The sequence below is a fragment of the Mustela nivalis genome (assembly GCF_964662115.1).
Source record: "Mustela nivalis genome assembly, chromosome: 3".
Lineage (NCBI taxonomy): Eukaryota > Metazoa > Chordata > Mammalia > Carnivora > Mustelidae > Mustela > Mustela nivalis.
This window is the reverse complement of record NC_139022.1, coordinates 35,359,390-35,430,964: the sequence shown is the minus strand read 5'-3', so window position 1 is coordinate 35,430,964 and position 71,575 is coordinate 35,359,390. Positions and strand designations below refer to the sequence as shown.

At 44.1% G+C, this 71,575-nt stretch overlaps 1 protein-coding gene and 1 long non-coding RNA gene across 3 annotated transcripts; both read left to right on the top strand.

Annotated features, from left to right (window-relative positions):
- The first annotated feature begins 13,157 nt into the window (after positions 1 to 13,157).
- Positions 13,158 to 18,637, top strand: LOC309861811. Its single transcript, XR_014310215.1, has 3 exons — positions 13,158 to 13,328; positions 13,970 to 14,092; positions 18,346 to 18,637. It is a non-coding gene; the product is annotated as an uncharacterized lncRNA (long non-coding RNA).
- A 23-nt stretch (positions 18,638 to 18,660) lies between these two features.
- On the top strand, positions 18,661 to 45,114 carry FEM1C (fem-1 homolog C). 2 transcript variants are annotated; one of them, XR_014310206.1, is made up of 4 exons: positions 18,691 to 19,061; positions 19,900 to 20,630; positions 40,325 to 41,688; positions 43,765 to 45,114. XR_014310206.1 is itself a non-coding variant. In XM_082725051.1 (3 exons), the coding sequence occupies exons 2-3, from the start codon at positions 20,087 to 20,089 to the stop codon at positions 41,632 to 41,634; spliced, it is 1,854 nt and encodes a 617-aa protein (XP_082581177.1). In that variant the 5' UTR covers positions 18,661 to 19,061; positions 19,900 to 20,086; the 3' UTR covers positions 41,635 to 45,114. The 2 variants fall into 2 exon arrangements, 1 of the variants encoding a protein (XP_082581177.1); XM_082725051.1 differs by having other exon boundaries at positions 18,661 to 19,061; positions 40,325 to 45,114.
- Positions 45,115 to 71,575: the final 26,461 nt, after the last annotated feature.

Here is a 71,575-nt window from a genome sequence, read left to right as displayed (position 1 = left end):
CAAGCCCCACATGGGGCTCCCTGCTCAGTAGAGTCTGCTTCTCCCTCTGCGGCCCCCAACCCCCATCCCCACCCACTGCCTGCCGCTCGGGCTCTTTCTCGCTGGCTCTCTCTCTCTCAAATAAATAGATAAAAATCTTCAAAAAGCACAGAAAAGAAAAGAATCTGTTATAGGATTGGGATTTGGAGTGGGCAGTTTGCAGGGGGACTCTAAAAGAAGGCAGGGCTTTGCTCTGGGTCAGATGCTCTAAGAAAGCAGGGCCTGTTCCGTAATTGGGAATCAATAAATCTTATCTGTAGAGAGGGGAGGTTAAAACAAGGATAAAGTTGCTCTTGGCTAATAAGCGGCAGTCAGTCCATCTTAGCCAATGTTCGGTATTTTCTAGATGGCACAGTGGCTTTATTTTTATTTCTACTTAGATAAAATTATGGAGGGAAAACAAAATTACGGAGGGGCCTTATTTTGTTTCCACTCTATCACGGTCCTAGAGTGACACTGGCTGAGGTAGATGTTCTGTGAGGTGATTTATGTCTCGTAGGGGAGTAGCCCAGACCCATTATGAGTGTAAGGCAAGCTTCTGACTGTCAGGGGCTGTCATTTCTGTTCCCTCTCAGTGCCAAGTGTAACTATAGAAGACATGCCATTCTCTGTGTAATGCTGTGTTTCGAAATTCAGAATGAAAGGCAGTAAGGGGATGGTGCTTTAATATAAAGAGAGGGAGGGGCACCTGGGTGGCTCAGTGGGTTAAAGCCTCTGCCTTCGGCTTGGGTCATGGTCTCAGGGTCCTGGGATCGAGCCCCGCATTGGGCTTTCTGCTCAGCAGGGAGCCTGCTTCCTCCTCTCTCTCTGCCTGCCTCTCTGCCTACTTGTGATCTCTTTCTGTCAAATAAATAAATAAAATCTTTAAAAAAAAAATACAAGGAGAGGGAAATGCATTGGTTTCTATTAATGGTTCATGCTGGAGAAATTCTGGAATTGCCTTTGGCTGGTTTAAGGAGGTTAGCCTGGGGATACCCCACCAAGAGCATGAAACTCTTTCCTCAGAAGGGTATAGGCTGGCCATCTCCTTCTTCCTGGTACCAAAGATAAAAAAGGAATTCCCACATGTATGCTATTCATCTATGCTTAGCTTTTGGCAGTCAAATCTCCTTTGTCATTCCTGGTTTAAAAAAAAAAAAAAATCCAGGGTTACCTTTTGGAAAATGCTTTGACTGTCTTTGGTTTCTCTTGGTATTTATTCTTGTTTATATATTTGACAAGAGAAAACAAAAAACCATGGTACTAACTTGTTAATTAACATATGGGGACTGGTATTCTATATCAAAGATGAGCCTCAGTCACTGTGAATTCAGTTCTCAGTCCTAGAAATATTTTATTTTTTGAAGATTTTATTTATTTATTTGTCAGAGAGAGAGAGAGAGAGCGCACAAGCAGGGGGAGCAGCAGAGAGGGGGGGGTGCAAACTCAGCAGGGAGCCTGATGCGAACTGATCCCAGGATCCCAGGATCTCAGGATCATGACCTGAGCTGAAGGCAGATGATGCTTAACCGACTGAGCCACCCAGGTACCCGGTTCTAGAAATATTCTAGAGCCACATGTCTACTTGCAAATGAACGGTAAACTATGAAGACATAGCAGTAATCATTACAATAAAAGCAGCAGTTAGATCCTGGTTTGCAAGTTGGGAAATGCATCACATAGGAACTATTCAAGGAGACCCTTAATAAAAGCATGTTGGTAAATGTCATTTCTGAAAAAAACATTTTTTTAAAGATAGTAATAAAGGGTATAGAGGATTGCTGAATAAATGTGTGCGAAATGGGCATCAAACTGTCTCTCACATGCATACAGCAACACTAATCTATGTGATTTTAACTTAGGTGGGATTTTCTTTCTTTTTTTTTTTTAAGATTTTATTATTTATTTATTTATTTGACAGAGAGAGAGACAGTGAGAGAGGGAACACAAGCAGGAGGAGTGGGAGAGGGAGAAGCAGGCTTCCTGCCCAGCAGGGAGCCCGATGTTGGGGTCGATCCCAGGACCCCAGGATCATCCGAGCCAAAGGCAGACGCCTAATGACTGAGCCACCCAGGCGCCCCAGCAGGATTTTATTTCTTATTTCATTTTTGTTGCAAAGACCATTTTCTTCATTCAGAGAAACTAAACAGCGTATTATAAAATATTTTTGTTTTTCATGCGGGAGATCTCCAGGGTGAGGATTACCTTCGAGCTTTCTCATGGCTTTGCTTTTTTGTTTTGTGCCTGGCCATAGCAAGTTGCTAATTGTTCCTTCCCCCACCCCCCGCCCTTGCCTTTTGGATCATAATTCCACTTAGACCTGTTCCTGCAGTAATCGTTTATGTTCCCCTATAAACCTGTCTGGGATTCATATGCATGAATTCACCTCAGTGACCGTCTGCTTTAGGATATGCTCAAGATGAAAAGAAAAATGAACAGCATCTGACTGCTGCCTTGCCCTTTCGTGGGAAAACAGGAAGCAAGGCCCATGGCTTGGCTCTGTGGACCTCAAGTTGCTTGTCAGGGGACAGTAAGGGTGAACACACCATTGTGTGGCTCTCACACTTTACTGCACCCCGGAGTGCCCCAGTGGGTGTGTTAAAATGCCAGTTGCTGAGCCCGGCACCCAAGGGTTTCTGATTCCTTAGGTCGCAGCAAGCTCCCAAGGCCTGCTGGCACTACGGATCCAGGGGCCACGCTTCAAAAACCTTCACTTTCTTGATAACTTTCTATCTTTTGAAACCCCAACCTCCGTGGGCTGTATGTTCCTCCTTTCAGGTCTAGCCTTTCACCATGATGAGATGACTTCCGGGGGCACCAAGTGTGAGGTCTCCTCTTGTGGCTAGTCCCCGGGTCAGCTTCTTGGACCTCCCGGCTAGAACCCGAGTCTTGAGGCTCAGTCTTCCTAGGCTGGTTCCTGACCAGTTTCGCAGGCTCTTTGCTCATGTCCCTGGGCCTTTCTTTCTCCAGTATCTCACCTGGGGCTCTGGATCCTTGAAACGTCTTCTCTTGCCCTTCCCTCCAACCTGCCTCCTGCACCCACATGATTTGTGGTGCCTGCCCACCCCCGCTTCTGTTGGCATCAACCATTGGTGGCCCGCCATGTTCTGCTGTCACCCAAGTCCTTCAGAAAGCTTCTCACCTATAGAATGCTGACTTCGTTCAGTTCCATGGCTGGGATGATTATAACAAATTAGAATTTCCCTGAGGGATTTCAGGCACATGGGACTTTGTGCTTTGGTTGAGTTTGGAAGTGGGGATAAGTCACGATTAGCTGTTGAGTCATCATAACTTCAGGACAATGAGCAATGGATTTGTGTAATAAATGGCTTGAGTTCTACAAAGGCAAGCTTAGATAGAGCAGAATCAATGTGGATTTAAGAATTGTGTTAGTTTTGTGGCCTCTGGGTGACTCAAGCATCTGCCTCTGGCTCAAGTCATGATACCGGAGTCCTGGGATTGAATCCTGCATCGGGCTCCCTACTCAGTGGGAAGGCTCCTTCTCCCTCTCCCCCGCTGCTTATTTTCTTGCTCTCTCTCTCTCTCAAATAAATAAAATCTTTAAAAAAAAAATGGTGTTAGTTTTTTCTTGCTGCATACTGAATTGTCACAATGACTGTTGTAAAGTAACACCCACCTGTCAGCTTCCAGGTCTGTGGGTCTGAGGTCCAGAGCAGAGCAGGGTCCCCCCTGCTCAACCCCAGAGGGCTGAACTCGGAGTTTTCGCTGGCTATGGCTCCCTCCCCTAGAGGAGGAATCTGCTTCCAAGCTCACTCAGAGTGTCAGCAGAAGTCAGTTCCCTTTGGCCAGAGGACTGTGGTCCTCATTTTCTTGCTAGCAGCTGGGTGCCACTGTGCACTCCCAGAGACCGCGCGCCTTCCCTCTCACAGGCAATCTGGGAACACGGCAGCAAAGGGATCCTTCAAGGCCAGTGAGACGCTCCCTCGAGTCACACCCTCTCTTGGTCTGGCTCTCTCTGACTTCAACCCTCTCTGATTTCCACTAGCCAGAGGAAACTCTCTGCTTGGAAAGGGCTCATGTAATGAGATGAAGCCTGGTCACGTCATCTCCCAGTGGATATTTAATGTCCCTTAATCATGGGAGCAACATCTTGTAGTGCTTACATGTCTCATACACACTCAGAGGTGAGATGATTGTGCAAGGTTGAGGGACACTGGCCAGGGATTGGGGTGGAGGGATTCTGTCTACCCTCCAAGCCCCAATCATTCACGTCTGTCCTACGTGCAAAATACACGCACCTCCTCCAAAGATTTCCAGGGGTTTTATTCCTTTACAGTGTTAGTTCAGAGTCCCAAATCTCATCCAAAAATGGGCAGCTCAGAAGTCCACCATCGGAGTCCGATGCTGATGAACCTCCTGGATATAAGCAATTCTGAGTGTAATTCCTTTTATCTATGGATCTGTGAAATTAAAGAGACAAGTTTTCTGCCCCCCACATGCCCCAGAGATGACAGTTATGAGCATTTCTGTTCAACAAGGGGTAAATGAAGGCATGAAGGAACTATCTGTCTAAAGCAGTTTTGTGAGGTTTGTTTGTTTGTTTGTTTTAAGATTTCAGGGCACCTGGGTGACTCAGTGGGTTAAGCCGCTGCCATCAGCTCAGGTCGTGATCTCAGGGTCCTGGGATCGAGTCCCGCATCGGGCTCTCTGCTCGGCAGGGAGCCTGCTTCCTCCTCTTTCTCTATGTCTGCCTCTCTGCCTGCTTGTGATCTCTGTCTGTCAAATTAAAAAAAAAAAAAAAGATTTTATTTATGTATTTGACAGATACAGAGCACAAGTAGGCAGAGAGACTGGCAAAGTAGAGGGAGAAGCAGGCTCCCCACTGAGCAGGGATCCTGATAGCAGGACTTGATCCCAGGACCCTGACATCGTGACCTGAGCTGAAGGCAGACACTTAACTGACTGAGCCACCTAAGTGCCCCAGTCTAAGGCAGTTTTGATATCCAAATGGGCCAATTTCATCGGGTTTCAAGGGTTGGAAGTAAGCATCTCCGATTCTCTGTTTCACTCTCCAGGTTCTTGGTTTTTTCCTCTTAGCCCTTGGTTCTGCCCTCTGGGGGCGGGTCACTGAAGGTCATTCTTAGAATGCAGCCTCCCATAGCAATGATATGATTTTTTGTGTAGCCCACACTTCAGCTACCTTGAGGAATTTATGGCAGATACATAGCAACACATGATACCGTGATAAGCGTAATACAACCCAAATGTTTGTAAAGCTGATAAAATGGTCCCCCAGTTTTCAAGCACAGTGATTTTAACCACCACATGTCAGATTATGAGTCACTCCCCCAGCAGTGAGCTCATACTCATAAGAAGATGACTTCTTGAAGCAAGAAACTTCCACCAGGAAAGGTCATCTGATAGGTGATTATCTCAAGAACGAAACATGAGGAAATCAAAGCACTTAAAGAGAAGTTTACAGTCAATGCTTTAAACAAAGTCCACTCCCATCTCCTTCAGCCAGGGGTTCTCTAGAGTAGTCAAATCTCATCAATAAGAAAAAGCCAACTGAATCTCATTTGCGTTTGGGTCGTTAGCTTCCTAATAAAAAATAAGAAATCACCAAGATCTGCTCTAGGCACAGCATCCCCACGTGGAAGGCTCTTTAGAGGGGAATTTCGGCAGTGGCCATTAGCTTAAATCCTAGAATGTTGGAGAGCACTTCCATGCAGAGCATCTTGGGTGGGACCTTTGGACAAAGTCGTGAGAAGACTGATACAGGCCAAAAAGAGAGATCTTTAAGGATCTGAAGCAGACAGAGTAAAGGGAGCCACCTAGTAAGTGAAACGTAGAACATAATCACGATTCTGATTCAGAGGGAATCTTTGAGATTTCTGAATAGAGTAGAGGGGATAATGGTGTTGGAACAGCAGGCCAGAGATCACGTTCGCAACAGAGCAGAAAACGGACTAGTGGACAGAAGGAGGAGAGGACAGAGGGGAGATGTGACTGTGATAATGTGGACATTTCGTTCTTCATAAAACAATGGTCTGGGCCCCCTGTCAGCACAGAATGTTCTCTGGGGCACTTCTCCAGTAGCAGTCGTGGACTGGTGCTAATATAACCATATTTTCTGGTCCAGTCTCTCCTGTGAAGCGGGGGGTAAGCATGACAGTGGGTCATTGTTGCAGCTACGACCGTGTGTAAGGTTCTGTGAAGATTCAGCATGTGGTTGGAGACACACACGTATTTAGCCAGCACGGACAGGACAAGAACTCTGGGTTTGGCCTTCTTAGATAATCAAATGGATACTCTTTATTGAGTTCCTCCTGGGTACAAAACACTACATTGAGTGTTTTGCAAATATTAGCTCGTTCAGTTCTCAAAGCAATCCCTTGGCAGTAGGAACTTTCAGCCCATTGAACAGTTCAGGAAACTGAGGCTCCAAGAGCTATTGCTGTTTGGCCCAAGGACACAGGATTAGTTGGGTGTGGTTGGCTCTATAGCTCTCTGTATACTTTTCTTCATAGCTTGTCCATTAAATCCAAATGATCTGTTACATGTTTGTCACTCACACCAGACTGTCAGGCCCGAGGACTCTGTCTTATTTTGCACCTAGTACCCGCCATACATGGGTGTTGACCTGAACTCTCTGCCTTTGAGGCCTGTGGTCTTGTCATCCGGCAGGTGTGCTAACTCCCCAAACTCAGTAGCCTTAGGAATGTTGTAAAAGTGTGGCAGGGACACAATTTTCAGGCCTGGAGGCAAGGAGAGTGCAGAGTTTTAGAATGCCAGCTAGAAATGACCTATGTTCTCTTCAGAGGAAGTCATTCTCGAAATCCTTCATTCACGCAAATTCTTTTTATTTATTTTTATTTATTTATTTATTTTTTAATTTTGTAAAAAGATTTTATTTATTTATTTGACAGAGAGAGATCACAAGTAGGCAGAGAGGCAGGCAGAGAAAGAGAGGCCCCGCTGAGCAGAGAGCCCGACGTGGGGCTCAATCCCTGAACATTGGGATCATGACCCAAGCCGAAGGCAGAGGCTTTAACCCACTGAGCCACCCAGGCGTCTCTCTTTTTATTTTTTTAAAGATGTTATTTATCTGTCAGAGAGCACAAGCAGGGGGAGTGGCAAGCAGAGGGAGAAGCAGGCTCCCTGCTGAGCAAGGAGCTCGGTGCAGGACTTGATCCCAGGACCTTGGGATCGTGGATGACCTGAACCAAAGGCAGACTCTTAACTGACTGAGCCACCCAGGTGTCCCCGTTCATGCGAATTCTTGATAAGGAGGAGAAACTGGACTCCATGAACAACACCATTGTTATAGAGACACTGTTACAGAAATTCTTTGTTCTTTTAACATCCTCTCCCCTCCCCCTCCCAGAGCACACAGAATCACAGGAGAAATTGGGCAAATAGTTGTGTCATGTGTCCTGTGTTCTGGCATTCCTGCTCGTCACCAGGTAGCCGAAGGGGATGGGATGCAGGCCCAGGGAACGCGCAGATGAGCAAGACAGTAATGAAGGCCTCCCAGCCACCAGGAGGGCTCCAAATTAGTCTTTCAAGGTAGATAAAATACAGAGGACAATTCAGACCTCCAGGCAGCACGGTGTGAAGTAGGCATTCCCTCTCAAAGCGTGGTGTGTGAGGCCTGAAGCCAAGTTCAGAGCAAGAGTGTGTCCGGGAGGCAGGGTCAGGATACCAAGATGGCGGGTCTGAAGGCTTGGAGGAGGAATATGGTAAGAACCAAGGACCGGGGCAGATGGAGGCCAGATTCTGGAGTGCCTTGTCAACGACATTACTCCTTGTAGCTTTCTCCCTAAGAGCAGCGAGAAGCCCCCAAGGAACAGCCTGACCTACGTGCCTTCCTCTCTGGGCAGTGGAGGGAAGTATGAGCTGCAGAGAGCACATAGGGAGTTAGGGGAGGAAAGCCGCCCTCTGTGAAGATTAATAGGACCGCCCTGGGAAGCCCTAGGACTGCATTCATCACCGGGTTGATTCTCTGCCTGGCAAGACCTACTTTGCATCCATCATGAGTCTGTCTGGACACTTCCTGAGGTTGGAGTGAGGTGAGTGGCGGGCTGGCTTTGCCTACTCCTGTGGCTCGTGCCATCCAGACTCTCTCCTCCACTATGCTCCACTCACATTGGCCTTCTTTGACTTTCCTGAGAGCCTTGAGCTCTTTTTCTCTCTTTCTTTTTTTAAAATTTAAATTCAATTAGCCAACATACAGCACATACTTAGTCTCAGACGTAGTGTTCAATAATTCATCAGTCGCGTACAACACCCAGGGCTCTTCACAGCTTTTCTTTTTGTTTTTAATTTTGCAACAAGCCCTTGATCAATGATGTTTGCTTACCTCCACCCCCACTCTTTCTCTCTGTTCTGCTCCTTCCCACCAGTTAACCCTTGTTCCTCCAGCTTTCTCCCCAGATGTCTTTTCCTTGGGGCAACCCACCCTGACCCCTGAGAACACGTCAGGTCCTGTCGTGTGCGCTCACAGACATCCCATGTTTCTCCTTCCTAGGTGCATATCGCTGTTCGTATACATTATGTTTAATTGTTCCTGCTGTTCAAAAATCTTTGAATACCGAATGAATGAAATCTTACTCAAATGGGCTGAAGCCCAACATAAAAGAGGTAGCAGGAGGGAGGCACTGGTTCACAGCACAGGGAGGCTGGGACAGGGACGGCATGACTGGGAGCATCATGGTCCATGGCCCAGAGCTTGGGTTCTGCACTGAGACTGTCTGGATACCGACTCCACCTGCCACTGGCCGACTGCCTGTGTGGTCTCGTCCAAGTTACTTCACCTCTCCATTCCTCAGTTTCCCCCTCCGTGTCCCAGGCCGTCCAGTGTTAGGAAAATCAATCAAGCAACCAGCCTTGAGCTTTTCTGCACAGCCCCTTACACAGAGAAACAAGAGATAAATGCTCACTGTTGGGGCACTTGGGTGGCTCAGTGGGTTAAGCCTCTGCCTTCGGCTCAGGTCATGGTCCCAGGGTCCTGGGATCGAGCCCCGAGTCGGGCTCTCTGCTCTGTGGGGAACCTGCTTCCCTCTTTCTCTCTCTGCCTGCCTCTCTGCCTAATTGTGATCTCTGTATGTCAAATAAATAAATAGAATCTTAAAAAAAATTCTTTAAAAAACATGCTCACTGTTTTCATCACTGTGACAGCGTGTCCTAGTACTCATTAATGAGGAAGGAAACTGAGGGATGAATACCTGGTTCCACATTTCTGGAACGTCTTCTCCCATCTCTTCACGAGACTACAATCTCCCAACCTCCTTTCGGGTCTTGGCTCGCACACCCCTTCCTTGAGGTTGGGGCTCCCCTTCTGAGGAGTAGGTGAAGAGGTGGGGTTCTGCCCGCCCACACATTGGGTTTGGTCTGGAAACTAGGGCAGAGGCTGAGTCTTCCTGCCCACAGTTCCATGTGGGGCCTGATGTAGAAACAGACTCAGACTCAGCGGTGAGTTACATGATCCTAACTAGGGGACCCAGTCTGGTGGTTTTACCCCCCAAAAACCCACACCCTGGATATTGTTGTTTATTCTAAGGGCAGAAGAGACAGAATTTTGATGGGGAAGGGCTCTTGTGGGAAGGAATAATATGGGATTCTAGTCGCAGGACCTACTGAAGAGATCGATGCCTTGGATTAGAGACAGGGTGTGGGTTTGCTTAGCGGCATGTTGTTAGGAAAGTGGAATATGGACAAATCAGGCTTTTGACTCGCTGATCTGCAAGGCAGACCTTGAGACCTGGGTGAAAGACTTGTATTCGGGACAGCCCCCTGGCTGTGGGGCCAGGGACTTAGCCGGGCATTCTTAGCATCCCCTGCTGCTGGCTCTCAGTAGAAACAGAAGTCCATGGTTACTGGGCGGCCCTCAGCCAGCAGAGGCTAACCGTGGCCCTGCCCAGCTTGCTCAGGAAAGCTGCATGGCCATACCATTCAAGTTCAGCTTCGCTTGCGTGGTTTCCTAAGCTGCTTCACACCCTCACTCCTTCCGAACTCCACCTTCACGCCTCACCACTCCTCTGTCTGGGTTGTTTCCCAGCCCCGCAGAACTTCTGTCTGTTCCCCAGCACCCAGCCCCCTCTTGCCTCTTGGTCATTTACTCTTCCTGGAACTTGACTCTTCCTCTGTGACAGCTTCAACCAACCCTGCCTCCGGAAAGCTCTCCCCCGAACCCACGTGAGCTGCTTCCGATGTTCCAGGAGGACACATGGGAGGTGAACTCGCTCATGCGCACTGTGTCCCAGGTCTCATTGCTGGGCATAGTGCATATCAGCAAAGAGATGCATGTGGAGAGACGAAGAGACCGAGGGAAGCCGTGAATGAATGGATGGGCGAAATATACCCATGCTCCATCAACGACTAATCTGCAGGTTGCTTTCAGTGGGGTGGGACCTAGAAGGTCGGGGTGTTTGGGTGTTGTTGGGCTGGGTGCTCTAGACTAAGGAACTGAAAATTGTCCAAAAGGCTCTGGGGAACCCTTAGGTCAAATAATAAAGTAAAATAAAATAGCAGACTGATTTAGCCAAAATACAGTAAATCCTAGAAAAGTGAGATTGTCATGAGTGGCCCTCAGCTTCAAAGACACATCTGGTAGCCTGCTCCCGAGAATTGGGCCTATACTTCTCAAGGGGAGAACCTTCCACCTAGAACACAGATCTACCACCAATGTCGTCTTCAGACAATTCTCCAAGGGCGCTCTGCTAGAACACTGAGCTCACAAAACTGAAACTTAGGGCCTTCTCCCCTTCTGACCAGCAGCATCATCCAAAATTGGACTATAAGTACAGTGGGCTATTCTGGCCATGCAGGGGCAGGAAGAGAGGCTGAGAATTCGCATGGTGCCTACCGACTAGCATGGGCCAGGCTTTGAAGAACTAACAACTTCACTGCAAATAATGACGGTGGTTCGAAGAGCCAGACGGGACCCACTCTTACAAGGCAACACAACAGCTTTGGTTAACGACTCAGGCAGCCTTTGGCCAGAGGGTTTCTAATCAGAAGTGTGGGGAGCTTGAAGGCGTGTCCATGAGTGGCTTCAGCAAGTGTCAAAGGAACAGAATCCGCAGCGTCAGGGTTGAGTTCAGGTTTGGGGTTGGCACAAGGTCATGGTGGATCTACCAGTTGGTGGCAGGAGAAAGAAGCAGAAAGTAAGTGGGAGGTGTCAGAGAAAGTGACTCTGTTGTAGCACTGGCCTCTTCAGAGAGAGGTCAGCGTTGAACCAATGCAGGCGCTCACAGGAAGGACCAAAAGATGGGGTGGCTGACCCAGAATCCGTGGACAGGGTCCCTAGATGCTCAGGAAGTCACAGGGATGAGAAATGAGGTGGGACAGAGCTTCAGGGAGAATTGTCTTACAGAATTCTACACTAGGACATAGCGGATTCCACCAGCAGGACAGAGGGTGGCCTGTGGTTTCTAGAGCCGTGAGCATCTGGAAGATGTTGCAGCCACTCTAGAAATCGGGTTGTCCCCTTGGCAGAGAGAGAATTATCTCTAATGCTTGGCGGGTAGGGGATCTTCCAGCTGAGTGTCCAAGGAGGCAACTGGGAGCTTCTGTATCGGGGTGCATCAGGAGGTGTGAGAGAAGGCAGCTTTGAAGTAGATTCTGGAACTGAGACAGGATGTGAAAACACCAAAGGGGTGAGGGTTGTGAGAGCCAAATTCATTTCCAGGGTTCTGCATGAACTGAGGCACCAGAAGATCATTTGGGGGCTGAGGGACAGGTGTGGTAGCTCTGTTCCCAGGGCTTGGGGAGCAGGGAGGAATGCCCTGGACCCAGGGCGGGGTGGGGCATGCTACCAGATTAGGAGTGTTCTGACTCCTCCCTCTCTGTAAAAGTGTGGCTCCTGAGACATTGGGTGGAGTCTCATGTGTTCGCAACTGACAAGAACCCAGCCTATGTGACATCAGTCCGGGCAGCGACAGAATTCAGTGCCAGGACTTCTCACTTAAATTGTGGCTCAACAGGGTGTAAACCAGGTTGGTAAATTGACCCATAAGCAATTCTTATTGGCATCATTGGGGTCATCTGTCAGTCATGTAGCCAACATCCTTGGGCCTGGGCTGAATTTCTTCTTGGCTAATGGCTATCTTGGGTTTTCTGTCCAGTGAGTCCTACTGAGTAGATGCTAAGGTAATTGGAAAGAAACAGGGCTGGGATGCACACCAGTGATGTCATATTCTGTTCACAAAGTTGGAGGAAAAGAAGCCATAAGACCATGTTCTCCACCTTAGAGGATGGAAGAATCATCTCCTGGATTTGTTAAAAACACAGCCTCTTGTGTTTCACATTGAAGCTAGTGAATCTGAATTTCCAAGAATGGATTCCAGGACACTGCCCCTTAAATAACTTTCCTAGGTGGTCCATATTCTTAAGATCTGTGTCCCATTCTCTAGGAAACAATGATGTGGAGGCCCATTTTGCTGCAGGAAGTAGAGATGGATTTTCATCTTATGAGGACTGTATGAAATTCCCCTTTCCCCCGTTTGGCTCAGTCATGATGGCCTGGATGCTGTTGTAAGGTGTCTGAGAGAGAGGTGGTCTTCAGACCTGAGCCAAAATCAAGAGTTGGGTGCTCAACCAACTGTTCCCCCGCAGACGTCCCTCAGAGTTCACCAATTTTTTTTTTTTTTAACATTGTCTGTCTGGGCAGGGTGTCTTGTGGCAAATGGAAGACTCCAGTGGGTCAAATTTCCTATTACTAGTCATTTATTTTGAGAACAATCTAAGCATCGTCCCTCTACCCTCATCCCTAACTCTGCATTCTAGTGGAAGACCTCAGCAAAATCAAAGGTCCGTGTGGGTGCATCTGTAATATTTTTCTACCTGCTCCCTTATTCACAGGAGCCAAGACTCATCCTCAGAGCGAGTTTCCAAAAAGTAAACACTTTCTCTGTTCACCAGTCCTTGGTCAGCGTGCATCTGGTCTACCCGTAAATTAGCCAGCCTATCATTTAGGTCATCCCGTACTTTGTAAATCAAGATGTTCTGTATATCCTGCCTTTAAGGACTGGACTTTGGGCTGCTTCCTAAGGAAAACAAATGTAGGTAGGTGGTTATTATTTAGAGTTTAGAAGCCCGTTGTTAGCACCTTGTATTATGATGTCATTTTGCTGAAGATCGCAAGACTCTGTCTGGATCCCTAGAGGACCAGAATGCCTTAGTTTAATTCTGCTTCCTAGCTTGCAAAAAGGGACATATTCAGATATTCAAAAGGAATTAAAAGGCCGACATCTGGAAAAGAAAAAAGAGATGAGATGGATAAATGTTTAGGGTGCATAATTGCTAGACTCGTCCGCGGGACTGGGGCTGAGGTCAGCGAATTCCTGGTGAGGCAGCAGCTATTCCTGGTTGATTAATGGCCACCCACACAGGCATGGTCAGCCAGGCAGGGGAAGGGACAGAGGTCAGGGCAGGAAGAAGGTCAGAGACTAAAGGTCATGAACACACAGGGATCATTGCCAGCTGCCCTTGATGGACAGGACTGTGTTTCTGACCGTGGCTTCATATCTGGGGGTGACTGTGGTCTCTTTCATCTGCCCACACCTGGGAGCCTCCTTGAAGCTCTTCGAGATTCCCAGAGCAGATTTCCTGCTCTGAGTGACCAATTACATCCTCATCTCCTTGAGAAATCTGGGTTGCTGGGTCAGAATTTCTGGACAGTGTTGGGTGGGCTGGGTTGGGATGTTATCAGGGGGAGACTATCAGAGGCTGGAAGCCAGTTCTGGAGAATCTGCAGGCTTTTTCTCATATATTGCTTGTAGAGAGCTAGAGTCAGGCCCTGACAACTTCAGGAAATGGGCTTAACAGAGGAAAGAAACAGATACTTTTACAATGACACAAGATTTCTAGCTTGTGATAATGGGATGAGTAAGATGATGGCACCATACCAGCGAGGGAGACTGTGCCAAGAGAAGATGATCAGAATTTGGTGATCAAGTTGCTGCCTTCTCCTCTTGCATTGTTTCAGGAAAGAAAGAGAGGCTAGACCCAAATACACAGGGGGAATCCAGAAATCTCTGGCTGAAAGAATTCTGCTCTTACTTCTAACACCGTAAGCTTCATCAGAGCTCATGGGTTTCCTTTGGAAAAGGTGAGTACCTCCTGGATGTATTCTTGCTTTAAGTAGATTGCATCCACCCAGCCTAGCTCCTCCAAAAACCTCCCAAGAGGGCCGCCGACCTAGAGAATGTGAATTCTGGTGGAGTTGCACAAACTGGAAATGGTGAACTATGATGCACTTTGTGGGAGGTGGGGAGTGAGGGCTTTCCACATTCAGAAGGTTGCCTAGGGTCCCACCCTGTGTCTGGGGGGTGAGTGGGGAAGAAGGGAGGGGCCATCAGCTCCCTGCTTTCTCCATTGGGCTCCCTCCCTTCTCCCACTGCCTTTTGGCTGGGCCTACTCCCACTCGTGCTTCAGGATCCGGTTTAACCACACCTCCTTCCCAGACTCGCCCAAGGAGTCTGGGAGCCTTGGCAGCTCCATCCCTTGGGCCCTCGTGGCTGTTTATATACATATCTCATTCACTCCGATCTGTTTATAGCTACATTTCTCCCACAGACCATGAATTCTTTGAAAGCAGGGATCATATATTCACTCAGCCTCCAACAGAATACACAATACGATTCAATAACTATGCATATGATGAGTGGATTTATAACAGTTAAAATCCTTCGCACCCTGGTCAGACACATGTTCGGTGTTGATTAAATAGGTTTCTCAATGGCATGGGGCACCTCTGTGCTATTTTCGTGTTACTTTTCTATTCATTGAAAGAGGTTCCTTTCATGCTTTTCTGAATTAAACTGCTGCCCAGTTTGCCACTAAAAACAAAAGGTATCTTCTTTTGTTCACTCAAATCAGACCAAATTAATGAAGATCATAAAAACCGTGCAAGCGGACTGTTTCATGGAGGTTTCTGGTTTAAGCAGAGGCCAGCAAGAGGTAAACATTCGAAAATCCCCAGGAGAAGGGCGCCTGCCTGCCTCACACTCAGTGAAGTGTGTGACTCTTGATCTCGGGGTCATGAGTTCGAGCCCCACGTTGGGTTGGTTGGTAGCGATTATTTAAAAATGAATAAACTTAAGAAAAAAAAATCTCCAGAAGGAAAACTGTAAAAGGAATACCCTACTAATTACAGGAGATTATATGGACATCCCCCCAAATCACAAGGGTGGCCAGGCAAATTTGGGGAAATTTGATGCATCATTTTCCACATTCTAGCAAGAACTGAAGAAACGTAATCTGTAGTGGGTGCCCGGTTTGGTGAATTCAGCATACTCCTTTGCTGCTGGCCCAACTGTTTGGGAATGCCAATATATATGAGAAGCCAGAAGGAAATTCCATAATGCAGCCCCTGGAAATTTATCCCAAAATACATGAAAAGAAGAAAACCTATATGCTTGAAATTGTGTGTTGTTCTCGTAATAAGGGCGCCCTCCCGCTGCTAGTCCAGTTGGTTGCAATCACCCTTTCAGGCATGGGGTCGTGCTGCCTCTGGGTTCCCAGTGTCCTGGGGGCCTCCTAGGGAGGTACCCTCCCAGGCATTTGTAAAGTGTTGGGTCTCCCACAAGGCCGGTGAATCAGAGCTGTGGGTGCAGGTGACACCAGAGTCCCCTCAGAGCAGACGGAGTATTCACCTTGGCTCCTGGCAGTGGCTCCTCATTTTATGCCCCAGCCTTCTGGGTCCCTCCCCATTTTTCCAGTCCGCTGATTCCCACATGCACCATCTGGAGGCTCCTTAGAACTTGAGTCCAGCGTTGTTCTTGGTATATACCCCCCAGAGCATTCTGAGACTTTTAGGAAGGCAATAATTGCTGATTAAACCAGAATCCAAAGCATTAGTAACCAAACCAATCCCTATCCAACCAACCCAGCCAAACCAAAAGCTTTTCCTCTCCATTCAGAAAGGGTTGAGAGGAGGCAGGTGTTTCAAAAAAGAATGTAAGATCATTTAACCACGACAAAATAAAGTATTTTAGTTGATGTTCTTTAAGAAAAGTAAAAACTAAAAAAAAAAAAAAAAATTGAAGAACAAATATTGCTGAAATCTTTAGAAATGAAGATGACCTCCAATAGGGGATTGATGAGTAAAATTAGCGGTCCTTAAACATTTCTGTTTACTATAGGACATACTATTTACTTTCTTGCATATTTTTAGGTTAACATTTAAAACGTTTCATCGGAAGTTTAAGTAGTTGCAAAGAATGCAATTTCCTGCATACTGTAAACATTGACATTTTAAAATGGAATAGTCACTCTCTTGAATGAATCCAATACAATCTAAACACCATAGACATTATGCCTACTACTCCCCGTTTTAAAAATATAAGAAAAACCTCTTCTTTACCTACAGGATATTTTACCTAGTTTATTTTTCTCTTTACACTATAACTCCATTTCACATTCTTGCCCTTCAGGATTATATCCTAATTTCATGCATTTCTGTGTTTGGATGTATTTTTTCTATCACCCTACTATATTTCTCTGCAGTGAGAAAATATATACATTTAAACTTCAGTTTTTGTAATTTTCCTGTGGCTAAAAGACTGTAAGTGCTGAAACACTTTCTTCTAGATTGAGATATCATATTTATTAGTAATAATCAAGTATTCAAAATAATATAAAATATATTACAAAGTTTTAAAATTAGACCTAAGTATTTTTTTTTTTTTTTACAATTACTGCATGTGTTTGTTGTTGAATACTATTTCTTACAAGAAAGAGATATAGTTTAGCATCAGGGTTTTCTGTTTTTCATTTTTGTAAATTCTAAGAATGTTTTTACCATTAATAAGTAGATGGGATTGTAAGGCGTTTTGAACTTTTCAATTCTTTGAACTCCTTCTAACTTATACAACTCATTTAGTGATCTCTAGGCCATCCTTTATTGAAAGCAACTATTTGGAAATCATATGACTTGTAGAAGAATTTGTTACACAGCCATTAGAAGTACATACTTTCTCCACACAGTCCAGTCTTTTAAAGTCCAGATAGAAAACTGATACAGGTTCCCTGAAGTTTTTACACCCTGGAATAAGGCACCCTTTTAAGATTCTCAGTGAATGAGGGTTAAGCCTTCCTCTCCCCCACTTCCTTTTTTTACAATTTGGAAAATCTATGCCTATGGTGATACAGTTGGGAAAAGAAACAGGCAGACAACTTGACCGCATTCTTTAAAGCAGCAAATCAGTTTCTGGAAGTAATATGGATGCAAGTTGAAGATTGAAAAACAAGCAATCTTAAAATGATCTTAAGTGTGCACTTACCCCTTGAAAATCCCCCAGGGGGAGCACATCCCATTTTGCGGGTCACTTACATCATCTTACTGAATTTGTAAGAGAGACAAATCAGCTCAGGCTAGGTCTTGCTTGGGGTTTGTGACTGGCGTTTATCTGCACCTTGGGAGTATAGAACTGTGACATGCACACTAAGGATAAAACAGCTAGTCCTCTGGGCTGGTTGATTGTTAAAGAAGGCTGCCCTGATCCTTTATATTCTGTTCTTCTATATTTTCTTTTCAATGCTAGTAACCTGAATTTTGGGGTACCAATGTGGAGCCTGTGTACTGACTACCTAAATAAAAAATGATTATTAAGACTGTAAAAACACAAGAAATCTTTAGAGTATGGTAAGGGGAAAAAGCAAAATATGTAGTTGTATGATTTCAGTTATGCACTGAACTACGTCAACTACAACTATAACTACAACTACAACCCAACTACATCAATTACAAAAGTACATACATTTATCAACAACACTGTGAGTCAGTAAGCAAAAATGAAGCTGTGATTTTCTCTGTGTGTGTGTGTGTGAGAGAGAGAGAGAGAGAGAGAGAGAGAAATGTCTGACTTCAAAAATAATGATTACTTTTGTGAGGCTGGGGTCAGATAATCTGTCTAACCTAATATTCTCTTTCCCCTGGTGGTACTCAAGGAACTGGGTTTGAGTTTAAGTTCCCCAAAATAAAGTGTTCAAGAGATTGATGATCAGTTTTTTTCCCTTTTTTAAAAAATTTTTTGATCAGTTTTTCAAACCCTATTTACTCATCACGATTCACTACGCTGTCATTCCCAACATGCTTACACTCTTCTTCAAGCTAGTTTCATACATCCCATATCTTAACGTCATAAATGTGATAAGTTTTCCTCCTGCTGTGTGATAAGACTCTGCACTCATGTGCTGGTTTTACTGTTGTCAGGAGCTCGACCTTGCTGACTTAACACTGCTCTGAAATTTTACCACTTTTCGTAAATTTTGTACCTTTTAGAATCCTTACTTAAAAAAAAAAAAATCATGTCTGGCAGCCTCCCCAACGGATCTTTTTCCTCCTATTTCTGTTTCTAGTGTTTTTCTGGTCTTCTGTTTTTCCGAGATCTGAGAGCTCGGTGTGTTTCTACCCAAAGGAGAGAAAGAGTAGTCTGAGAGCATTGATGGGTGTGAGAGAGGAATAGGAACTGCCACCCTTCTGGAAGTTCTGGCCGTGGGAGCCGAAGGTCCTGCCAACCAGCCTCCCGAGAAACAGGCGCCGGGAAACCCGAGCGGAGAAGCCCGCGACCCGTCCGCACCACCTCCACGGACCCGGGCACACGCGCGGCGATGGGGCCCCACGGCCCCGCCCCCTCGTGGGGCCACGCCCCCCGGCGTGCCTCACGCCGGAGCGTCTTCCGCCGGGCTGGCCGCCCCGCCCCGCCCCTACGCGGTTGCTCGCGGCGGCCGCCGCCCTCCCCCGGCCCAATGGCGCGGCTGCCGCGTCAGTGATGTGAAACCTCGCTCAGGCTTGCCCGGCCCCCGGCCCGCAGCCCATTACACCATCCGCCGCGGCATCCGCTGCAGCTGCTGTAGCCCGCGCGGACGGGGAGGGCGGGAGGCGGCTCGGCGTGGCGGGGCGGGGCGAACGGCGCGGCCGGATTCATTCCTGTGGGGCGCGGGGCATGGAGGAGCTGTGCGGCTGCAGGCGGAGCAGGCCGGCCCGGGCGGCGGCGGGGACAACGGTTTCCATTTAAGGGGGCGGCCCGAGCCCCAGCGGCCGGCGGCGGCGGAGAGGACCAGCCCCCGGGCAGGTAGTGGCTGCGGCCTGAGGCTTCCCGCGGGGAGGCCCGGGCGGGAAGGGGAAGGAGGGCGCCCTCGGGCCGCGGAAGGCGGGCGGCGGGCGGCGGGCTGGAGGCCCCGGGCTCGGCCGCCGGCCGGGCGGGGGTCGTGGTCGCTCGGGGAGGACGGGGAGGAGCTGCCTGGGTCTGGAGAAGGTGGCGGTGAAGGTTATGGGGGGAGAGGGCACGGGGGTCTGGGGAACCTGCGGTCCCTGGCGGGGGGTGCGGGGACGGATCGAAATGGGGCGGGCGAAGTTCTGTAGAAGGCGGCCGGATTTCCTGAGAGCCTCGAGTAGTTTGTAAGGAGAGAGAACCTTTAGGGCGAGGGCTCTGGCGCCGGCTGGCCGCGGTTTGTTGTGTCCGACCTTTTTGTTCCTTCGCGAAACCCAGTCTGGCCACCGCGAGGCCTCGAGCCTGGCGCCCTTGGCTCGCTCTCCTCTGCAGATGTGAGAGAGAGAAACACTGCTGGACCCGCGGCTCTTGCCTCTTTCGGTTGTACTCTCCCTGGGCGTGTGCAAAGCAAAAACTAGAACAAAGCTTGGCTGCTTAGGAGGCGAGAAAACCGGTTGCCTGGAGTGTTCAATTTACCGCATATAGAAGAGAAACTGCCTGCCCCCAGAACATTGGGGTCGGTGTGCACCTTTTTGTGTTCTTTCCCAGCGTGTTTGGGTGGCTTGAGTCGTCCCTAAAGTACGCCCCCCCCCCCAACCCCTGCCACCTGGGAGTAAGAATTAAGAAAACCCAGTGTTTTTGCCTTCACCTCTGGAAAATTCGAACCTGCTACTTTTCCTCTTCCTTTTCCTTTTTCTAGTTTGGTGCTCTGGTGGTCAGATGTCGGAAGGCAGTAAGGCGACAGACTCTCCGTGGTTTTATATCCGTTTGGGGTGCAGCGGTTGACGTATAACTTTGGTTCCTGTCACTCTTGCCTGTGTCGATAGAGTTAAGCCGGAGCTTTGCTTTGAGGGATAAAGAAAGCGCAGCCTTTCCACTGGACATAAATGGATCTAAAGACAGCAGTGTTTAACGCAGCTCGGGATGGCAAACTGCGGCTTCTCACCAAGTTGTTGGCCAGCAAATCCAAAGAGGAGGTTTCCTCCTTGATCTCGGAAAAAACAAACGGAGCCACGCCACTCCTGATGGCCGCCAGGTATGGGCACCTTGACATGGTGGAGTTCCTCCTCGAACAGTGCAGTGCCTCCATAGAAGTGGGGGGCTCTGTCAATTTTGATGGCGAAACCATCGAGGGGGCTCCCCCGCTGTGGGCCGCTTCTGCAGCGGGACATCTGAAGGTGGTGCAGTCCCTGTTAAACCATGGAGCGTCTGTCAACAACACAACTTTAACCAATTCCACTCCTCTTCGAGCTGCCTGTTTCGATGGCCATCTGGAAATCGTGAAGTACCTTGTGGAACACAAAGCTGACTTGGAGGTGTCCAACCGACACGGGCATACGTGCTTGATGATTTCGTGCTACAAAGGACACAAAGAGATTGCTCAGTATTTGCTTGAAAAGGGGGCAGATGTTAATAGAAAAAGTGTGAAAGGTGAGTCCAACTTCTTCGTTTTGGCTTTCTAAGTGTTTGCCATTATTTTCAGGAAGTCTGGTCCCTAACTATAAACAGCGGCTGCTGAGTCAGCCAGCATTGACAGACCTGTTTTGATGAGGTGTCCCTTCCAGCAAACCTTGTTGGTCGTTTCTCCCGTGTTTGAGAATTCTTTGCGCAAGTGCGGTACAAGGACCTTGGTCACGATGTTAAGGAGCATTTTTTGTCTCTGATTTGGAGGCCCTTCCAATTCCTGGGCTCCCCAGAGTTACAGGACATGTTAGTGGCAGTTGATCGGAGCCCTTAGGCTTGCACTGAATCCACCTGAGAACATACTTCAGTGTAATGTATTTTCTTAGCTTTGATTTTTTTTCCCCCTAAGAACACTGGTGGAGTAGAAACTACTATATTTAGTGAGTCATTGTCTTATGTGTCTTAGCTAGGCATTTCGTTTGTTACTCTGTCGGGGAAGGCCAGGCCACACTGACCTGAAAGGATTAATACCAGTGGAAAAGGAGAAAATCCGTTCCCTTATTCTCTATTTATTGTGTGGCCAATAGAAAATTCTTTCACATTAGAACATGTATTAAATATAGCAGGAGAGAAAAGAGATTTTAAAAACTGCTACAATCCTGAGAGCCAGACAAGCGCTAGGTTAGACAGAAGTGGATTTGTTGGCTAGCAACAGTGTAAACACCTCTGTCCAAAAGAAGAGCTCAGGTTTACAGTTGTGTGTAATTTTCAGGGATTGTAATAAGCCTAAAGCAGCAAAATGATAGTTGAGAGGCTTTTTTGGAAACTTTTAAAAACGGGTGTTTTGATCACCTGTTTTGATACTTGGAAATTTTTTTTTTCCTTCAGCATATTTATTTATACAACAGCAAAGTAATTCACTGCCCCATTAAAAAAAATCCATTAAAACTTAAAAAGTAGCCTACCTATATGGTAAAACAAAACAAAACAAAACAAAAACCTCAAACAATATAAATTGATTGACGGCGTTCCCAATGACAAATCTTACCATCTGACTTCTAGACCTCCAACCCACTGGCAGCCACTATTTATAAGCCCTGTTTATGGGGTTTTGTGTGTCCTGGAGATGGTCTGTGCAGAGACTTGTCTTTTTCTTCTCCCTTTCCCTTCTGTTAGTTGATACATACAGTTTCGGTTGTGGTTTTTTTTGTTTTTTTTAAAACCTTAGATTATCTTGGATGGCATTGAACTCCAGCACACAGAGCTGCCTCATTCAGTTTAGCGGCTGCACAGTATTTCATTGTATGAATCCACATAATTTATCTAGGCCCTGTTGATGGAAAGTTAGGGCATATCCAATGTAAGCCGTGATTCTGTAAATATTCTTGAACACAAGTGTGTCTTCGCACACTTGGGTGAGAAGAGCAGTAGGGTAGATACCGATAAATGGGATTGCTGACTCAAAGACTGCGGTTGTTGTTGTGATGGTGTCTGATTGCCTTTCAGAGAGGCTAAAGTACATCATTATGGGACAGGACATAGTTATTGGAAGAATTTACTCAAATTAGTAGAATCTTTTTTTTTTTTTTTTCTTTTAAAGTTTTGATATGAAATGATGTGGGCTCATTGTGATTTTCTGTAATTTTTTTTTTTTTTCTGGAGAAAACATAAAAAATCTTACCAAATGCCACTTAGAGAAAAACTGATACATGTATGTAGTTTTATTTTATATGCTCTTCTATAGTCTTTTTTTTTTTGTTAGCTTAATCAGTAATGTCTTTAATGGCATTAATTTTAGCTCCCAATTTCAATAGCCGCGTACTCTCCCAATGGAGTTCTCTGTTGCTTCTAGCTTTTCAGTAGGAGTTTCCGCAGACATTCTTTCATTTGTTCCTGATCATCTCTTTGAGTGACATTTTTGTTTGTTTTAAACATTCATTCCTTTAAAGAATGCTAGTCTTAAGAGAACGGTTACTATTTACATGACCATGTTAACTATGAAGAATGCTTTGAAATCGTTACTAGTAGAGAAAGCATTAAAAGGTATGGCCGCTTATTGAGGCTTGTTGGATTTTTTGTTTCTTTGTTTTGGGCTTTTCGTTCATTAGCCTAATAACATACAGATTGTCGAACTTACATATTTAGGTGAAGTTGTTTTAAAAACTCTTAGGTCATTGGAGAGATGAGTACTGTTTCCCTGAACAGTAGTACTACTTCCCTTTCCTTCTTCTCTTTCCCCCTAATGAACTGAATAGTATCTAACTTGACTGATTACCTTTGCTTTTTTGGACGAATGCTCCTTTCATCACCATCCTCATACAGCCTTGTATGTGAGGTTGTGGTCAAACGATCTAATTCTGGAGTCTTTCCACCTCCTCCCCTCCCCCAGCCCCATCAGTGTCTAGTACTTGTGCCTTTTGAAAAAATTACACATAACATGAGAAAACAGTTTTCAAAAATTATTTTCAGATAGTCTCAATTTTATGGACATACAGATATATGATACATATGTGTGTGTGTGTGTGTGTATACATACATATGTATATAATTTTGTGTGCAGTGCTTTTACCTGTTATGGTCTCTTTTAATTTCAACAGTGACTCTTAGTTAAATTGGAGGCAGATTAGGATGTATATGCACCCACCCCCACTCTGATCCCAAAGCTTCCATTCTTCGGTAATCACTCTCTCACTGACTCCAGATTTTTTTTTTTTTTTTTTTATGGGTTAATGTGTAATAAAAAAGCAGGGACCAGTTAAAACTGAGGCAGGAACACTGGTGAAGGATCAATCTGATAGGGCAGCAGGAAAGGAATCTCCCCCCGCGCCCCCCCCCCCCCATTTCGCTCTATCCAAGAAGTAGAAAAGAGTGATGAAATGGAACCGTTTCTTAGGAAATAGTATATGTCAGCTGTTGGAAATGGTTGTGAAGAAGGAAAACCCCAGTAGATTTTGCTTGGTCTGCTTAAATACCAATTGCACGTGACTTCTACATTCCATTACTTTTTAACAGGCAGTTGGCATTTGAATATACTATTTAACCTTTTTTTCCCCCATGACTTTTTAACAGGCTGTTGGCATTTCGAACAGGTTTTAACCAAAGGTGGAATTCATTCCCTAATTAAGGGAGCACTTCCTGAGTCCCTCAGCGTACCAGGCTCTTAGATTGAGGATAGACAGAGCTGAGTAAGACCACGTAACCAGTCCTTGTTTCCTCGCTCTCCAGCTCACAGCTTTGTCACAGAGACAGGCTCCTCCGCAGGTCCTTGCGCCACTGTATGCAGAGCGTGGCCTCAGTGCTTCCTTGTGTTTGATTTTTGGAATTACCTTATCCCCAACCATCTCGGTACTTGAGGGGACCCTGCTCTCACTCTTTTCCCCTGGCGTTCACAAAGAGGAGAAAACCTTGGAGATGTTTACCAGTACTTATCCAGTTGAGCACAGTGGTTGATTTGTGAAACAGGAGAGTGGGGTTGCTGTTTAAAACTGTAGACCCCAGGGTCGCCTGGGTGGCGCAGTGGGTTAAAGTTTTTGCCTTTGGCTCAGGTCATGATCCCAGGATCTGGGGATCAAGCCCCACATCGGACTCTCTGCTCAGCGGGGAGCCTGCTTCCGTCTCTCTCTCTGCCTGACTCTCTGCCTACTTGTGATCTGTCTGTCAAATAAATAAAATCTTAAAAAAAAAACAACAACAAAAAACGTAGACCCCAAATGAGAAGTGATTCAGCAAGCTCATCTCAGAGCTTCCACATTGATTTCACCACATCATGGTTACCGTCATCTTCCGCTCGGTTTGTTGTTTCATTTTAATGTTGTTGGTGGATTCAGAATAGGATCCGTGGTAAGAGACTTTGGCCCTTCAGTTCTGTTTTTGCACCCAGATTCTGTTGGGAATTGAGCAGCTGAAAGTGATTTGAGTACTAGAGACCAGCAGAAGAGCTGCTCTGGCTTGGGTTGGGAAGACTGACCCTCAGAAAACAGGCTACCCTCCGGCATGGGTTCATCTTTTTAAATATCCAGAGGTTATTAGGGTATTGGTAATAAGACAATCACTGTGCATTTTCTGTAGGCAGGACACTGTGGTGAGCATTGTGGAGGCTGTGAGAAGGTACAGGACGTCGCGTTTGTTAACTGCTGAAGGAAGAGTGTGAACCTGTGCGGGATGGATTTTAGGGTTGTGAGCTTTATGGGGATGTTGAACTGGGCCTTGAAAGGATTGTCAGGGTTCAGACCTGTAGAGTGCACTGGATACAGTTTTAAAGGCTTAGGAAATGGTCTAAGGAAAGGCACATTGAGAAATATGCATGGAGGGCCAGGAAGTGGAAAAGTCAGCATATTTGGACCCCAGGGCACTCAGGGCTAGATTATGAAGGACATTGACTTCTAGGTAAAGAAGTTTGATTCTTTATGCGGGGGTAAGCTAGTGAAGTTTTCAGCTGAGAAATAACTGGGATCTTTCTTTATTTTCTTTCCTCCTTCCTCTCTTTCTTCTTTCTTTCCTTTTTTGTAGGGAAACCCACCTAACTGCATTCTAATTCTTTTACATTGTGAGCTGTTTAAGACTAGAGACCTGGTGTTTGTGTCCATGTGTTAGAGTGTCCGGCCATAGTGGGATTTTGGTATATGAGTTTGTTGAATGAAGTAGGTTGGATTTAAGAGAGGAAGGATTATAAGCTCCTTGAGGGCAAGGACTGTTTTGTTCTTCTTTCACTCCAGAAATAAAATCCATACCTGCAGATGTGAAGTAAGAAGTTAAGGCCGTAATCGTGAAAAATGAGCATTACTGGTCTTCAGAAATGGAAAATTCATGTAGGCCCATAAGTGGAGCTGGCAGTTTATTTGCCTTTTGATTACAGAAATTTTCTAATTTCTGCATAACTGGAGAAAAGAATATGACTGGAACCACTATGAACTTATCACCTTGCTTCAGTAGTTACCCGCATTTGCCAAAGTTTTTTAAAACTTTGTTTCTAAAAATTTTAAACATATTTAAAAAATACATTTCTCTCTCGTCTCCTTTTGTTTTCTGCAGTCGTTTAAAGCAAACCACAGGCATGTTATATTAGTTGTCTCCCATATTACAGGCATTTTAGGGTATGGATGTATTTCAGTCAAGAAAATGTGAAAAGAAATCCTATTATTACTACTATTTTTTTAATGCACTCTAAGTGCAGAGGAATCTCAGGTAAGAAAAATCTCCCCTCTAAATTAAGAACGGTTGTCCCTAATTAAGATTAGGGACAAAGAAAATGACCTTTGTCCCATTGGTAGGCTTCACTCTACTTGAGGACTCTCTGTGTGTTGGAGGCAGAAGTTGTCCATTCTTTCTTGACTTTCCAGTGTTCTCGGCTGCTGGTCAGCCTCCACACAGCTACTTTCAGAGAACAATTAGGGAGAGGGCCTTAAAACTTCCTTCTCTTCTGTGGCCTGTGTGTGTTTTGTTTTGATAATAATGTTTAAATGACTTACTGGCATCAGGTTGTCCCTCCAAGATGTGCACGTTCGTCTTTTCTGTCTCCCCTGCCATACTTCTCCGTGTCCCCAGGGTAGAAGAGAAGGTGTGTAGACTGGGTGCAGTGGGGAATTACCCTCCATGTCCCACTCGGCCTGGAGATTGGATTTGGAGCTGTGAATCCTCACAAGTGAGCTGGAGTTTGAGAAAGTAAGTAGTTCCTGAGCCCTCCTGCCCTTTCAGCTGCTCGAAGTGTGTTTCACTTACCGTTGGGGACAAGTCGTTCCCTCACCGAGTACATCTTTATCAGATTTTCGTAGATTACAGTTGTTTCTTAAAACAACTTTTCAGTAAAAGGCAGTTCAGGAAGCCCTTGGCATTCCGGAGGCTAATGCTGTTGAGTCATTAGGAATGTACGTGGTGGAAGCTGGAGGTGAGGAAAGGCCCAGGTAAAGAAGTCACATGAGGGCAAATCTGCCAGAAACGTGTGTCTTGCTTTTGTCCCCCACGCTTGGGGAAGAATGGCCAGAAAGGGAGTTTTAATGAAGCCTGAATTACAACGTTGATGCTTTGACATTTTGTAATTTTCACCCAATTACACTAAATATTGGTTGCTGTAGTCCGGATCCCTTAGTTCAGTTCCTCTTGGCCTTAAAATTCCACTAGATGTCAAGATCCATCTTCCAGGCGCTTTCTGATTTCTTCAAGTCATAAGAATTCAGCTTACCTCTGGATGCAGATGTTTTTAGCCTTTAACTTTGTTATGAGTGTCAAGGGCCTCAGCTGTTAAATTGCCATATGCTCCCAGCTCACTGCCTCACACAGAGAATGAATGAAGGGAAGGCACGTGGTTACCGTGGCACAGTTCGTATTTGGTTCTGTTCTGATTCCGTTTTTTTTGAACTCCTATCCTTGAGTGTCTCTGGTGTTAAAATACACCCTAAGTGGAGGAGCCTTCTAGTGCTCCTTAGATATCCAAAGTGTTTCTCTCTCCCCTTTCTCACTTCTTCCCTTAACACGCACCATTTAGTTATTCCAGGAGTAAAATGCTTGGGATCAGGATTTTTCTGTGGTTGAATCGCAGGGCCCCCCCCCCATCTTTAGAAGTGGCCTCTTAGAAGTCCCAGCTAGAGTTGAAGAAGAATGGATGGCAAGCACAGTAGGCTAAAAAGGAGAGGTGAGAATTCTTTTTATGCATTTCCAGCAAGTCAGTTACAGTAAGAGACCCTTTAGTGGTTGCTTCTAAAGGTCAAAACTTGCACTTTTACCAGAAACACAGGTATGTTGATTTTTTTTTAATTTATTGGACAGACAGAGAGATCACAAGTAGGCAGAGAGGCGGGCAGAGAGAGAGAGGAGGAAGCAGGCTCCCCTCTGAGCAGAGAGCCCGATGTGGGGCTCGATCCCAGCACCCTGGGATCATGACCCGAGCTGAAGGCAGAGGCTCAACCCACTGAGCCACCCAGGCGCCCCCAGGTACGTTGATTTTAAAACAGCTTTGAGACACAATTCACATACCCTTCACCCGTTAAAGTGTTCAAATCAGTGTGTATTCACAGGGTTGTGTGGCCATTACCTCAGCCACCTTTTTATCACCCCTTCCCCACAAAACCTATATCCAGTAATACATACTCTCATTTCCCCGGCCTCCCCCACCGCGACTGAAGTAACCTCTGGCGACCACTAATCTTTCTGTCCCTCTGCATTTGCCTGTGGTGGACATTTCGTGTAAATGGAAGCACAGTATGTGGTTCGTGGTGTGCTTCTTTCCCTTAGTATGATGTTCTCGGAGCTCACCCATTTTGTAGCATGTGTCAGTACTTGATTTCTTTAAATTGCTTTAGTCTTTTTATTGTATAAGCTCTTGTGTAGATAGACCACATTTATCAGTTAACAGGCATTTGGATTGGTTCTACTTTTTGGCTTTTGGGAATAAGGCTGATACAAATATTCATGTGCAAGTTCTTGGGTGGTTGTAAGTTTTCATTTCTCTTGGGCGTACATGGAGGAGTAGAATTGCTGGGTGACATGCAACTCTCTGTGTAACCTTCTAAGGAACAGCTCGGCGGTGCCATTTCACATTCCTGTCAACAGTGTGACAAGTGTCCCAGTTTTTCCACACCCTCACAAACATGGGTTATTACTCTTCTCTGGGAATAGCCGTCTTAGTGGGTGTGAAGTGGTATCATTGTGGTTTTGGTTTGTGTTTCTTCAGGGTTCTGATGTTCAGCATCTCTTCATGTGTTTATTGGCCATTTGTTTATCTTCTCTGGAGAAGTGTCTTCTTGTTGATTGCATGCTTTAAAATTGGGTTATTGGGGCGCCTAGGTGGCTCAGTGGGTTAAGCCTCTGCCTTCAGCTCAGATCATGATCTCAGGGTCTTGGGATTGAGCCCTGCATCAGGCTCTCTGCTCAGCGGGGAGCCTGCCTTCCCCCTCTCTCTGCCTGCCTCTCTGCCTACTTGTGATCTCTGACTGTCAAATAAATAAAAATAAAATCTTTAAAATTGGGTTATTGTTTTATTACTGAGTTGTAGGAGTTATTTATATATTCTGACTACAAGTCCTTTATCAGATACATGATTAGTAGGTATTTTCCCCAATCCGTAGATTGTTTTTTCACTTTCTTTTTTTTTTAAGTAAATTTAATTTTTTTAAGAAAACGAGGGAAGTTAAGAGTAACAGAGTGTCAGATACACCAGTCAAAAGAAGAGGAATGAGTGAAATGAGTACTGGTCACCAACTTAATTTTTTTGGTAAAACCTGACATAATTATGAAATGTTTCTTCCATTTCTTTTCCTTCCTTCCTTTTTATCGAAGTATAGTTGACATACAATATTGTATTAGTTTCAGGTATACAACATAGTAATTTGAGTTAAACATATGCAGTGTTCACCATAGTGAGCGTAGTTACCATCTGTCACCATACCATGTTATTACAGAGTTATTGGCTATATTCCCTCTGCTGTACTGCTGTACTTTTCATCCTCATGACTTCTCTTATAGCTGGAAGTTTTTACTTATTAATCCCCCTCGCCTATTTCACCCATCCTCCCTTCACACCCTCCCTCTGGAAACCACCAATTCTCTGTATTTACGAGTTTCTGTTTTGATTTGTTTGTTTGGTTTTGTTTTTTTTTTACAGGCGAAACCATATATTTGTTTTTTGCTTGACTGACTTATTTCACTTACCAGATACCTTATGGCCCATCCATTTGTCTCATGTCTTATGTTTGAATATTAATCCATTGTATATATATACACCACATTTTCTTTATCTCTTTATCTGTCAGCAGACTATTAGGTTGTTTCCCTGTGTTGTCTGTTGTAAATAATGCTGCCATAAACATAGGGGTGCATGTATCTTTTTGAGGTAGTGTTTTTGTTTTCTTTGGGTAAATAAATACTCAGAAGTGGAATTACTGGGTTGTGTATTTTTAACTTTCTGAGGAACCTCCATACTGTTTTCCCCAGTGGTTGTACCAGTTTACATTGGTTTTTTTCCCCTGCTCTTTTGAAGGTATTGGTTACAACAACTTGGATTTTATTTTACAAGCCGATTTTTTTGAAATATGCAACTGTAGCTCACTTAGATTTGACTTAAACAAGAAAATTGTTAAGAAAACACTGCAGGGTTTACTGCTACCCTTTACTACCTAGACAGGAACGGAACGTTTCTGTGGATCAAACTGTGGAATCTAGTTGTACAGCACACCCTTTTCATGCTCTGGCATCTGATGTTCTCATTTAGCATAAAAAGGAATGGTGAAGTTTCATTTTCTGTGTGGTGTAAAACAGGCTGTGACCTAACCATTCTTTAACCTTATTATCGTATTACATGATATAGCTGTTAGATATTCCTCATCTATTTCCTAGTGCTCCAGGTAACAAAGACCAGCAGCACAGGCGTCCCTTGGACCCAACGTAGATTGGTTGAGTCAGAATCCACATTTTACTGTGATCCTCAGGTGATTGTGTACATTAAAGTTTGAGAAGCACAACTGTATTTAACTAAAACACATACACACAAAACTTGAACTGTGTGAGGACTTTACGAGGTAGCTGAATCTGTTGAATTGATACTTCTAGAAAAAGCAGTTTAAATTATAATAGACATTTTGTATTTGTAAAACATTTTACAGCCCTTGTGAGAACATTTTTGTATCATTAAAAATAGAAATTGGGAGAGGTTTAGAAACTGACTTAATTCTGATCCTGGAGTATCTAAGTAATCTTACCCCAATTGAGTTATTTATAAATTATGTGTTGAAATTCTCATAGGATTTAAGTAGTTAGTCGATTGGTAACAATGTTATGCAAACAATCATTTACTTACTATTTAGTCAAACCCAAACATTTGGTTTGGAGCAATGGAACTCTTAGGGCTCCAACTAGTTATTACTCAAAATACTGGTGTGTTTTTGGATTACTTATTTTAGGAAAATCTTGATTCCCTTGTTAGGCACCTGCATGAATCCCTGTCTGTTATGTGGCTGCTGTCAAAAGATTACAAGTCTCTTTAGAATTAACAGCAACTGAGATTGGCGCTTTCAGAGAAATACTACCATGTTTTTTGTTTGTTGTTTTACTAAGTATTTTAATTCCAGTATAAACATACAGTATAATATTAGTTTTGGATGTACAATAACAGTGATTCAGAACTTTCGTCCATCACCTGGTGCTCATCACAAATGCATGCCTCAATCCCTGTCACCTGTTTCCCCATCCCCCACCCACCTCCCTCTGGTAACCATGAGCACTTGTGTCATTTCCTTCCTTTAGTATCCATCCCAGAAGCATCTCCGTGAATATGGCTACTTTTTATTCTTCCAGATTTTCTTAGCACTATTTCAAGGTTAAGTTACATAGTTGAAATTAGTATATTTAGATCTTATGATTTTAACTTTCTGTGTAAGTACTTTAACAGAATTAACACTTCATGAACCATTAGCTTGGTTTTTTAAGACATGTCCATTTAACAAGCATGTCTTTTGAGAAATCATGAGAATTTTCCATAATGAATTCAGTGTCAGAAATTTTATTTTTTCTCCAAATGAACATGTTCTGAGTCAGATGCTGAGAATTGTATAAGATAGTGTTTATTTTCTTTCTTTTTTGCTTTAAGGGATTAATTAAATTTCAGTGCTAAATAGCCTTAATTTCATCTAAGACGCCTGGTATTATTTGTTTTTGAACTTTATGAGTTCAGTTTTTTTTTTTTAAAGATTTTATTTTATTTATTTGATAGAGATCACAAGTAGACGGAGAGGCAGGCAGAGAGAGAGAGGGAAGCAGGCTCCCTGCCGAGCAGAGAGCCCGATGTGGGACTCCATCCCAGATCCCTGAGATCATGACCTGAGCTGAAGGCAGTGGCTTAACCCACGGAGTCACCCAGGCGCCCCATGAGTTCAGTTTTTAATTATCTTTCTCACTCTGAGGATACAAAATTAAGACATTATGAGGTAGAGCTACTGAATTTTCCTTCATATTGTGGAAACATAGAGGCACATAACTGAGGAAAAATGCTTGAGTTGAATACTCAGTAGTATTTGACATATGGTAATATGCACCAAAATTCTAAATCACCGATGTTACCTAGCAAAAATAAATATGATTTTATTGGTCTTTGGCACGTAACTTAGCACAGACTGGTCACAAGAACATAGTAACTTGATTTTTAAATTCATCTTTTTACATTTTTTCACGAGAACTCGCATTTCCTCCTGAAAGCATAGCCCTCTTGAGTGAAATAGTTAATAGAGCAAATATAGCAGATAACTGATGAAACTCAGACTAATAACTCCAGAAACTGGAACGTAAATAGACTTGTCATTAAAAAAAAAAAAGTTTGTAAACAGACATGGAAAAATGTTCTATATACCTAGGTACAGAAGTAATATAAATTAAAATTCAAAATTAACTCTAGTGCCAGAAAGAATACTGTAAAAGTGGATTTTTTAAAAGATTGCCTGATTCCTTTGGAATGATTTGGAGATGTATCTTGTGCTGTCATACACTTGTGATTTTATTCTAAATTAGGCGTTAATTTTTTTGTCATTTAGTTATTGAAGTATAATTTTCTTTTTAAAGATTTTATTTATTTATTTGACAGAGATCACAAGTAGGCAGAGAGAGAGGGAGAAGCAGGCTCTCTGCTGAGCAGAGAGAGCCGATACCTCGATCCCAGGATCCTGGGATCATGACCTGAGCCGAAGGCAGAGACTTTAACCTGCGGAGCCACCCAGGCGCCCCTGAAGTATAATTTATACACAATAGAATCCATCCTTTTTAGTATATAGTTGTGTAAGTTTTGATAAACATATACTGTAGTTTATCCACCAGTGCAACAAAGATGGAGCAGAAAGTTCCTTCATGCCTCTTTGCAGTCAGCCCCTTTTCCTGAATCCACCCCCTGGCAATCACCTGTTATCTGTCATTAAGGTTTTTAAGCATTCATTTTAGTAGTGAAAATTCTGAAGCAGCGCAGATGTCCATTGGCCAGGGGAGTGTTCATGTGAGCTTGGCCATGCCTCCTTACTTGAACTTCTACCATAAAGCCATTAAGAATGATGACATAGTATCTGTGAAGTTCATGGAGACTATGTACTTGTCACTTAACAGGAGAAAATGACCAAGATGTGGGAAAAAAGCAGGTGACAGTCATCTGTGGACTGATTGTAACTTTATCAAAACATCTCTATAGAGAGACTTGGACCTGAGACAAAAGTTATAGTTGCTTTAAAATTAAACTTTTCATTTCATTTTCATAAACTTTTTTTCGCTTGTTTCTGAAGGTTCTCTTTTCTAAACTTTGGAGTCAAGGTCTAGGCTATAATTCAGAAACACTTTAAAATTTTTTTATTATTTATTTATTTTTATTGACATAATGTATTATTAGCCCCAGGGGTACAGGTCTGTGAATCATCAGGCTTACGCAGTTCACAGCGCTCACCATAGCACGTAACCTCCTCAGTGTCCATCACCCAGTCACCCTTTCCCTCCTCCCCCTCCCTCCAGCAACCCTCAATTTTTTCCTGCGATTAAGAGTCTCTTAACGGTTTGTCTCCCTCCCTGATCCATCTTGTTGCGTTTTTCCCTCCTTACTCTCATGACCCCTTACCTTGCCTCTCAAATTCCTCATATCAGAGATCATATGATAATTGTGTTTCTCTGATTGACTTATTTTGCTAAGCATAATACCCTCTAGTTTCATCCATGTCATTGCAAATGGCAAGATTTTCTGGGGTTTTTGATGGCTGCATAGTATTCCACTATGTGTGTGTGCACGTGCATATATATATGCCACATCTTTATCCATTCATCTGTTGATGGGCATCTAGTTTGGCTATTGTGGATCTTGCTGCTATAAACATTCAGGTGCATGTGCAGGTGCACTATACTTGTATTCAGAAACTTTTTTCAGGCTTTGAGGGTGTGAAAGTGTGATGGTCATATGCTTGTTAGAGTAGTTATGATCTCTCTCCTAAGACTTTACTTTTTAAACTTATTTTATTCTCAGAAGCTAAGTTTGAATCACTTTTTGTGATAATGAAGTATTAAAAATTTAAGACTCTTGCCTTAGCCTTAGTAGTATGGTAACTGCTAGTTGGGGTATGAAGGACAAACTATATAGGATCTGTGGACTTTCGGACTAGAAGACCAATTTAGGCAAGAAAACTGATGTGTGTGGCAATAACATTGTACTGTTATAAGGTATTATATAATATCATCATAGTTCATGTATTAGGAATAACTACCAGAATGAGTGACACATTTATTCACTAGGCATCCTCAAAATGCAAGTTGGTGTGCTATAAACAGTGAAGTGTCTTGAGGCCGTGGAAGTTGCTTTTGAAACTTGAAGGACAAGAAGTTAAAATGGTGAAGAAGAAAGTTACAGAAAAACAAGAAGAGTGCAGAAAAACGAAGAGCAGAGGCGTGGAGATGGAAGTGAGCAGGCCTGTCTCCAGTGCTGGGAGGGACACTTAGGATGGAGTGACAGGAAGTGTAAGTAGGGTCTCAGCTGTGTGATTGGCAGGTATTAACGATGTCTCCGAGAAGGTGTTGGCCCACTAGGGCCCAGGGGCCAAAGCCTGCCCACCTCCTGTTCTTGTTCTGCCTGACTGCTAAGATGTTTTTGTATTTTAATGGCTGGGGAAAAAAAATTAATGAAGATGAATACTTTATGACACATGAATATGCCCTGGAGGCCCTATTTCAGTGTCCATAAGTCAAATTTTGTTCGAACAAGGCCATCTCCATTAATTGGATGTATTGCCAATGGATACTCCTGGCCACGGCTGGGCTGAGTGGTTACAGCGGGGACATTACAGCCTCCTAAAATACCATCGAGCCCTTCATAGAAAAAGTTGGCCAGCTCCTGGAGAGATTCACAGTGCAGCATTCACTTTGGGCACGATGAGACATGAGGCTGGGCAGGTAGGGTAGGCAAATAAGATCTCAGTCTTCTCAAATCCATTTCTGATAGTGTACTTGTGTGTGTTCCCAGTAACTGAGATTAAGCTCTACTTATATAACATTTTCTGAAGCTCTGGCTTTCTTCCTCATCACCCTTCCACCTTACAGGGATAATGCTTTGAGAAGCAGTGTTGTAGAATTTTGAAAGCCATCTTGAAGGTTTTCAGTTGTATCTTTAGAGGAAGCATGGAAGCAGTTGAGTTGGAAAGGCACGTGATGGGGGAGTTCCATTATGAGGTTTGCCTTCTATTAGGTAGAACTTACTCATCAGATTTTAGTATGGCTAGCATTTAAAATATGACCCCAGGAATGCACAGTACACTACATTGACGATTGGGAGACAGGGGTTTCTGTTTTACTGCCAACTTCCCTGCTTTCTATTTGTATAAGTATTTTCTCTGCTTTGCCTAGTTACGAATATAAGATAACGAGGGGGCAACTGCTGATACGTAAGACGCAGGAAAAGAGAAAAAATGCTGTGCTAACATATGGATACTTTTTTCCTCTCCATTATGTTTGCTTTTATGATTTGCTTCAACTTTCTCTGGGTTTAATTTAATGTTTTTCTCCTTTAGTATCTTGAGATGGAAACTGAGCCATCTTTTTAAAGGGCTTTTTAAAGCCTTTCTTCTCTAGGGTGCACGTTGAAGCACAGGTTGAGCCACGTCACACAGGATTTGTTACTTAAGGTTTTCATTTTCATCTGGTTACAAACATTTTCTCTTTTTCCATTGGGTTTCTTCTTTGACCCATAGGTTATTTAGCAGTATGTATTTAATTTTCAAATCTGTGGAGATTTTTCCAGTGTTTTGTTGTTGCTGCTGTTGGGGTATGTGTGTTTTCTACCTTGCATTGTGGACCTAGAAGAGAATCAGTACTATCAGTCTTTTGCCGTTTCTGTGCGTTTCACTTTGTGGCCAGAATGTGGTCCCTGTGTCTGTTCTTTCATATATCCTAGAAAGAAAATGGCATTCCACACATGTTGAGTCCAGTGTTCCTTTATATACCTCAGTTAAATCAAGTTTGTTCATGGTTTCACGTCTTTTCTACCGGTATTGGTTTTGTTCTTCGCTACTGAGAAATGTGTGCTCAAGTGTCTGGTGATGGTGGGTTTGCCTCATTCTCCTTATAGTTCTGTTGATTCTTGCTCTGCATAATTCAAACCTGTGTTTTAGGTAAAAACGAATTTGGAAATACTGTATCTTTATATTGTTTTGTATTTTATTTATATCCTTGTAAAATGTTTCCCTATATCTCTAACCATGCCTTTTGCCTTAACGTCTCCTTGTATCAGACAGCTTTCTTATTTATGGTTCACTTCTGCATAGGATCTAATAAGGTATAATTTTTTTCTATTTTGTTCACTTCAGCCTTTTTCTATCCCTGTGTTGAAGGTTTTGTCTCCTCTAAGCAGTTGTGCATATTTCTATTTTCAGTCTTAGAGTTTGTGTCTTTTTAGGAAGCATTTAGTTTGCTTGCATTTGATATAATTACTGATCTGTTTGGGTTTTAATCTCTGACTTTCTGATTTTTATTTGTCCTACCTGGTTTGTGTTCTTTGTCTCTGATTTTTTTTTTTTTTGTCTGCCTTTGAATTTTTTTTTTTCTTATTTTATTTTTTTCTCTGTATTAGAGGGTATGTAGTGATGAGATGCATATCCTCTGTTATTTGAGTGGTTACTGTACTACTTTGAATTACCAAAGGAATAACATAAATTTCTGAGTTTCCTTCTGTCCAAGCAATGCTAAAATCTTTAGAATACTTTAATTCCAATTGCCCTCCTTACCTTGATGCTCTTGCTGTCAAGCATTTGACTTCCCTGTGTATTTCAAGCCCCATGAGACGCTTGTTAATTTTTGAAGTCATTTCTTCTCCAAGATTTACCCCTCTTGTTGATGCTTATGCCGGTATCTCTGTGCTTCCATGTGCATCCTCATCCTTTTGCCAGTACTAGGTAGGCTGGTAATAAATACCTTGGGTTTTCTTTTTCGTTCTTACCTGAAACAGTACTTCATTCACATTGATTCTTGCTTTGGGTATAAAATTCTCAGTTGGCAATTATTTTCCTTTAGGGTTTTCAAGTCTGTTGGCCTCTGGCTTCCTGTTTCTGGTGAGAACTTTGCCACTGGCCAAATTGTTTCTCTTGTGTAGGTCATTTCCACCTGTTCTCTGGTTGTAAAGTTTTTCCCTTTGCCTGAGCGCTGAGCTGTTCTGCTGCAGTGTGCCTTGAGGGGATTTTCATTGTATTTCTCTTTCTTGGTATGTGTAAAACTTATTAAATTTATACGTTAATACTTTACCAGCTTCAGAAAATTCTCAGACTTTATCTTTTGTGTATTGCTCTGAGCCCATTTTCTTCCTCTAGAATTCTGGTGTACAAGTATTAGCCCTCTGACATCGTTCCCTCTGTCTCTCACTGTCTCTGCTTTGCCAATGCTTCTCTCTGTATATTTTCATCTGACGGATTTTTCCAGCCACTCATTTTCTGTTCAGCTGTGCGTAATCTGCTTTTAAAGCCACCCACTGAGGTTTTCAGTTCTAGAACATCCATTTTGTGCCTTTTTGTAGTTTCCAGTGTTCTGCCTAATTCTCAGAATTGTTTTTTAATCTCTTACTTAGCTCAGCATAATTACTGTTTTAAAGTCTGTGTCTGATGACTGTATGATCAGGATCTTCTGTTGGGCCTTTCCATCAGTTCTTACTTCCTTTGATTTTGTGTTGGGGTTCCTTGATTGGGTATCAAACATTAGATAGAATATGATAAATAATTTGAACCCTAGTAAATACGTACTGTCTAGATAATATTTTCTGTAAGTAGCATTTGTATTTGCTTTTGGCTTTTGTCTGTTTTCAACTAGCAATCCTGAATTTTTTTTTTTTATTTTTTAAAGATTATTTATTTATTTATTTATTTAGCAGAGAGAGATACAGTGAGAGAGAGAACACAAGCAGGGGGAGTGGAGAGAGGGAGAAGCAGGCCTCCCAACGAGCAGGGAGCCCAATGTGGGGCTCAATCCCAGGACCCCAGGATCACGACCCAAGCCAAAGGCAGACGCTTAATGACGGAACAATCCAGGTGCCCCCTGAATTTCTTTAGTTCAGTATTGACATGATCTTAAATTGGGTTTTGGTTCCTCCAATAGCTGGTTTGTAATTTGTCTTTAAGGACTAGGGTGCAGTACTTCAGAGCTCTAACTCAAAGTATATGGGGGGTTTCAAAGTTCCCATTTTAGTGGGTTCTGGACTCTAGTTTTCTCCTCTGGCCCTGCCTAGCTGTCAAAAGCTCCACTCAGTGTTTTAGCTGCTGGTTCCAGAATCAGAAGAGGCCATTGGAGGAAGCTTCCCTTAGTTCTGGACTTCTCTGATTTTCTTTTTTTTTTTTTTTTAAGATTTTATTTATTTATTTGACAGACAGAGATCACAAGTAGGCAGAGAGGCAGGCAGAGAGAGAGAGAGAGAGAGAGGCAGGCTTCCTGCGGAGCAGAGAGCCCAATGCAGGGCTCGGTCCCAGGACCCTGAGATCATGACCCGAGCCGAAGGCAGCGGCCCAACCCACTGAGCCACCCAGGCGCCCTGGACTTCTCTAATTTTCTTTCTTCTTCTGTATGTTGTCCTCCTTTTAGCTCTTTACATGCTGACAAACAGATTTTTCAAAATAAAATTTTCAGCTTTTTAAGTTATTACCGGGGAGGGTGATCATACTGCTTCTGCCATTACTAGATATGAAACTATTCTGTAGGTTTTTTTTAATCTTAAGAGAAACCATTTTTTTTTTTTTTCAGTGTTTGGTGTATTCTAATACAGTAGTTTAAAAAAACTGGCTTCTCTTGCATTCTTACTCTTGATTTTATGTGATTGTACAGAGAAGAATGCCATCTAAACCTCCTGTTTCTCTTATATTGTCTCTTAGAGGAAAAGGGATTCTTAATTTAAAAGAGCTTTAAAAACACATTTCATAATAGCCGTGTTTACTTGAAATTACTTTGAACAAATGAACATTAGTGTTAGTAGGGAGAGGCTCTGGGCTCTTGCAGTGCTTGCTTACAGATGCATGGCTAAAACGTTCCGTCCAACACCATTCCATTATAGAACTATGAAATCCTGAGTCAGAGTAAATGTGTGCAGGTAGTGCTATAGTTGTGTAGGTGCTGTGGAAGTCTCCACAGGATGACCCAGGGGAGAGTCAGGTCCCAAGGTGCAGTAACTGGCTCTTTGAAATTTCAGTCACAAATTTGTTATGGGAAGTGGTCAGGTTTCAGCTACTTTCTAGTCCCCTGAGACCTTCTCTGTCTCTGGAGGTGAGTCAGCTGGTCATGGGAATCATGGTATGATAGGAACCTGGAGCTGGATCCCAAGGGGAAAGGCACCGTGTGGCTTAGAGGAATCTGCAGGCTTTTTCTGTCCCGGGGGAGACCCATTAGGAGACTCCAAGCTCAGGGTGGGCACCCTTCCTGGAGATACCCCTGGGAGGGAAGCAGGTATTAAGCACAAACTGTATTGTTTGTACAAACAGTGATTCCCCTTATCCTGGAGGGCAAGTTTTTGGAACAGACCAGCTCTCTGATGTCCACCGAGGGCTGGCTCCGGGCAGGCAGCTCTTTCAAAAGACACCAGTGCCAGCCTGCGAGAACTCTGCTGCACTCAGCCTCTGGTGACTCACTGCAGAAATTTTCTGTAAACACCGTAGGGTGATACCAAAGGTCTATGTGATAATTTTTGTTACGATAAGTAGTAAGATGTTTGGCATGAAACTTTGGCAGCTAAAATAGTTGTGTGCTCAGAATGTCTTGGTATGTTGCATACAGGCGTTTCCTGATGTGCCAGTGTCTGTTGTCCATTTGAATCCACGTGTGGGAAGAGCTGGATGGCATTGGAACATTTAGTATGGCTTCAGAGAATGTTTAAAAAATTAAATTACAGTGGGAAATTATCCATTACAAAGGATACTTCAGATGGCTCCTTTTAAATTTCCAGTTGAACCACCCACATATTTTTTCACATTTTACTGGACTTGTTTTTCTCCTGGGAGCTTTCTGAGGAAAAGTACTCTGTCACCGAGAATTTTGACTAAGGCAGCTGAAGTTCACTTGGCAATCAGAAATATGGAAAAAACAATTTCTGACTCCTGTTAGAATGAAACTAGAGAATCTCAGATGTTACAGATTAGATTTCTCACTTATAAACGTGGACCCTTACCCAGAAAGTTATGTGACAGTCTGCAAAGCTGACTAGCTGGTTAGTTGCATTTCATCACTTTTTAGTCATAGAATATGCACTTGCAAACGCTACTGAAAAAACCCAAGAGGACATGGATTCAAGTTGAATTTCATTAGTGACTTTGATCATCTTTTCATGCCTAATTTGGTCATTTATTCAACAAACTTTATAAGTATTTATTTAAACCCTGCAATGTGTCACGCTAGTCCTGGGGGCTGTGGATCATTTTTTTTTTCTCATTTGGTTTCAAATTTAAGTCCCATTAGGGGCCCCTGGGTGGCTCAGAAGCCTCTGCCTTAGGCTCAGATGATGATCTCAGGGTCCTGGGATTGAGCCCCGCATCAGGCTCCGTACTCAGCGGGTAGCCTGCTTCCTCCTTTCTCTCTGCCTGCTGCTCTACTTACTTGTGATCTTTCTCTCTCTGTCAAATAAATAAAATCTTAAAAAAAAAAAAATTCCCGTTAAGGTCAGCCTGGAGCTGCCTGCTTTTCATGAGGTTCCTAAGCTACATACATGTACTCCATTGTCTCCTGCTCCCTCAAAATCTGTTATCTCTTTCTTTCCTCTCCTTAAGGTAATACTGCATTGCATGATTGCGCAGAGTCTGGGAGTTTGGACATCATGAAGATGCTGCTTATGTATTGTGCCAAGATGGAAAAGGATGGTTATGGAATGACTCCCCTTCTTTCAGCCAGTGTCACCGGTCACACAAATATTGTGGATTTTCTGACTCACCATGCACAGACCAGCAAGACAGAACGGATCAATGCTCTAGAGCTCCTGGGAGCTACATTTGTGGACAAAAAGAGAGATCTGCTTGGGGCCTTGAAATACTGGAAAAAGGCCATGAACATGAGGTACAGCGATAGGACTAATATCATCAGCAAACCGGTACCGCAGACTCTGATAATGGCTTACGATTATGCCAAGGAGGTGAATAGTGCGGAAGAGCTAGAAGGTCTTATTGCCGACCCCGACGAGATGAGAATGCAGGCACTATTGATCAGAGAACGTATTCTTGGTCCCTCTCATCCCGATACCTCTTATTACATTAGATACAGAGGCGCTGTCTATGCGGACTCTGGAAATTTCAAACGATGCATCAACCTCTGGAAGTATGCTTTGGATATGCAGCAGAACAACTTGGACCCTCTAAGCCCCATGACCGCCAGCAGCTTGCTGTCGTTTGCGGAACTGTTCTCCTTTATGCTCCAGGATAGGGCTAAAGGCCTGCTGGGCACCACCGTTACGTTTGATGATCTTATGGGCATCCTGTGCAAAAGTGTCCTTGAAATAGAGCGAGCTATCAAGCAAACTCAGTGTCCAGCTGACCCATTGCAGTTAAATAAGGCTCTGTCCATTATTTTGCACTTGATTTGCTTGCTAGAGAAAGTTCCTTGTACTGTAGAACAGGACCACTTCAAAAAGCAGACTATCTACAGGTTTCTGAAGCTGCATCCGAGGGGGAAGAATAACTTCAGCCCCCTTCATCTGGCTGTGGACAAGAACACGACCTGCGTAGGGCGCTACCCCGTGTGTAAATTCCCGTCTCTGCAGGTCACGGCCATACTGATCGAGTGTGGCGCCGACGTAAATGTCAGAGACTCTGACGACAACAGCCCCCTGCACATCGCCGCTCTGAACAACCATCCCGACATCATGAATCTCCTTATTAAATCAGGTGCACACTTCGATGCCACAAACTTGCACAAGCAGACTGCTAGTGACTTGCTGGATGAGAAAGAGATCGCGAAAAATTTGATCCAGCCCATCAATCACACCACCCTGCAGTGTCTTGCTGCTCGCGTCATAGTGAATCATAGAATATATTACAAAGGGCATATCCCAGAAAAGCTAGAGACCTTTGTTTCACTTCACAGATGATAATCTGCCTGGCTCGTCGCACTGTCAAAAGCACGGATCGCTGACAGTTGCCTCGTAAGTGAGCACTGTTGTGAGAACACCAGCATTCACTTGGCTTGACACCTCGTGCTCTCATTGGCTAAAGCATTAGAAGCATCAGCTTTCCAGGATTGGTTTCCCAGTATTTAATATAAATACACCATATAATATATTGTTTGTGAATTATTGAGAAATGGAATGTCCTACTCGAATTTCTTAAATTGTCTGCCAAAGGCTTACCTGTTCTGGTTCTGTTTGCTGTTGGGTGTTCGGGACAAAATTCACTGTTCTTCAGTGGTGTCTTTATACTTTACTGGTTTGTGAATTTTATACAATTGAAGGTCTTTTTTTTTTTTCCTGCTTCTTCCTTCTCTTGTCCAGGCTTCTTCACTCTTTCCACTTGATTTTTTTTCCTCCCCATTTCTACTTACCATCCTTCCCTCCCCTTACGGACCCATGCTAGGTTGCACACCCTTTATGGACCTGTTACCATTTGCAATTACCATAAGTGCTTTATCTTCTCTATGCACCGGCTTAAACTTGACTGTTGTATGTTAGCACATTTTTCTATGCAGCAGTTGGTCAACTTCAACTCAAAACCTGTTACATTTGTTACAAAGTTCCTTGTTTTGAAAGTAGTACTCTTTGTAGCATGACAGTTTTTAGAGCTATAGGTCAGCTACCTGAGCTTAGGCTTTTCTGTTTATTTGTTTCTGTGGGGTTTTTTGTTGTTTTTTTTTTTTTGTTTTTTTCCTTCTTCTTCTTCTGAGGTTTCTCTCTCTAATCCACTGAAATTATTGTGTGCTAAATTTGGGAAACAAATCTCTCCTAACTCATTAACCCAGTTGGAATTTAGGTCTGTTGTCTTAATATAACCTGCTGTAAAAGGAAGACTCCTGACAAAGTGACCCACCTTTCATGCCGCCGGCGTTGTCCTGCTCGGGCTGATGATGTGATTAGGTGTAGAGAATTCACATCAATTTAACCTCAGAGTGTATCATGCAGCTTTAACGAGTCACATTGAACTCTTCCGCAGTCGGACCGCAGATCACTTTTAGTTACAAAAAAGAGCTACAGCATGTCAGTGGCACGGTGCTTGCCAAGCCCGATCTAGGCATCTAGGATAATTAAGGTATTTTCGTATGCAATTTACTGCCGTAGTATCCGAGGTCAGTACCAGTGTCCATCCGTCCTTCCAGCTTCGGTATACCTTTCCAAATAACTTGCATGGATTACTTTGGTCTTGGTTATTCGTCACCCTAGTTAAACACAAAAGGTTGCAGTGCTTCCTGTCCCCTTCCTGAAAGTTAGCTTGGCTCTGTTCTTCTTTCCGTACGGTTTTCTGTTTTGTCTTGTTTTTGGTTTGGTTCTGTCGGTTCCTTCCACACAGTTTCGCTAATGCCACAGAAAGGGCTCTTTCAAGAAAAGATTAAGAGAAAAGTACTAAAGAAGATTCAGGTAGTTATCCTTCAGCACTTTATTGTTATTCAGGATAAAATGTATGACGGCACATTTGCCCTGCAAATGTCTTAATGAAATTGTTCTGAATAAAAAGCTCCTTATTAGTTTGAGGAAAAAACAGACTCAAGTGTACCTGTGAGTTGAATGAGCTGGATCCACTTGGGTTTTTGCTCGCATTTTATCCTGAGGGTTGATGTCATGATCTTTACAGAGTCATCACTGCAAAGAATTGCCTTAGGTTTATTTCATCTTTATTCAGTAAAACAAAAAACAAGAAAAAAAAACTCATGATGAAAAGTAAAAAGTAGTAAATAAAAATCATTAGACTTACTTTCTGATTAAGTAATTGAGGTTTAATTTTTTTTTTTAAGGTATCCTGTTTTTACTAGGTTCTGAATTGCATTTCACTGTCGAAAAAGGTAAATGGGATGTAACTGATCATGGTTGCTCTCCAGCCTTTTGATGAAGAGCCTTGAAACCCGTGTTTACCGCGGGCAAATTTGGTGGAATGTTTGGGCTGCCACATATATTAACCATTTGTTATTTAGACACACATTCTAGAAATAGCAGACATCAACATTTTGAAATCATTTGCTTCTAACCCTCTGGTACGTATGCATGGGCAACCTTTTTTTTTTTTTTTCTTTAAAGGGAAACTCTGTACATGCAGTAAATCAACACTAGTGGATCCCAGTAATTTGGGGGTAAAAGATGAGCAATGGAATTTTCCAGTGATTTGGCATTTCCCCTTCCTTTCTCGGGCGGGGAGAAGAGGGCTCACGTGCTCGTTTGGTACTGCACACTTCACACTATCCAACGGGTGAACCGAAATCGTGCGGCTCTAGTGGAACTCAGGATTTCTTCACGTAGCATTTTTCCACTGCTAAAGATGGATCGCTTCGAAGTGTACTTCAGTCTCGAGAACTGGAATGCCTTATTTCAGTTAGGATATGACTCTCCTCTGTTTGCCATCTCCCCAGATGCTGTTAGGAGCTCTTGACAAATCGAGTGGTTTGATAGCTCAGAGTTGTCTACAGTTTCATTCTGGAGGAGGTTGGTTAATAAAAGGTGACCTCAGACATTGTGAAGGCCTTTGTCAGAAAGTATTCTCAAAATTGTTTTTGACTGAATTGAAAAAGATACGTCCGTTTGTTACTTTTTTTTAACCACAAGTGAGTAATACTTAATGAGCTACTTGCACTGGTGTGAGTGGAACTAAACCACACTGTAGCGAGTGATGTTGGCTGGAGTTTCTAAGTTCTGATTCCCTTTCTGTAAAAATGCCTCGTGAGGCCTGCTGAATTTTAGATGCTCCACTCGTGATCATTCCTGGAAAAGAAATGGTCATTTTGCTCAGATGAGATACCAGTCTACTTTATAAAGACAAGTGGATTCTAGATTTTTTTTTTTTTTTAAAAAGAGTCATTTTCTTACCTGTAAACCTGACAGGGGCATAAAACCCAAATCAGCAAAAAATCAACCTGGTGCCCATTCTGACTTTGAAGTTACGTGCTCACTTGTAAAGTGACTACCTTACTGTATAATATTTTAGAGACCCCCATCTACTGTGACTTGGGAAAATTCTTTAAATTATATATGAAAAGGTCGCTCTTCAAAATCCTGTCACCCAGCTAAAACCTTAGGTTGACTTTTAGAGGAAAAACGATCCTTGTAGTTATCAGAATTGTGGGGGCCAGATGAGATAATAACCATCTTCTTGGACACTGCGACAGCAGCATTATTGCTTGGAACTTTAACCATTTTAGAGTTAGATCCTAAAGAAACTAATTGGTCCTCATCCTTTTTTCATTTTTCTTTTTTCTTTTTATTTTTTCCACCTTCATATATCACTAAACAACTAGTTTCTCCCTTTTGTCACTTCCCATTGTGTATTTTTCAGAAGTACTGTATTCAGATGCCAGCCAATAAATTGTCACATAATGGAAAATGATACGCCACAACATTCATTGTAAGGTCTAATAAAATTAAATTTGCACCAAATACAAGCGTATTTGTATTAACTTTTTTTTTTAAGTTTTTATTTATTTGAAAGCAGTGTGTGGGGGGAGGGGGAAGGGTGGGGGGGCTGGGGGCAGAGGGAGAGAACCTCAAGGAGACTGTGTGCTGAACGTGGAACCCTACGTGGGGCTTGATCGCATGACCCTGAGGTCATGATCTGAGCTGAAACCAAGAGCCGGGTTTTGGTTGGGCATCCCTTGTATGAATTCATCTTTGATTGATAACGTCTTAATGCTTTGATGGTGTGCTTCTGTTTTAAAAAAGACCTACTTGGTAATTTACGGTCCATGAGAAGTGTTAGAGCATTTATTGTTCATACTTATATGTAAAAAAAGATGGTTTTTGTACAGTTTGTTCTGATTTCTTTTCCAGTGAAGACCACAGACACTAAGTTATAGAAAGGCTTCTGTTGTTCAGTGCACGGGAGAGCGGCTGCTTTTAACTCCTACTCTTGTATTTTTAACTGGTTTGGTATTCGGTATCAGAAGTATGTCAGAAATACATATTTAAATACAAGTATGTAAATATTTATATTTATAAAGTATTTATAAAATAGGTAAATACAATATACCGTGAAGGTAAATTTCATCAATTCATTTCCACTTTTCGATGGTCAAATCTGGGTAGTCCTTGTCGTCTTGTATGTAAATTTCCTAATACAAAAAGTTTTAGTAGGTCCAAAAATGCTCCGACTAGAATATTATCTTATATTATATATATAATATATATTATATTATCCAACTAGAGGTTATCTAACCATAAACAGAAATATCCAGCTGTATCAGATTTCCCCGCTTGAATCCTTAAACTGCTTTACCAGTTACAAGTACAGACTTGGTCATCTTCCCGACAGAATCCTTTTAAACCTTAGCCTTCCATCCCCTTGGTTCTTATTTATTGTTTTTTTTTATTTTTTATTTTTTTTATTTATCAGAGAGAGAGAGGGGGAGAGAGCGAGCACAGGCAGACAGAGTGGCAGGCAGAGGCAGAGGGAGAAGCAGGCTCCCTGCTGAGCAAGGAGCCCGATGTGGGACTCGATCCCAGGACGCTGGGATCATGACCTGAGCCGAAGGCAGCTGCTTAACCAACTGAGCCACCCAGGCGTCCCCCATCCCCTTGGTTCTATGGACGTCCACCATCAGCGTTCAAGAGGAAATCTTCCAAATGTGTAAGGATAAGAAAATTACATTTTTGAGAATTTGATAAAGAAAAAATCTTCCGTCCTAAGGATGTTTTTTCTTCAAGATACTTTCTGTTCTTTTTTTCCATCTCTGTACTATCAGAATGTCCCTTTTTTTCTTTCTCCTTAATCTTTATCCATTTTGCCCATCCCCCTTCCCCCCAGCAACCGCCAGTGTGTTTTTTGCATTTAAGAATCTGTGTGTTTTGTTTAGATATCATGTGGAAATGAAATCATATGGTATTTGTCTTCCTCTGACTAACTCCACTTAGCACAACACCCTCCAGAATGTTCGTGCTTAAGTAATTTGGGGTTGTGGGAGTTGTAAAATCATTGGTTCCTGGATGCCACCATGTTATTGTAAACATATTTTAAGTAAGATTTGCTCCTAAATTGAACTCAGCTTAATAGAATTATCTCAGTTTTATTTTCCTAATCTAATAATTATGTCTGATTTGCAAAATGAACACAGAGCCCTGCCTTAAAACATTGAAAATGTAAACTTTGGGCACCTGGGTGGCTCAGTCGTTAAGCATCTGCCTTCAGCTCAGGTCATGATCCCAGGGTCCTGAGATCGAGTCTCACATCAGGCTCCCCACTCTGCAGAAAGCCGGCTTTTCCCTCTCCCACTCCCCCTGCTTGTGTTCCCTCTCTCGCTGCGTCTCTCCCTGTCAAATAAATAAATAAAATCTTTTTTTAAAAATTGAAAATGTAAACTTAACAAAAGGATACATTTAAGACACACATTCATATTGAGGAAGGATTTGGTGTTCCCCTAAAACATCTTTGGTGCTTATTAACCACTGTATACTTTGGTGTGAATCAAGGGAGTAGAGTGGTTTAAAGTATTTGTCATGATTGCCGGAAACTAATGTGGAAAAAAAAATGATTGTGTCTGACACAGAAAAGTTTTATGCACAACTTCTCAATAATCAGTCTCTTGTAATGTGAAGTCTCTCCTTGGTTATTTTAGATCTATGTGAGCCTTATCTATTACTTTATTCTCCAAAAGACCAAATACGACTTTGTTAATGGCCAGTTTCCTTTGTTTACGTAACAGATAATCAGGACTAATTAACCCTAGGAGTGATATTTTTTTAAAGTCTTTTTTTCCTTATAATTTAATGTCTCTGTAGATGATACTACTTGTGATGATAATTAGTTCTAAAACTTAGCAGGCACTGCGGGACCCTAGGTGGCTCAGCTGGTTAAAGATTGTCTTGATTTGGGCTCAGGTCATGATCTCAGGATTGTGCAATGAAGCCCAGTGTCCGGCTGTGTGCTAAGCATGGGGCCTGCTGGAGATTCTCCCCGCCCCGCCATGTCCCTCCCCAACACAGGAGCTCTCTCTCAAATAAAATTTTTTTTAAAGATTTTATTTATTTAATTTGACAGAGTTCACAAGTAGGCAGAGAGGCAGGCAGAGAGAGAGGAGGAAGCAGGCTCCCTGCTGAGCAGAGAGCCTGATGTGAGGCTCAATCCCAGGACTCTGGATTCATGACCTGAGCTGAAGGCAAGAGGCTTTAACACACAAAGTCACCCAGGCGCCCCGCAAATAAATCTTTTTTAAAAAGTAAAAAACTTAGCAGATACCTGACACCTTGATTATCTTGTTTTTTAAAAATATATTTATTTAACATAGGGGTGCCTGGGTGGCTCAGTTGATTAGGTGGCTGCCTTCAACTCAGGTCATGATCTCAGATTGCCGGGATCGAGTCCCGTATAGGGCTCCCTGCTCAGCAGAGAGTCTGCTTCCTCCTCTGACCCTCTCCCCTCTCATACTATCTCATTCTCTCAAATAAATAAAATCTTTAAAAAATTATATATATATATTTATTTAATATATTTATTACAAGGGCTGAACTGAAGACTATTAAAAAACCGAAGAGAAAAAATTGCACCAGACCTTGAAATAACAGAACATCTAGGGAAAAATACAAAGACAACATAAAGGAGTGAGGCCAGACAGCCAGGTTCAAGGCTCTTACAGGGACACCTGCTCTGAAGACGTTTCTTGCAGGTACCTCAAAGTTGTGGGTGTTTCCAGAATTTACCACCCTATGTTCACAAAGGGCTGCCAGTGTTGGGTCTTCCCAGCACGCTCTGCTTGGAGAGTGGGATGGTTCTTGACATTACAACAGGGCAGTTCTCCGGTCTTCCAGGATGTCCAGGCAGCTGTGACCGTGGTGGTCCTGTGGTGGGGAGTTGCAGGGCGTGGAGGCTCCCCCCACGGGGACGCTGTGACAGCGGCCACTACGGACCCCCAGGGAAAGCTGCTACCTCAGGGCTCCGCAGACTTTTGGGGATGCCTTCCACCCATTTGCAGAGATGAGGCTGAAATCCCCTCCTTGGCAGACTTCATGAGGATCATCAGCTCCTACTGGAGCCTCTGGTCCACAGAGCCTTGATGGCACCCCCGCGGAGACCCCATCCTTTATGGCTGGAGGCTGGGGCACGGTTCTGGGAGCCATCTCTGCCTCGATTCTTTAATAGTTCCTGCCATACCAGTGCACTGTTGAGTTGATAATATCGAATTTCTGCTGTACCAGGCACTATGCCAAATGATGATTATATCCACTCACTATGGAAGACTTGGGGAGCTAAGCAAAAAGGAAACCACCCCTCTTGCCTCCCGTTATACACAGTTAATGCTAAGTTGTGTTTTCGATCTCCCGTTCCGTTTTAAATCTCAAAATTCTTTCAGGACAAGCAAATTCTTAAAATAGTGGGTGGTAGCTAAAATTCAGGAGATGCTGAGTAGAGAATTAGGTCAAGAATGAATTTAAGTGAGTGTGACCTGTTTATACTGGAGTGTTAAGGGAGAATTAGGGATAGTCCTCTCAGGGTCTCAGTACGTAGTCGAATTGTGACTTGTTTATTTCACAGGCCACGTGTACCAATTAGTAAGGATTATAGGATATTTTTCTTTGCATACTCCGACAAAATGTTTTGGAGTAATTTTGTATTTACAGAAGAGTTGAAAAGGTGGTAGGCAGTATTCCTGTGTGTCCTTATGATGTAGGTTCCCCTAACACTAACATCCGATGTACGCGGTATCTGTTTATGGAAACCTAGATTGTCAACACTAAGAAATTAGTGTTGGTATAATACAGTTAGCCAAATCTATGGACTTAATTTGTATTTCAGTTTTTCCACTGAAGTCCTTTTCCCGGTCCCTGGACTCAGTCTAAGATACCACCTTTCCTTTGGTCATCATGTCTCCTTTGTCCATAACAGTTTCTCAACCTCTGATGGTTTTCCTAGACCTTGACATGATCAAGAGTATGGGTCAGATATCTTGTAGAAAGTGCTTCAGTATGGATCTATCTGGTATTTTCTCGTGTTTTCCTGGGGGTGTGATTTTCTAGGGAAGACTACCACAGAGGTGCTATACCATTCTTATTACGTCTCATCTGGCATTACGTGATGCCAACATGGTGATATTAACCTTGAACATTTGGTTATGATGGCGTCTGCCAGATTTCTTTCTCTGTTGGACACCTTTCATTTTTCCATTCCATAGGCTATTTTTTGGAAGTGAGTCGCTAAGCTCAAGTTTTGCTCAAGGAGGAAGGGAACTAAGCTCTACTTCCTGGGGGGGGGGGGTATCTACATATATTATTTGAAATTCTCTCTCTCTCTCTCTCTCTTTTTTTTTTTTAAAGTAAGCTCAATGCCCAGCATGGAGCCCAAAGCGGGGCTTGAACTCATGACCTTAGATCAAGATCTCAGCTTAGATCAAGAGTTGGACACTTAACCAACTGAGCCACCCAGGGTGCCCCTGTTATTTGGAATTCTTAAAAGAAGGGAAATTTGTCCCTTCTCCCTCATTTAGTCATTTTTCACCATAGTCTCATGGATATGTATTTCTGTGTGTTACAATTGCATACTATAATTTATGTTTCATTGCTCAAATCGTTCCAGCTTTGGTCATTGTGAGCCACATCTTTTTGAATTTCTTTTCCTTTTGAGCCTTCCTTTTTTTTTTCTTTTTCTTTTTTTAAAATTTTATTTATTAGAGAGAGAGAGAGATCACAAGTAGGCAGAGAGACAGGCAGAGAGAGAGAGGAGAAAGCAGGCTCCCCTCCAAGGAGAGAGCCCGATGTGGGTCTCGATCCCAGGACCTGGGGACCATGACCTGAGCCGAAGGGAGACACTTAATGAGACTGAGCCACCCAGGTGCCCCAAGGCTTCATTACTTTCTGTCATGACAGAATACACCGGGCTCGTCTTGCATTTGTTCACCCCAGCCCTAAAGAACCCGCTGTTTCTCCAAGGAGCCCCTGAAAGACCCGCGGATCCCCTTACCCAAGAATCCAACACTGCCACTGGATGCAATCAGCAAGAGGTTCTTTATTGTTACGCAGGCGCCTGCGGGTGGTCAGCGCGCGCCTGCGGGTGGTCAGCAGCTCCTGCTAGCTGAGCACACCTGGCTGGGGTGGTGCAGGATTTTTATAGACAGGTGCAAACAAGTTTTGGGTGGGGCGCAACTGATTGGTTGACAGTTAGAACTTTTGAAAAAGGCATTCGTGGAGTTTGCTGATTGGCTTTGGGGACCCGCTCGCGCGGAAGAGAGAGGCGGGAAGGGGGAACGAGCTGATTGGTTCTGAGGGCCCGTGCATGGGAGGAGAGAGGCAGGGAGGGGGAACAAGAAGGGGGAAGGTAGGAATGCCATCATGGCGTCTTCTATTATTTCTATAAGCCAAACAGTTACATAAGGGCAAAAGAGCAATTAGTCACGCAATTAATAACCTAATCTGCGCCTAAAAGCCAGCGGTTCACAGAAAAGCAAACAAGCGGTTAGTTATCCTATCTATCTTCCAGGGGAGGGGGCTTTTTTTTGGGGGAGGGGTCTTTCATTCCCCCCTTTTTCTTTATCATGGATAGAATCTTTTATCCATTCGTCTTGTTCCTGCTCTAAGTGGGGTGCAAGGTGCCAGCTTTTGCTTTCTCCTCAGCCAGTCTCCTGCTCCTTCATTTCCCCCTGAACAATCTTGACCCTGAAATCTTTAAGGGGGTTGAAGGTGGAAGGTCTCATCTTCTATAACTTCTTCATGCTGAATAGGGGCGTAGAGCTGTCCCTACCTGCTCGGGTCAATATTGATCAGGGAAGGAACATAAGGGAGTTACAAAGGTGGAGGCAGCTGAATCCAGCGCTGACAGTGGAGAGGCGTCCTTGCGCGACAAGGATCGTCTGTCGTGGCGAAGTCATTGTAGCAATGGAGTCTCGGCACCAAGTAGAGAAACATGGAACAAAGTAACATATTAAGATTAATAAGGCGATAAGAATGAAAAGCCCGAAAAAGATTCGGCCATAGTCCTCCTTCAAATTAGGAACTTAACCATTTACTGAGAGAGAAGGATCTTGTAGGGCCTTAATCTGGGTGTTCATATCCTTTATTATTCCTGTGACATTTTTGTGATAGTCTGGGATGTATACGCAACATTCTGTCTTGATAATTGCACATGTGCCACCCTGGGCTGCTGTAAGGACATCTAAAGCCATCCTATTTTGTAGGACTTCCCTGCGTGTCTGTGACACTTCGGTATTAAGTAGGGAGATGCCATTTAGTGAATCATTGAGTGCCTTTGTAGTATATTTATTAAGGGCTTCTACATGCCACATGACATTCTCTAGTCCCGCAGATGGAACAAAGATGGATGCTAAGTGATCACACCATTTAAAAACAAATCGTGTCCATCTTTGTTTCAAGTTGGGGAGATTAGCTGGAGTTGTGATGGTTTTAGTAATGCGCCCATGAATCCAGGCAAATCCTAAAGTACAGCGACCTATCCACCCGGGAGGAAGCCAGGGCCGCAGGTTGGTTCCACATATCCAGTGGGTTCCGTTTGGAGCTGGCCATTTGATGCCAGGTCACCTTGCCCAATCAGTAGCAAACCGGTCAGTAGCCTGGAGTACTATTACTTGGGAACACATTTCTAGTGAGCCATCCTAGACATCATGTGTTATTTGCCCAAGTACCACTCGTATGATTCTTGTTCCCAGCATAAAACTGCCTTCTGACTGAGCTGTCCAATCATGGGTGTAAGACACAGATGTGTATCCCAGATTTGATATATGCCATCCTTAGTATAGCGATGAGGAGGGTTTGGGAACTTAGGCCCATATTGGATTGGGGAGTTATGGCTTGATAGCAATCCCCTTTCCTTCCAAATAGCTCCATGGGCATGTAGTACCAGGAAAGCATATTTGGAGTCAGTATAAATGTTAATTCTTAGGCTTTGGCAATTGCAAAGTGCTAGTGAGCACTATGGCACACCTAGCTTTTCTTATTTTTTTCTATGAAAACTACTGTCATCAGAAAACCAACTCTCATTCATATTTTTAACAGGGGCATCTTAAATCTGGACAAATAGAGTAAGCAAGATCAATAACTTTTGAACATTTTTGCTCTATAGAGAAAGAAGTACAGTGGTCAGGTTCAGGCATACAGGTAACTAGGTTTAAAGTATGACAAGTTTTAAGTATTAATTCTGGCATATCTATAAGTATAGTCCAATATTTAATTAGTTTGTTTCTATCATCCACTGATGGCCTTTGGCTTCTAAGACAAATCTGGACCTGATGTGAAGTCATTACAGTCAAGGACTGTTTTATAGTGAGCTTTGAGGCTCTTTTTATGAGGAGGGCTGTTCTATGCTTAGCTAAAACATCTGTTTGCAATTGCACCTCAACAGAGGTGGCCTCTAGTATAAATATGACTAAGAGATGAAACCAATAAGATGACCTTTGAGTGGTCCAACCTTAACAATATCCTGATTACAGAGGATCACTGGCAAGTGAGAAAACTTGTCAAGAGATAAGGGGAGTCCCCCATGGATCATTCAATCCATTCATAAAGAAAGTGGGGTCATCCATTATTTCCACAAGTCCATAGTTAATCCTATGGAGTGTGGTATGGTGGTTTTTAGGCAATTTCATTATTCCAGTTATTTCATCATGTGCCATGGGGTCTGCTAATATCCCCATAAAACAGTAAGATTGACTAAAGAAGCGATTGTACAACTTCTCTGAAGTTTATCTCAAATTGTTTAGCTTAGGTAAACAAACATTTAAAGACAATCAAATCTAGAATTTAACATCCATAAAGGTGTGTTACTAAAACAATTTTTCTCTCTAAAATAACCCTCATTTCCAGAGATAGCCAAATCAGGACTAATTCACTTGTGAAACAAGTCCAGTTTTAACAAACTTGGCCTAATTATTTACATAAGCTCAGCAAGAACAGTGACTGTGATCAATAGATCTTTTAGAATCTGCTTTGCTGGAACTTTGTATAAGGAATCTCTAGGTTGAACTTTTAGTAGCCTCTTCAGGCCAGAAGCCAAGCCCTGTACTTGCCATGAGGCATGCCTGCAATGCCTTTGGGCGAATTCCTCTTCCCAAGAATGCACCTACCAAGGAGTGACATTCTTTACTCACCTGGTGGGGCTGCTGGGAACTCTGTAAGCAAGGTATCAGGCCAACAGTCCCAAGGGGCTTTATGGCTCCAGGTTTTATAAAGTCAACCTTAGTTCCTTAAAGCTGTCTGGTCATATCTGAGTCTATGCATGTCTTTCTCAAATATGACATTCCAGTCAAAGCCTTGGTAAAATAACCAGTTTCCAATTCTTTCCTGTTACAAGGAGAACAGATTCTTATTGAACTTATGCAAATGACTGATTGCCATGGAAGAAAGAATACTTACTGAGACCTTTTGGTTTCAGAAGGTTCAGATAGAGAGAAAATTTGAATGCCTTGAGCACTTTTACAAATGAGCACTTTTACATCTCTATAAGTTACAGATAACTAGGAGGGAGTATCCCTAGTCTGTAAGAGCAAACAGTAGAGAGAACCAGCAATGTTTAAAGACAAAACATTAAGGGACACAACACTATAATCTTTTAGTCCCATGTTACTAAATCTGGTGAATGCGGCTTTAGTCAGTTTTGGAAATTCTTACCCATTTCAGTTTTAGGATTTTCAAGCATATCAAATATCTGTAAAAGTCCTTTATAGGAATCTCCTTGAAGATAAAACTCATTTTACCAGAGAATTAAAACAATTATAAATGATGAGAACTCAGAATGGATATGGTTAGAGCTAAAGAGACACAGGAGTTTACAATTTAGCTGCAAGGAAATCAGGTTATTTCTGTGATACATAACATTTCCATAATTACATTATCAAGCGATGATCTCTCAAAACGTTAAACTTTAGGAAGTGCGTAGAATCTCTAGAATAGTTATAGCATTTTCCCAAATGTAACCCAAGGTTTATCATTGGTTCAGTAGTACTTCATGAGCAACTTCGCATACCTTTAACCTGAGTTAAAGAGATTTACAACTTAAATCTTGTCAACATTTGCTAAAATCTTAGAAAGTTTTAAAGCACATGCCTAAATATAATTAGGGATGTTAAACACCTGATAAAACTGAACATAGAAACTTGTTTTTCTGGACAGGCAAAGAGAAAACCATTTACATTTTCTTAACAGCAGATAGATTGATCTAAGAAAACATTGTCCTTTTGAACAGAGAATTTCAGTCTTGTACCAATGTACCTTTAAAACCCATTCATTTCAATCTTAATCCATTCTTGACCATAGATAAAATTCCTTTTCTGAAGATTTCCCTTCACAAACCTTCTACAACTTTCCTTTGCATTCAGGTTTTGTCCCAAGCCACTTCCTTCTAAACAACCATTTCATTTAGGACAAAATTATCTTTCTTTACCTTCAACAAAATGTATTCCCATTCCTTAAATCTTTCCTACATATCTCCTATTTTCCTACATACAGAGTTTCCTTTTATTTCCATGAATCTTAGTTACACTAAGCAGAACATTGTATTCTTAGAAACACCTTTAGTTATTAACCAATTGTAAACTGTTACACAACAGAATTCTTCAGGTGGCAAATTTATGAATCAGTTAAGTGGAAAAAAAAGTTTACCAACAGATTTAAATACTCTTAGTTTCTTTGCAGTAAGAAGTCAAAAGCACAAGCCTACATCCAGAAATTAACGACTTAGCATTTTATCCTATTTGGTTAAGACCTAGATGTCCACAATTCAATTCCATTTGTCATCCAAGCAAAACTTAAACTTTCAGGTTACCAAAGACTTTGAAAGCTACTTCAGCAATTACCCATTAGAACTTTCAGATAGACAATTAACCATCAGTTTCGTCATTTCTTTGCTAACAAATTTTAACAAGTAACACAAGCTTATTTGACCTTCAGTAAATTTTGAAGTTTCACATTTACTGCTAACTTAAAAGACAGGTCTTAATTAAACCAACAAACTTAACTTAGTTCCAATACTGATTTACGTTCCACCTGGGCCCCTCCACTTTGAATGTTTACCTGAGACATGCGTGGGAAGATCTGGAGTGGGGAGTATTAGGTCCAGGGGTGCTCTTCTTGCTCCTTGACAGTGAAAAGAGAAGGAGCTGTGGTGCATGATCTAGAGGCTAGTCATGCAGGTTGCACACACGTTGGTACGGTACAGAAACAGAAGGGGAAAACAGAGGAAACAAAGTGCTGCCACGAGGCAGAGAAAGGATTACCAGTTTTAGAGCTCATAAGCCCCAACAGAGGAGCAGAGGCCATGCTTTCCCACCAGCAAGGGGGGAGGGGTTAGGCAGTCCAAGTCAGGCCAGAGAACACAAGGAAACTTCCCCGAAAAAGAGAGTTTCGGCAGCTGCTTGGGAATATTCCTTATAGTCTCTGTCTCGAGTTAGACCAACCCCAGTTGGCTCCAGTAATAGCCATTTACATGGGAAGTGAGTGAGGGAGAAGCCCCCCACATCTATTAGGAGAAACAGAGAGAAATAAAGCCAGAGTCCCCTTAAACAGAATGTAACCTTCATGACCAGTACAAGGAACATATATCCACATTTAAAGACATAACATGGAGACATGCATGAAGACATACATTGTTGACCTCCATTCGGAGTCAAAGAAAACACCAAGGACAATAAGCAAGACACACAAAACAATTAACAAGAAGGACACTGAGACAAATTCAACCGGCCCAGGGGAACCACGAGGTCTCCCTATGGCGGACAGAACCAGCCCAGGGGAACCACGAGGCTCCTCTATGGCGGACAGAACCAGCCCAGGGGAACCAAAAGGCTCCTCTGCGGCGGACAGAACCAGCCCAGGGGAACCAAAAGGCTCCTCTGCGGCGGACAGAACCAGCCCAGGGGAACCAAAAGGCTCCTCTGTGGCGGACAGAACCAGCCCAGGGGAACCAAAAGGCTCCTCTGCGGCGGACAGATCCCTGGGGCGTCCCCCAGGGTGGCAGGGGAGAAGTCCGAGTTCGTCAACTCCTTCTCAAGCTGCCTACAGAATACAGAGCAACAACGCACGCTGTTGTACAGTCCTATTCTGCTACCCGCAGAACAGGCAGAACAGAGGCCTCACAAGACGAGAGACAAACAAGAGCACGAGACAGGAGACAAAAACACATAGTTATTAAAAGTTAAACGCTGGCCAGCTTACCTCCCAGTGGGAGTCGGTTGGATCCTTGGGCAGGAGTCCGATGATCTCGGTGGGACCTCCAAATGAAAGACCCGCGGATCCCCTTACCCAAGAATCCAACACTGCCACTGGATGCAATCAGCAAGAGGTTCTTTATTGTTACGCAGGCGCCTGCGGGTGGTCAGCGCGCGCCTGCGGGTGGTCAGCAGCTCCTGCTAGCTGAGCACACCTGGCTGGGGTGGTGCAGGATTTTTATAGACAGGTGCAAACAAGTTTTGGGTGGGGCGCAACTGATTGGTTGACAGTTAGAACTTTTGAAAAAGGCATTCGTGGAGTTTGCTGATTGGCTTTGGGGACCCGCTCGCGCGGAAGAGAGAGGCGGGAAGGGGGAACGAGCTGATTGGTTCTGAGGGCCCGTGCATGGGAGGAGAGAGGCAGGGAGGGGGAACAAGAAGGGGGAAGGTAGGAATGCCATCATGGCGTCTTCTATTATTTCTATAAGCCAAACAGTTACATAAGGGCAAAAGAGCAATTAGTCACGCAATTAATAACCTAATCTGCGCCTAAAAGCCAGCGGTTCACAGAAAAGCAAACAAGCGGTTAGTTATCCTATCTATCTTCCAGGGGAGGGGGCTTTTTTTTGGGGGAGGGGTCTTTCACCCCATTCCTTTTATCGGGGAATGGTATTCAGAACCCAAGACTTGATGGTCAGAAGTGCTTGAGTATACCTTGTCCCAGGCACACAGCCCGATCTACAGTTACCTCTCCGTCTGTAGTGCTGAAAAATACATCTGAGTTCATGCCTCTGTTCGCACCTGCCCTTGCAGCTCCCCAGAATTCGTCCCAGCTTTCTCCCTTTGCTTCTTTGCAGCTTCTGTCTCTGTCTGTGAGAAACCCGACTCCTATTATCAGTAACGGATTATTTTTTTCAGCCACGGTGGACGACTAAGGCAGTTTCAGAAATGCTAATCCAGTACCCCCGCAAGAAATCAACCTCCCAGAATACAGGGCTCAAATGCATTTCTCTCTCTTTTTAAAAAATTTCTCTCTGTCCTCGGCCTTGCCGTATCCAATCCAACGATCATTCTCCAAGGTTACTTAAGGCTGCACCCTTCGTGTGCGACAGAACTTGTGTGCGATGAAAGATTCTGCCTGCAAAGCTGTGGCTCACCGTCCAAAACAAGGAAGCGGAGAAGAGGCATAATGTACAAAAGTAGAAATATGAGCATTTAACCTGTTGCCAGCCCACGCTGTTCTCCCTGTGCCCGCTGATCGGACTCTGGTATCTTCCCCCTGCTTTTGCCGGTTGCCCCGCTTTTTCCGCGTTAAATTTAGATGCTGTGATTCCTGAAATAGAATCACACGTTCCTCTTGCTGAAATTAGTCTTCCAGCCACTTGAATAGGCCTTACAAAGGAAGTGATGTTCGAGGGTGGTTGGCCGGGGGTGGGGGGCAACTTTAGGGAGGAGTCTTTCTTTGAATTAGCTTTTCAAGGGTGTTTATTCAAATGATATTATGCTCCCTGATTGCATACTCCAACCCCTTAGGCAATTTGTGCTGAAAGCCCAAATAAGGGAATCGGTGATAATCCTCTCAACACATGGCTTTTCTTTAGGCCCCAACTAAACTTATCGTGCACACATTACCACACGAAGGGACACTTGGGTCCGACTCGCAGAACTTAAACTCCTCCAGCCTGTCAACATATCAGAAAGTTAAGAGAAAGAGCCTTTATGGCGGAAGGAAAATAAATTGGGGGGCACTTCACACATAAAGTCACACGTTCAGTAAATAAGTTGACCATCAAGCCTGATCCAGTGAGCCAGGGATATAAACAGTCTTCAGGGGAGAGGCAAACAAAGCCAATTTTCAACAGATCTGGAGAGCACAGGAAAGGGGGGGTTCTGACTTTCAGGTTTAATAAAAATGGAGATTTTTCTTTTTAAGATTTTACGGATTTATTTGACAGAGAGAGACAACAGTGAGAAAGGGGACATGAGCAGGGGGAGTGGGAGAGGGAGAAGCAGGCTTCCCACCGAGCAGGGAGCCCAGTGCAGGACTCAATCCCAGGACCCCGAGATCATGACCTGGGCTGAAGGCAGATGTCTAAAGACTGAGCCACCCAGGCGCTCCAAAACTGAGAGAGATCTTGAATGAAAACTGCTTCTATATTACTTGTGCTCCTTCCCTCCCCGCTAACCCCCGCCACCCCCCCCCCCATCAAACCCTAGTTCACACAGTTAGGACCGGCTCTTTCCTTTTTTGATTGAAATGAGGTTTAGAGGAAAAGTACACAATGCAGCTGAATTTCTTCATCTTTTTGACATCATTATTGTGCTAAAATTTGAACTTTATATCTTATTTGAAACGTGTACTTGTTCTTACATAAAATCGTGGGAGCTGTCCTTTGAATGTGTGTGTGTGTGCATGGAAGTGACCTTTTTTGTATTCCGAACTCGTTAAATCTGGCCCATACTGTGCATTCAGAATGTGTGCTCACCACGATTGAAAATCAGAGTCTACCCGGCTCAGTAACAAGATCTGTTCTCTGTAGTCTGGAATTTCAGAGTTTTTTTTTTCTCTTAACTAAGATGTGGAATTGGAAGAATAAAGATGAGTGAAGGATCAAAAAATAAATCTCGCAGCTTGAACCTTTTGTTAATCTTTTAAGCCATCTAAAACTACTTTTTAACAATCCTGAAACTGATCCAGAAAAAGTGACTTCTTAGCTACCATGAGAATGGGGGGAAGCAGTGTTGAAAGCAGTGTTTTTCCTTTTTTTCTGTTCTGAAGCCTCTGTTTCTAGTCCGTTTTTTTTTTTTTTTTTTTTTTTTAATGATTTGAGAAAGAGACAGTGTGCAGGGGAAGGGACAGAGGGAGAGGGAAAATCTCAAGCAGACTGTGCTGAGCAGAGAGCCTGATGCGGGGCTCAACTCACGACTTTGATACCACCATCTGAGCTGAAGGCAAGAGTCAGACGCTTATCCAACTCTGCTTCTCGGGTGCCCTTATAGTCTGTTCTACATGTTGACCCAGGTAAAAATGCTTCCAGGACCTTAATCCAATGAGAATGTAGTACTTCTGTGAAGCTATGGTGCCAACAAGATAGTAAAGAGAATATTACCCAGGTCTGTAAATATTTTCATCGGCAGTGGTATATGTTGTTTTGGGTTTCTTTCATTTTTAACCAAATCTGAATCTGTCTTTTTAATATTTGCGTCTCAACTTATTTACCTTTAAAGTAATTTCTCATTCATCTGGATTTCTACCATCATCTTTTTCCCAACTTTTACTTGGTCTTTTTGTCTCCTTTCATACCTTCAGGGAGATTGTTCTCTTTATTTCTTATTCTATTTGTTTAGAATTTTTACGTTATGCTTAAAACAAAACAGAACAAAACTTAGTTAGTGACTGCTTTTACATTTTTTTAAACATGTATACCGGGTTGAATTGTAGTCCGCAAACATATGTCCACTCAGAACCTCAGAATGTGACCTTGTTTGGAATAAGGGTCTTTGCAGATATATTTATAGGGCAAGGATTTCAAGATGAGATCATCCTGGATTAGAATGGGCTCTAAATCCAAAGAAGAGTGTCCTTTTGAGAGACAGGAAGCCAGGGGAAGCCTTGTGAAGTCAGAGCCACACGCAAAGGTCATACGAAGATGGGGGCAGAGATCAGAGAGTGGTAGCTATAGGTTAAGGCTTGCCAAGGGCTGGGAGCAGCCCACCAGGGCTGGGACAGGGGCACGGAAACAGATTCTTCCTCGGATCTTCCAGAGGGAACTAATCCTCTTGACATTTTGATTTTGGACTCTGCCTGCCACAACTGTGGTGGTGGTGGGGGGGGGTGGTCTATCGCTGTGGTTGGAAGCCAAGCTTGTGGTTAATCACTAGCAGCCTGAGAAAACCCATATGACATGCACGCTGGCTTAACAGAGCTCTGCACACCCTTGGATGTTTGCACACCTGTCCCCTCCCTCTGGAATTTCCAGTCATTGCCCACCTCCAAGGACAGGTCAGCTGGGATTTAACATTCCTCCCATACACATGAATCACTTTCTTGTTCTCCTTTATATTCGAACGTGCTTATTTGCCAGTCTTGCAAACTACTATTCATTACCTGCAGCCCATTTTTTTCCTTTTGGGGAAAATTCTTTCTAGCTTACAGGAGACACTTATTTTTTGGAAGATTTTATTTATTTATAAGAGAGTATGCACGTGTGAGAGAGAGCAGGAGAAGGGGCAGAGGGAGAGGGAGAAGCAGACTCTCTGTTGAGCAGGGAGGCCAGTATGGGGCTGGATCCCAGGACCCTGGGATCATGACCTCAGCCGAAGGCAGACACCTAACCGACTGAGCCACCCAGGCACCCCATGCAGAAACACTTTAAAGATGTATATTAACAGCTTTTCCATGGACAGCATTTCCCCTCCTCTGCATTTCTAAGACACTCTTCCATTGTCTTCTGGCCTCTAAAGTTGGGAGAAGTGCGGTCATTCTTTGTTCCACTGTGGGTGATGGATTTGGTGTCTTTTTCTCTCACATTTACCCTGTTATTTTCTGTCTTCAGCATTTTGCAGTTTCTTGACAATGTGACCAGGTTGGGATTTATGTATTTATCCTGCTTGGGACTCAGTGTGATTCTTCAACCTGTGGACTTGTATCTTTCTTCAGTTCTAGAAGATTATCCCCTGTTCTATCTTTGTGTGTTGACTCTTCCTCATTCTCTGCCGTCTTCCCTTCTGGAACGCCTACGGGACCTGTTTGACTTTTGTGATCTCTTCTTTGTCTCTTTTCTTACCTCTTCACCGTCTCTGTACTAGACTCTCGTTTTCCTGAACCGCTCCTCCCTTCACTACTTCCAAGGTCTCCTAGATACATCTGCTGTCCAGCCTGTCCAGTTCTTAAATTTCACTGCATCTCTTTTTGTTTCTAGAAGTTCCCTTTTGTTCAAGTATCCTTGTTCCTTTTTCAGTTTCTCCTGAGCCCTGTGTTAACATTCCTACTTCATGATTCCTTTTCGTTAAACTGTCTCAAGTTCGTGGGCGAATTCTCCTGTTTATGGTGCTTTCTCTTGGTAACGCCTTGTTCCTTCTGAAGAGGGTAATGTTATTTTTACAGCTGTCCTCAGCAGGTGATAGTTTTTCAGGTGTGAGACCTCTGCATCTAGGAAATATCCCTACAGAGCTACCAGGGCCCCAGGGGTTCCAGAATTCATTTTCACACTGAAGTTTCAGTGGGAGCTGGAGCGCCCTCTAAGAAGAGGGTGAAACTAATTTGAATCCTGTGCACAGTGGATTGGCTTCAAGTTAGTTTCACGGGAGAACCTTTTGTTATTTAACCTGATGTGGAGCAATGAACATACCACAAAGGCTCCTTGAGGCTGAGGTTTTCTTGGTCCCCTATACTTAAGGACTAGTCTTCCAGGGCTCCGGACATGATGTGAAGAATTCAGATCCAGCCCCCGGTCTGAATGGACTCATGGAGCTGCCTTCTGTGGGTGTGGAACCCTCAGTCCCCAGCCATGAGAACCCCCTACCACCATCCATGTTGGTATTAGCTTGTGCATTTAATCTCTGGCTTTGCATCCCCTCTTCATTTCGGAAACTTAAAGAGTTTTCCTTCTTCTCTTCCTCCTCCTCCTCCTTCTTCTTCTCTTTTAAAAATTTTATTTATTTATTTGAGAGAGAGAGTACACAAGCAGGGGGGGGGGTGGCAGGGAGAAGGAGAAGCAGGCTCCCGGCAAAGCAGGGAGCCCAGTCCATGTAGGACTTGATCCCAGGACCCTGGGATCATGACCTGAGCCATAGGCAGACACTTAATTGACTGAGCCACCTAGACACCCCGAGAGTTTTTCTTTCCTTCCAGCTCGGCTATATATTAAAAAACAAAAAAAATTTTTGAGGTGGGGAGGGGTGGTGGGTTTATCTGCCATCTATCTCTAGGTGCTTGTAATTAAAGAACACCTGGAGTAAGCAAGACCACCCGCCTTATTTTCAGTCTAATGGGTGGCAAGTCTGAGGGTGATCAGCGGGGGTCCCATTTTGTAAGTTAGAGGTGAGTCAAGGTCATTCTTATATTGATATTCTCCCTGGAAGTCAGTTACACTTGGTCAATGGATCAAAAAAGCACGGAATTATCCTAGACGACCTTGGGCATGCCCACGGGACTCACTTCTGAATGAGAACATCATTTTCCCTCCTCCGCCGTAGAAAACGAAGCTGCTTAGGGCAACCTGTAATGAGGCCAAGATCTGGGGCTGAGAATCTGTTGACCCACAGAGAGGTACTAGGTCTTCATTTTGTCGTCACAGCCCGTAGACTTCATTCCTGTGAGCCTGCCTGCAACGTCCAGGGCAAAAGAGGGGGTGAATGTTTCCCATAGCACATTTTCTCTCCTTTACTAGAAAAATTCACTTGTGGGCTGTTTGGGTGTTCAAAGTACAAGTTCTGTTTTTATTCTGATTTACATGTCTGTGAAACACTGAGCATTTCATGACCCTTTAAGAGAGTGTCATACACCTCTAACAGTGGGCTGATATCTCAGGGTAGCTAAAAGAAGAAGAAATGTGTATTTAATGGATCTTGTATCATTCCACTGTGCCAGAATACTGGAATTCTGGCATTCCATTTTATATAATATATATATAAAATATAATGTATATATATAATTATAATCTCATATAATAATATATAAATGTATAATATTTATATAAATATATAATGTATATTATATATGATATAATATAAATACATATATAAATGTATAAATTATGTACTATGTTAAATATATGCACAAATATATTAATATAATAAGTATATAAATATGTATTTATATATGATATATACTATATACACACATGTTTTGTTTTTTAAAGATTTTATTTATTCATTTGACGGACAGAGATCACAAGTAGGCAGAGAGGCAGGCAGAGAGAGGAGGAAGCAGGCTCCTTACTGACCAGGGAGTCCGATGTGGGGCTTAATCCCAGGACCCTGAGATCATGACCTGAGCTGAAGGCACAGGCTTTAACCCACTGAGCCACCCAGGTGCCCCTACACACATGTTTTATATATTAGAGATCTACAGATATATCTATACACACACACACACATACATACACCCACACACACACACATAAATAGGGAGAGAGAGCCCTCTCAAGACACTATTGAACGCAGAGCGAAATGGTAACGTGCTTGTTGCCCTGGGTCGACAGCAACCAGAGAGTGTATTTGCTGGTGTATTTGTGCTGAAGTTAAGGATGGCTTATTAAATGATAATCACAAGGCTGTTTTTAGTCGTAGAATATGATAGCCATTCAAACGTCAGGTGTCTAAGAGAAAATTAGACCCATCAGATGGGAACACACTTTAAATAATCGTGACCACATTTGTTTTGCCGGTCTCCTAGCTACCCAGGGGACATGACAGAATCGCAGACACAGAGAAGACATAGTAAATTACCCTGATCCTCAAACAGTTGGAAAAAACGCCTTGGCGCTGGTGGCCGAGAAGCTGGTCAGTTCAGAAAATAAGGCAGAGCCATTGGAATTTCTTGTTATGTCGGCTGGTTGTTTCCTGGGTGGGATTCATTCAGTATATCCTCTTGGTTGCGTCCAAGTGCAGCGTCAAAGGGTTGAGTGGTAATTACAGATGTGTTCACGTGCCCTTAGCGTGTACAACGGAACACTGCCTTTTCTAGAAATGTAAAAGTCACACGTGGGTTTATTTATTCCCTCGATTGGATGTCGCAGACTAGGTCAAAGGCAGCGATGAGCAGAACACAAAATCACAAAGGGAACTCATGAGTAAAATACAGGAGAGTAAAGATTAACGTTATCATTTAAGTGAATGAGTCTCCTACTTGCTGGGTGATACTTAACTTTTGGAAGCCTCAGATCTACAGTTAATGAGAATTGATAATACCGATCTCACACGGATCTTAGGAGGAGGAAATGAAGCCCTTAAGGAGCTAAATAGAGAACGTCTGGGACATAATAATTTGCTCATATGTAGAAGCTAATATCACCAGCTGGTGGGGAAGTAGGTGAGAAGATAAATACTAGATTTGCTTGAATTTTAAACTTCCGGCGAACTGGACATGCACCACGAACTTATCCTATACTTGATTGCAAGTGTAAAATTTTTATTTTCTGAAATCCAGACTCTAAAACTGAAGAGGGCTGCCGATATCGGCCGCTGAGAAAGCTGTTCTACTTTCCTGGAAGATGGACTTGGAGGTAGTAATGGGAAAGAGCTCAGCTCCAGAAAAGCTTCATTCTTAATTCCGAATCAGGCAGAACAAGGCTCAAACTCATACACTAAAATTCTGTAATCCTTCTAAAAATCAGCCCCCTAGCAACAGGGACCAGGATGAGAAATGTGCTAAGCTTTTCAGAAGCTTTCCTTTGAAGGGTCTCCGCTGTAGTCTTTCAAAGGTGGCTGATTTCTGATTCTGCCTCGAAGGGGAGATTGGCCACATTTTCCCTATTCTGAGCTGACTCCCAATGCCCAGAGGGAATTATGTTCCGTCTTCCCCGGCCTGTGGGAGGGGTGTTGCTAAGAAACAGAATTCCTGATACATTCTGAGGCAAGCAGCTTGCACTGAGGATAAAATGCAGCAGAGGCAATGTGTTTGCACAATCGAAAGCTGTTACTATCCAGAGAAGACCACATCTCTGGCTGATTAGGCATAACTCATCTGATTATGTGAAGCTAAGAAAACAAACTTGAAAAGCCTAGATATCGATGAGAAAGCATGGAGGGCATGCTGCCAGATCCTTCTTTCTCAAGCGTCTGAAGGACAGAGGGAAAAGAGCTACGGGGTCTGAAGGATGACAAGGCACTTTCATGTGCTGAGCTCTTGGGCTCCGGCCGTGGGCTGGGCTCCCCCCCCCCCCCGCAGCCAGATCCTGCCGGCGCCCCCGCAGAACCTGCAACAGGGGTGGCATCATCTCTTCTGCCTGGCGAAGGGAATAAGCTCATCAGACGTTTGGCCAGAGTCACCAGGCTGGGGGTGTCAGTGCTCATGACTTCAAACCTAGATTTTCTGACCCACAATGCAGCGTTCCTGCTGTGGTCCTTCCCGCATGATGGGCTCCTGTTTGTAGAGTTTGTAGGGTCAGGGTGACCTGAGTAGGTCAGGTCAGGGTGAGTTTGTGGACAGAGTCTGTGACGTCGGAGCTTGGGCCTGGAGTTCTGGTTTCCCTCGAGGAAGAGCAGGTGATCCTGGTTTGGGGTGTTCTTGAGTGAGTGTGCATTCTTGCCAAAGACCATTAGGGCACAGGCAGTAGGGAATTGCTGGAATGGTCACCATCTCAGTCACCTTGCAAGTCTGGTACGACAGAGGAGCCTTGGTGACACACGATTGGGACCTCCAGGGCCCCTCCCCATTAGACACCCCTCCTCACCTTCCAGCCTTCAAGAGTCTCCTCGGGGAAGACGCCTGGACTCCTAAGTAGCTCACGGGAGGAAACCCTTGTCCTCAGAAATTGGAGAATCCGTTCGTCCCACACATCTTGACCAAGAGCATACCGTGTGACGGGCAGCTGCAGCGATTCCCCAGAGCTCCTGATCTCGGGGCGCTTGTCTTCTGGAGACTGACACCCATACAGTAATTTCAGCTAGATTACATGCTCTGCAGGAAACATTAAGAGTGACGTGGAGGGATGGAGAGTGAGTAGGAATGGGACGGTGGTGGCAGCTCAGGATGTGAGTTCACTGCAACCGCAGACCAAAGAGAGGGAGAAGGAGAGACGGAGAGACAATGGGGAAAGCTGTCCGGCCTTCAGGAGCCAGCATAGTCAGGCTCTGAGGGGGCTCTGGCTTGTTTATTTAAGGAATGGCAAAGATCCAGCCCATGAGTGGGAGAGGTGGTCAGGTGCTCTGTATCCAGACTTGGTGGCCGTTTTGGTGGGGTGGGAGGAGGAAGGAGTAGGTTTGGATTTTATTCTGCTGTGATGGGACACCCTTAGAGGGGGCTGTCCCCCAGTTGACAGGCTGTGTGTGATTGAAAGAGAACTCAGCTGCTGCCCGGAGCAGTGGTGGTTGAGAGCGGCGCTGGAGAACTTAGAAGGCTCTTGCCACAGTCCAGGTGGGAGACGGTGGCAGCTGTGCCGCAGGATGCGGGTCACGGAGTGCGGGTCCCGGTGGTGGCTGCGCCCAGAGTGCCGGTCCCGGTGGCGGATGGGCCCAGGGTGCCAGTCGCAGTGGTGGGTGCCTGCAGGGTGCGGGTCAGATGCGTCCAGGAGGCTGGTCACTGTGGCAGATGCGCCCAGGGTGCGGGGCACGGCTGTGGCTGCGCGCAGGGTGCTGGTCCGGGAGAGGGAAGTAGGAGGGTGCAGGTGGGCGTTCACACAGAGCCCCTAAAGGGTTGCTGATGGGTTGGATGATGAGTAGGCGGGGAAGAGGACTCGCTCGGGGACTCTAAACATAGTGCTTGGCGACTTGTCACTTCCTTAGCAGTTACGAAACCCAACCCACCCTCACGGATGATTCCCTCCCATTTGTGCTCCTCGCACCGCTGAAGCACAGCCCCAGCGACTGGCGGGGCGCACAGGGGCGCCCAGGGCGGCTCTGCATGACGATGGGATTTTAAACATCCCAGCTTGACACTGTTTTCTCTTAAAATTACCACTGTAGTCTTGTCTCAAAAAGGGAAGAGCAACTATTCCCTCAGCTGTCAGAATCTCTAAAAAGAAAGAAAAAAAGAAAGAAACCCAAAGGCACAAATACGTGAGCCCTACAAATGCCCTTGGCTAATAAGGAGAATAAAAATAAAACCCACAAGGAAAAAGCCAATTTAAAGAATTGTTGGCCCTGGGGCGCCCGTGTGGTTCAGCCAGTTGAGTATCCCTGCTCTTGATCTCAGCTCAGGTCCTGACCTCAGGGTTGTGGGTTCAAGCCCCGCATGGGGCTCCTTCCTGGGTGTGGAGCCTGTTTAATAAGTAAATAAGTAAACAAACAAACAAATAAAAAAATGGCCTACTGAGAGACTCACGGGAGACTGAGAGACTCACGGGAGACTAACGATCCACATGTGGAGTACGTCTTCTTCCTAAAATAACAATAGTGCCAAGGGGGGAGGGGAGTAACTATAGTCAACCTAGGGGTGTCTAAGGAGTGCGTGCATGAGATACACCTGAATCATAAAACAGAAAAAGAGAAGCACAAGTGCAGTATGCGGTATGCATAGCATGAGAAGTCAACGAAGAGAATTTTCCAGGTAATGAGAGGGGGTGGGGGAGGACAGTATCTTCAGCAGCACCCAGCTTATTCTGTCCAGTACAAATTCAGGACAGTCCCCGAGCAGAACAGCTATTCCTGACTGCTAAGCCAAGGCATCCCGCAAGAGGCTTTTCTTAATGTATTAAATGAGTCACTGTCCTGAAATTAATACCTAAAAGCTACCTGATTAAGTTGAAAACATCCTCCATTCGTAAAGTCCCTTGGGGCTCTGGAGTGGACCTTTATGCACCTCTCCCCCACCCGTATCTGCCACAGCTTGTCTTTTGGTGGCAGCCTCCTGATGACGTTGGGTAGACCCCCCTGTCCCTCCTAGTGGGACTGTCGCGCTGACCATTCCCTAAAGGAGGGCGATCGGACGCTCTGTCCCCATAGACTGAATACAGAGGAGAAATGACTAGAACACGCTGCACTCAGTCACATCGATCCCCAGAAGAGCCTCATTCCTGTGCCCATTGCCGAGATCTAGCGTCTCCTTCCTGAGTATCGGCTCCCTTAGCCTTGTTACCTCTTTAGTAACAAGTCCTGGTTTGAGTCAAAGCGGGGCTTGACCACCCAGCGGAAGAAAGATAGAAAAACTCTCGGGCTCCTCAGCCACTCTGCTAGAGGTGAGGCTCCGGACGGGGATGGTGTTAAGAACCCCTGTGTTTAGAAATGGCTTGAGATGGCACGTCGGTTCCCAGGATGTCCTCAGGCAGACGTATCCTCACTCCACATAAGGCTGCTTTCTTTCCCACGTTTTCATCACATGTGCTTTAAAGCGGCAACTCCCTGCTTTATTCACTTTTTGGAAGACCCGTCTTCAGTTTGTGTTGCTCTTTCTGTCTTCGAACGTGTGCACGGTGCGTTAAAATGCCCCCTCCGACCTGTGATTTGCTGTCGGGAGACAGGTGGAGATCTGAAGCAAACACAGGGCACCCATCAGGCGAGGGTGACCCCGGCCCTGCAGAGCCACTGAGCGGGGCCCAGCATCGCGTTCAGGATGGGGAGCAGGATGAAGGTGCATTGGGGAGGATGGAAGAAGGAGAAGGCATTTTGTTTTCTTCTTTTTCCTTTTTTTTTTTTTAATTTTTTTATTAGCACCTCCAACATGGTACCGTTCAGCCCAGTAAGTTGTTGCTTCCATCTTCCTTCCTTGGTTGCAGTCACAACCTACAGTTTCCATGAGGCATTCAAAGAGGTGCAGAAGGATAATAAAGCCATGGAAGAGAAAGGCAAGTTAATTTGTGAGTGACATGAAAGACAGGAGGAGTAGGAAGATCATTAACTTATGTAACCAAATTCCTGTAAAAGAGGTGTTGGGGGTGAGGGAGGGCATGGTGCGCTCTCACCCGCCATGGGTCAGGCACGCCGCCACCCAGCCTGCATGCCTTCCAGCACCGAGTCATGATAGAACGCTGTTGTGGAGATAAACTAGTCAACTTAGCCAACTTACTTGCTTTTCAGCCTGTTACCTTGAACAGTATTTCTTTCTTTCTTTCTTTCTTTCTTTTTTTTAAGTACCTTTAATTGAGGGCTCCCTCCTCCCCTGGCCTCAGGTTTCCGTGAAGGATCTGTCACTAGCCGACCTTTTCTCCATCCCTTACTCCCAACAAAAGATAGTCTCTGATTATAGAGTTGGTTAGGCTTGCCCCCTCCACCTTGGCCAGCCTGCCCTTAAGATGGGGGCACTTTGCTTTCACTCCTGTCCCCGTGCAGCAAGCACGCCTGGGTCAGGCCTTCTGGGGACCCATGTCCCCTTGCCCTTCCTGTCGAGGTGTGGAAGGGCTACGAGGCAGCCATTTCCCATGGTGCTCCCTGGATGAGTTTGGGGTGGTCTGGAAACCCCGTCTCTTCTACAGGTGGGTCCCCAGATCAGGACGTCAGCCTGGTTCAGGCCAAGTATAAGTGCTGTGGAGAAATGAAAGCAGTGTTTTGGGGTGGAAGGTGGGGAAGAAATGGGGACTGACCCTGCATTAGGGAAGACCTCTAAGGAGACAACAGCGAAGCTAAGGCACGAATGCTGGGAAGGAGAAAACCATCATGAAGGTTTGGGGACAGGGGCGCCTGGGTGGCTCAGTGGGTTAAAGCCTCTGCCTTCGGCTCAGGTCATGATCCCAGGATCCTGGGATCGAGCCCCACATCGGGCTCTCTGCTCAGCAGGGAGCCTGCTTCCCCCTCTCTCTGTGCCTGCCTCTCTGCCTATTTGTGATTTCTGTCTGTCAAATAAATAAATAAAATCTTAAAAAAAAAAAAAAAAGAGGGGGAAGGAGTCAAGATGGCGGAGAAGTAGCAGGCTGAGACGACTTCACGTAGCAGGAGATAAGCTAGATAACTTATCTAAAGATTGCAAACACCTACAAATCCATCGGCAGATGGAAGAGAAGAAGAACAGCAATTCTGGAAACAGAAAAACAACCACTTTCTGAAAGGTAGGACCGGCGGAGAAGTGAATCCAAAGCGACGGGAAGATAGACCCCGGGGGGAGGGGCCGGCTCCCGGCAAGCAGCGGAGCAACTGCGCACAAAATCAGGACTTTTAAAAGTTTGTTCCGCTGAGGGACATCGCTCCAGAGGCTAAACCGGGGCGAAGCCCACGCGGGGTCAGCGTGGCCTCAGGTCCCGCAGGGTCACAGAAGGATTGGGGGTGTCTGAGTGTCGCAGAGCTTGCGGGTATTGGAACGGGAAAGCCGGCTGCAGAGACAGAGCCGACAGTAAGCTCACAGCTCGGTGTTACCTTGAACCGGTCGCAGGCTCGGTGATCTCGGAGCGCGGCCGAAGGTCAGGCAGACGGGAGTAACTGGGCGCTGTTCTCTGAGGGCACACTGAGGAGTGGAGCCCTGGGCTCTCGGCTCCTCCGGGCCGGAGACCAGGAGGCCGCCATTTGTATTCCCGTCCTCCGGAACTCTACGGAAAGCGCCCAGGGAACAAAAGCTCCTGAAAGCAAACCCGAGCGGATTACTCACCCCGGCCCCGGGTAAGGGCCGTGTAATTCCGCCTGGGGCAAAGACACTTGAGAATCACTACAACAGGCCCCTCCCCCAGAAGATCAACAAGAAATCCAGCCAAGACCAAGTTCACCTACCAAGGAGTGCAGTTTCAATACCAAGGAGAGCAGCAGAATTCCAGAGGAGGAGAAAGCAAAGCACGGAATTCATGGCTATCTCCCTATGATTCTTTAGTCTTGCAGTTAATTTAATTTTTTTTTTCTTTTTCATTTTTTGTCTCTTCTTCTGCTAAAATTTTTTTTAACTTTTACCCTTTTCTTTTTTAACGTTTTTAAACTAGTTTATCTAATATATATATATATTTTCTTTTTTATACTTTTCTTTATTCATTTTCTTTTTTAAATTCTTTTCTTTCTTTCCTTTTTTTCTTTCTTTCTTTCTTTCTGAACCTCTTTTTATCCCCTTTCTCCCCCCTCACAATTTGGGATCTCTTCTGATTTGGTTAAAGCATATTTTCCTGGGGTTATTGCCACCCATTTAGTATTTTACTTGCTCCTTCATATACTCTTATCTGGACAAAATGACAAGGCGGAAAAATTCACCACAA

Excerpts from the sequence above, each read along its gene's own strand:
- FEM1C (XM_082725051.1), top strand. The coding sequence starts at position 20,087 with ATGGATCTAAAGACAGCAGTGTTTAACGCAGCTCGGGATGGCAAACTG. Across the intron at positions 20,631-40,324 it reads TAATAGAAAAAGTGTGAAAG|GTAATACTGCATTGCATGAT; the intron begins GTGAGTCCAACT and ends CCTCTCCTTAAG.